We start from the raw sequence: 71,075 nt of genomic DNA on the forward strand, positions 1-71,075 counted from the left end.
TAATTGGCCAATAAAACTTTGGGGAAAACAGTAAAAAGGATACTCTAGCATGGGTGCAGTGGCTCACGCCTGTAGTCCCAGCTACTCTGGAGGCTGAGGCAGGAGGATCGCTTGAGCCCAGGAGGTTGAGGCTGCAGGGAGCTATGATTGCACCACTGCACTCCAGCCTGGGTGACGAGCAAGACTTGTCTCAACGACAACAACAAGAAAAAAGAATGTTCTAGCATGTACAATGCCAACTGGTTTATGTTTCTAGACACTATATTAATCTTCCAGGATCCTCAGAAAACACTTCACCCCTGGCTGGTCTGACTGCAGTGGTGTTTACAACTAGTTGATCACAACTACTTACAGATTTCTTTGTTCCTTCTCCACTCCCACTGCTTCACTTGACTAGACTTAAAAAAAAGAAAAGAAAAGAAAAGAAAAAGAAAAAGAAAAAGAAACAGAAAAAGAAAACACTTTACTCCAACATTTGTCAGAAGAGTTTTACCAAGGAGGAAGGCAATGATGATTTCCATGCCCAGGAAGGAAGGGGAAGGAACCTGTATTGGGCCTTTAAAAGAAATACGCTCCCAGTATTACCACCATGAAACAATCACAAAAGATTCAAACTTTAAAGGCACATTTGAAGCTCTACATATATTTTAATGGCTGCGAAGTTCTCACACATCATGATGTAAGAAACAGTTTTAAAAGAGGCAGTGTGGCCAGGCGCGGTGGCTCATGCCTGTAATCCCAGCACTTTGGGAGGCTGAGGCGGGTGGATCACCTGAGGTCGGGAGTTCGAGACCAGCCTGACCAACATAGAGAAACCTCTTCTCTACTAAAAATACAAAATTAGCTGGGCGTGGTGGTGCACGCCTGTAATCCCAGCTACTCAGGAGGCTGAAGCAGGAGAATTGCTTGAACCCAGGAGGCCGAGGTTGCAGTGAGCTGAGATTGTGCCATTGCACTCCAGCCTGGGCAACAAGAGTGAAACTCCGTCTCAAAAAAAAAAAAAAAAGAGAGAGAGAGACACAGTGTGGGCTGGGCGCGGTGGCTCACCCCTGTAATCCCAGCACTTTGGGAGACCGAGATGGGTGGATCGCTTGAGGTCAGGAGTTCAAGACCAGCCTGGCCAACATGGTGAAACCCTGTCTCTACTAAAAATACAAAAATTAGCTGGGCGTGCTGGTGGGTGCCTATAATCCCAGCTACTCGGGAGGCTGAGGCAGGAGAATTGCTTGAACCCAGGAGGCAGAGGTTGCAGTGAGCTGAGATTAAGCCATTGCACTCCAGCCTGGACAACACAGTGAGACTCCGTCTCAAAAAAAAAAAAAAAGACAGTGTGCATAAAGAAAAAACAAAGTTGGAAGTCAGAAATACTGACTAGTTTCTTTTTTAAACTATTTAATTTCAAAATAATTATAAATTCACAGGAAGTTGCATAACTATAGTACAAAATCAAAACCAGGAAATTGCCATTGGTACAATCCACAGAACTTATTCAGATTTTGCCAGTTTTACAGGAGCTCATTCGTGTGTGTGTGTGTGTGTGTCCCTATGCAATTTTATCACATGTAGGTTGCACCACATCAAGATGCTTAACTCTACCATCACCACAAAGCTCCCTTGGGCTGTCCCTTCATAGCCACATCCACTCCCCTCCTCCTCCCCCATCCCTAATCCCAGGCCACACTAAACTGTTCTCCATCTCTAGAATTATGTTATTCAATGAATGTGATATAAATGGAATCATGTGACATGTACCCTTTTGAGGCTGGTTTTTTTTCCACTCAACATAATTCCCTGGGGATCCGTCCATATTGCTGTTCGTATCAATAGCTCATTTCTTTTTCACTGCTGAGTAGTATTCCATGGTATGGCTGTATCAGAGTTTGGTTAACCATTCATCCATTGAGCAACGTTTGGATAGTTTCTAGGCTTTGGCTATCACAAAGCTGCTGTGAGCATTTGTGTAGAAGTTTCTGTATAAAAATAAGCTTTCATTTCTCTGGTATAAATGGCCAAAAATGCAAGTGCGGGGTTGTATGGTAAATCCGTTTTTAGTTTTAAAAGGAACTGCCATGGCTCACGCTTGTAATCCCAGTATTTTGGGAGGCTGAGGCAGAAGGATGGCTTTAGGCCAGGACTTCAAGAGCAGCCTGGGCAACACGGTAGTAGATAGATAGATAGATAGATAGGTACATAAATAGGCCCGGTGCAGTGGCTCATGCCTGTAATCCCAGCACTTTTGGAGGCCGAGGTCAGGAGTTCGAGACCTTGAGGTCAGGAGTTCGAGACCAGCCTGGCCAACATGGCGAAACCCTGTCTGTATTAAAAATACAAAAATTAGCCAGGTGTGGTGGCACAAGCCTGTAATTTCAGCTACTAGGGAGGCTGAGGCAGGGGAATTACTTGAACCTGGGAGGCAGAGGTTGTGGTGAACCAAGATCATGCCACTGCACTCCAGCCTGGGCAGCAGAGCGAGACTCCATCTCAAAAATAAATTAAAAAATAAATAAATAAATAAACTGCCAAACTATTTCCAGAATGATTGTACCATTTTACGTTCCCACCAGCAATCTACAAGTGATCCAGTTTCTCTGCGTCTCCAGCATTTGATGTCACTATTTTTTATTTTTGCCATTCTGATAGGTGTGTGGTGATAGAGATTCATTGTGGTTTTAATTTGCACTTCCCTAATGACTAATGACAGTGAGCATCTTTTCACATGCTTAATTGCCATCTGTATATCCTCTTCAGGGAAATATCTGTTTATGTCTTTTGCCCTTTTTCTAATTGGACTGTTTATTACCAATAAGTTTTTCTTTTCTTTTTTTTTTTTTTTTTTTTCTGAGACGGAGTTTTGCTCTTGTTGCCCAGGCTGGAGTGCAATGGTGCGATCTCAGCTCACTGCAACCTCTGCCTCCTGGGTTCACGCCATTCTCCTGCCTCAGTTTCCCAAGTAGCTGGGATTACAGGCATGCACCACCATGCCTGGCTAATATTACTGATAAGTTTTGCGAGTTCTTTATATACTCCAGATGCTAGTCCTTTGTCAGATATGTGATTTGCAAATATTTTCTCCCAGTCTTTGTCTTTTCATCCTCTTAACAGGGTCTTTGGCAGAGTAATTTTTAATTTTGATGTGGTTTCTCCTTAAAGGTTAAAAAATAATAATGATCTCAGGCCGGGTTCAGTGGCTCAGGCCTGTAATCTCAGCACTTTGGGAGACCGAGGCAGGTAGATTGCTTGAGTCCAGGAGTTCCAGGCCAGTTTGGGCAACATGGCGAAACCCCGTCTCTACAAAAAATACACACACACAAAAAATTAGCCATCTATGGTAGCATGTGCCTGTGGTCCCAGCTACTTGGGAGGGTGGGGTGGAAGGATCGCTTGAGGCCAGGAGTTGGAGGCTGCAGTGAGCTGGGATCATGCCACTGCACTCCAGCCTGGAGTGACAGCGAGACCCTGTGTCAAAATAATAAAAATGAAAATTACCAAAATAATAATAATTATTATCATCTCCTGGCCTGCCCTGTCATCCATGCCAAGTAAGGGCATGTACAAATTTCATCTACCCATTCAGTCAATGTTTATTGAGTACCTACTATGTTCCAGGTTCAGTCCCAGGTGCTAGTGATCTGAAAATGAATAAAATACAGTTGCCTTTAAGTGTTCACAGTCTAGTGGAGACAGAGACTTTTTTTTTTTTTTTGAGATAGAGTCTCACTCTGTCACACAGATAGAGTGCAGTGGCACAATTTCAGCTCACTGCAACCTCCACCTCCCAGGTTCAAGTGATTCTCCTGCCTCAGCCTCCCGTGTAGCTGGAACTACAGGCCCCCACCACCACGCCTGGCTAATTTTTGTATTTTTAGTAGAGATGGGGTTTCACCATGTTGGCCAGGCTGGTCTCAAACTCCTGACCTCAGGTGATCCACCTGACTTGGCCTCCCAAAGTGGTGGGATTACAGGTGTGAGCCATGGCACCTGGCCGGGACAGAGACTTCTGAGCACATGCCTTCCGTGGAAGTGTGGTAAGGGATGGAAAGCAGGCTGTGGGACCTCAAGGCAGAGCACATGCTCTGGCCAGGGAAGTGGCGAAGGCCACTCCTTGCTTGTCAGTTACAAACCAGTTGAAATCTTAGTATTATTCTTGCTATATACAGGTTATAGTATATTCTATAAAAACATTTCCAGCCATTATTTTCATCATGATTACCACTGGTTCATTTTCTGCAAGATTCTTTTCCAAAATGCCAAAATGGCTAATATCCAAACTGAGATCTTGTGAAATTTATGGCGGATTCACCCCTATAAATGATAATTTTTCAAAAATACAATGACAACTGTTAGTTCAACAAGTGGTCTTTGCTGTGAAGCTCAGGCATCAAGGAAAGGTGTAGATAGGTCTTATTGCATAACAGTCCTCGGTCCTAATATAGCAACGTTCATCTGAGAAGCTTAAAGGACTTGCCTCACATGACAAGCTGCCTCATTTTTGCACTGACTCTTCGAGGAAGGCAAGATAAGATTTATTATCCAGTGGCCTATATTCCAAGTAGAGAAGGATCCTCTCTGCCCAGGTAACTAGAAAAGTGTGTCTGATGACACATTTGGGAGGAACGAAGGGATCCAGCAGCAAGAAGGGGATTGAACCATTGGTTTCAGGTTGCAGTTCTCCACCAAGAATTTTTTGAAGTGTAAGGCCTGATCTTGCTTATATAGGACTGATTACATTTCTTTCTTTCTTTCTTTCTTTTTTCTTTTCTTCTTTGTTTGTTTGTTTTGAGTTGGAGTCTCACTCTGTAGCCCAGGCTGGAGTGCAGTGGTACAATATCCAGCATTGCAACCTCTGCCTCTTGGGTTCAAGCGATTCTCCTGCTGCAGCCTCCCCAGTAGCTAGGACTACAGGTGCACACCACCATGGCCGGCCGGCTAATTTTGGTGTTTTTAGTTAGAGACAGGGGTTACAGGCGTGAGCCACCGCACTCATACTAATTTTTTTTTTTTTTGAGATGGAGTTTTGCTCTTGTTGTTCAGGCTGGAGTGCAATGGTGTGATCTCAGCTCACTGCAACCTCCAACTCCGAGGTTCAAGCAATTCTCCTTCCTCAGCCTCTCTAGTAGCTGGAATTACAGGCGCCTGCCACCACGTCTGGCTAATTTTTGTATTTTTAGTAGAGATGGGGTTTCACCATGTTGGTCAGGCTGGTCTCGAACTCCTGACCTCAGGTGATCCTCCTGCCTTGGCCTCCCAAAGTGCTGGGATTACAGGCATGAGACACCGCGCCCGGCCCTTACATTTTCATTGCAGTAAATACTTGAGCCTCAAAACCTGAGAATGCTTTCCAGCCCCATCTCTAATCAGGACCTTGTCTTGTCAATTTTCCCTCCATGAGACAGCTCTGGTGAAACAGTAACAGAGGGACGGGGAACACCGAGGTATTGATGTCTGGGCCAGAGCTGCCATCCAGGGCCCCACACCCCACCTTTGGTCCAGACAGCCCCTTGGCCCAGGTGTCCCTGCTGCCAGAACACATTGGACTGGGGTACAGGAGTTGCATATTCCATGAAGCCGGTGTCAGGGGAAGCAGGAACTCTCACATTAGCCAGGTTATTCCTCTCCTCCGGGCCAATTTCCCTCCACAACCCAGGGGTTTCAGTCTCACATCAACTATCATGTTTTAAAACAGAAAACGTGCCTGTAATCCCACCACTTTGGGAGGCCAAGGTGGGTGGATCACCTGAGGTCAGGAGTTCGAGACCAGCTTGGCCATCATGGCAAAACCCCATCTCTACTAAAAAAAAAAATTAGCCGGGCATGGTGGCACATGCCTGTAATCCCAGCTACTAGGGGGGCTGAGGCAGGAGGATCACTTGAACCTGGGAGGCAGAGGTTGCGGTGAGCCGAGATCATGCCACTGCACTCCAGCCTGGGCAACACAGCGACTCTGTCTCAAAAACAAAAACAAAAACAAAAACAGAAAATAGGCAAAATGTTTGGCTAAAATAAAATGAAAACACTGCAGGGAAGAGGCTTGAGTGTGCTGGTGGACAGGCCGCCCTGCTCACCTGTGGGAAGGGCAGGGCCAGCAAGGGCAGGAGAGCTCCCTGTGGGCAGCTAGGCTGGGTGTGGATGTGGTCCTCCAGGTGGTCCCAGGGAGGATGCAGGGACAGGAACAGTCCAGGCAGACAGCTCTCAGATGAGTAGTGCTCTGCCTGAGGTGTTCTGGCATCAGGAGGCTGCCTGACCCCCAATGGGCATGACACAGGCTCCAGGGAGCAATGGGACATCGGCCCAAAGGATCAAAGCCCAATTTGGTCAGATCCCAAGCTTTACCTACATTATGTCTCTGGGTCTGCGAAGGGTACCCCCAACTCTGGGGACAAGCCATGGCCTCAAGTGGCAGCTGGCTACGCTGCTGAAATCAGGACACATCTGTATCATACTCACAGAAAGCTGCGCCATCCTAGTGTGACAGGCCACACTCCGTCACCCTAGGGGAAGCTGGAAAAGAACTCCAGATGTGCCCTGGAGAGCCCCCCACCTCTCAGGGGCCACCTCCCAGGGTGCCCCCACCACCCCATTCTTCGAGTTTGGCTTGAGATTTTAGGAAGCATAATTTCAGGTGAGGAAGATAACAAAGTCTGGTCCCAACCCACTCTGCTGGCAAGGATCACTCCCCACCTAGTCGGCATCAGAGGAAGCCACATATACAGACAGGACACACATAGCACACACGGGGCATAAGGAACCGTGCCTGCACACCACTCACACACACATGACATGACCAAGTGGCAGCCAGAGAGGCCAGGGCACGCTCAGGGGGCCGCCTTCGGGGCATCCATGTAGCCTGGGTTGGAAGGAGGCTGGCTGGTGGGGTAGGGCGTGGCTGCTCCTCCAGCCAGGGTCTCGAAGTAGGCCGGCGGGCCCATGGGCTGGGCCGGGTAAGGTGATGGGTACTGCACTGGGTAGGATGCTGCTGGCATTCCTGGCTGGGGGGGGGCATGGGGTGGTAGCCCTGGTAGTCCAGGGTAGCTAGGTGGCACACTTGGAGGCTGAGGGTAAGGGGCATGCACCACAGTGGTGGGCGTGGTGGTGGTCACAACTGGACGTGGTCAGCGGCACATCTTGTAGAGGGAGCAGCAGGGGCAGGTGAAGCAGATGATGATAGTGACGACAGACAGCACAAAGATGGTCAGGCCGACGGCCACGGTCGCTCTGAACCCCATGTTAGCCTCTGCCTTCACCCAGGGGCTTCCTGTTCCCCTAGACTTCCCCTCTTTCCATCATGGGCCACTCAGTTCCAATTTCCTCTCCTTTTGGAGAAAAGGAAAGCAAATCTCCCGATGATGTCAGCCACAGGAAGGACCACTTCATGAACTCTCGAGTCCTTGATGGCATCTTTCTCCTTAGAACAGCTACTGTGCTTTTGGTACTATTCATTCATTTGTTCCACATTTACAAAGATGAATAGAATGCAGGCCCCACCGTAGAGGAGCTCACAGTCTAGATGACTGGCCCTACATATTGCCTCATGTTGTGTCATAATCTTTTTGTGCATGTGTCTTGTGTCTCCAATTCCATGACAGCAGAGGCCATGTCCTAAACTTCTTTGTCTTCCCCAGAGCCCTTACTTAGCATGGTGTTCAATAAACATCTTTTTTTTTTTTTTTTTTGAGATGGAGTCTTACTCTGTCACCCAAGCTGGAGTGCAGTGGCGCAATCTTGGCTCACTGCCACCTCCACCTCCCGGGTTCAAGCAATTCCCCTGCCTTAGCCTCCCGAGTACCTGGGATTACAGGTGCATGCCACCACACCCAGCTAATACTTTTTGTAGTTTTAGTAGAGATGGGGTTTCACCATGTTGGCCAGGCTGGTCTCAAACTCCTGGCCTCAGGTGATCCACCTGCCTCAGCCTCCCAAAGTGCTGGGATTATAGGCGTGAGCCACCACACTTATCCAATAAACATCTCTTGAATAAGTAAAATAATTTGATTTGATTTGGTACTTTCCTCTTCCGTGGTTTACTTCTGCCACCTAGATAAAATAATGTATCACCCATATGTAGAAATGTATTTTATTTATTTATTTATTTTATTATTATCATTTTTTATAGAGATGAGGTCTCACTTTGTTGCCCGCTCGAACTCCCAGGCTCAAGTGATCCTCCCACCTCAGCCTCCCAAAGTGCTGGGATTACAGGTGTGAGCCACCGCACCCAGCCTAGAAACTTGTAAGTGAGGAAATTGAGGCACAGAATGGTGAAGTAACTTGTTCCAGGCTGCAAGTGACTCATGGTTGCTTCATTCAAAATATATGCTGGACAACTTTGGAACCAAAGACAGCTATATATCCTTGATGCCAGTATTTAGATGTCTCTTAGATTCTGAGATGCAAATTGTGCCTTCATATACACACATACAGACTTTATCAAAATCATGTATATGTTTGAAGTCAGACTCTGGTTTATGCAAAATGATTAATATTTCTTCTTATATTCAATATCAAGTTGTGTGAAAGGTAACACATGATAGGTTCAAAAATATTCCAGAGAGGAAAGAGTGGGTGGCAGTTGGTGAGCTGCAACATTTTTCCTTTCACAGAACAATTCTTGTAGAAGAAACAGCATCGCTGACTTTTTCTATTTTCAGCACAAAGTAACACTTAACTGATTAATATTCAGGTGAAGGTGTACAGCCACAAACCTCATTTAATCAACAAGCAATGCAAAACAACAAACTAACGCACAGCGGGGATGCAAACGGGTGGTCTGCCAGCGAAACTGAACTCACAGAAAGGGTTTCAAGAGTTCTCAACTTAATTTTGAATACATAAGAAATGATGATATTTATAATATTTCTTTTTCTTTTTTTTTTTTTTGAGATGGAGTTTTGCTCTTTCACCCATGCTGGAGTGCAGTGGCGCAATCTCGGCTCACTGCAACCTCCGCCCCCAACCCGGGGTTCAAGCAATTCTCCTGCCTCAGTCTCCCAAGTAGCTGGGATTACAGGCATGCGCCACCACACGTGGCTAATTTTTGGATTTTTAGTAGAGACGAGGTTTCACCATGTTGGCCAGGCTGGTCTTGAACTCCTGACCTCAGGTGATCCACCCACCTTGGCCTCCCAAAGTGCTGGGATTACAGGTGTGAGCCACCACACCCAGCTGATATTTATATTTCTATAAGGCAAGAAAAATACAGGAAAACCAAACACTCATGTACCCATCAACCCGGCTGAAAAACAGAACAGTACCAGTAGCCCTGAAGCCTTCTAGACACAAACAGTACACTGAAATAATCGGAATTAGCTGCCGACAGTTACAAATTGGGACATTTCACACAAAAATCTGGATTTCCAGCCTCTCTTGAAAAAGCTGGCATCACTGTGCCTATATTCCCATAGGGAAATAAGGGGCTGGCCCTTCATGGGGCACCCATGCCGATCACCCCATCCCACCCTCATCTGTTCTCTGCTGCCTCCTCCATCCACATGACCTGCCCAGCCCTGGAGACATCTGCGTTGGTAACCCCTGCCATGTGTTTCCTTTCTGGGTTGGTTCCTTCTCCCTTGATGCTGTTCAAGCTCTCCATTTCCCTAGTTCTCCTGCCTGTGCTTTGGGCCGTCTCCTTTCTTGGTGGAGCAGGACCTTTAAGAGGCCAGGCAAGGTGGTTCATGCCTATAATCCCAGCACTTTGAGGGGCCGAGATGGGAGGATCGCTTGAGCCCAGGAGTTCAAGACCAGCCTAGGCAACATAGTGAGACCCCGTTTCTACAAAAAAAATTTTAAAAACCTAGCCAGTCACGGTGGTGCACCTCTGTGGTCCTAGCTACTCAGGAGACTGAGGCAGGAGAATCACTTGAGTCCAGGAGTTCCAGGCTGCAAATGAGCTATGATCATGCCACTGCAACTCCGGTATGGGTGACAGAGTGAGATCCTGTCTCTTAAAAAAAAAAAAAAAAGGCACTAGGCTCCATGGAGATGTGCAGACAAGGAGAAATGGTCTGCCCTCAGTGGACGTGTAGCTGTGGAGGAAACTGACCTGTGGGCCAGGCGCAGTGGCTCATGCCTGTAATCTCAGCACTTTGGGAGGCTGAGGCGGGAGGATCACAAGGGGCCAGGAGTTTGAGACCAGCCTGGCCAACATGGTGAAATCCCATCTCTACTAAGAATACAAAAATTAGGCGGGTGTGGTGGTGCACGCCTGTAATCCCAGCTACTCGGGTGGCTGAGGCAGGAGAATTGCTTGAACCCGGCAGGCAAAGGTCGCAGCGAACCAAGATTGCACCACTGCACTCCAGCCTGGGCGACAGAGTGAGACTGTCTCAAAAAAAAAAACAAAAAAAACCCGACCTGTGTCTGATTACATATCATACAAGACAGGCAAAGATAGAAATAGAAAGAGGGTTACGGGAGCACAGAGCAGGAAAGACTGTATTAGTCAAGGTCTTCCAGAGAAACAGAACCAATAGGATGCATGGGTATGTGTGTGTGTGTATGGAGAGAGAGAGAGACAGAAAGAGAGAGCAAGAGAGAGAGACAGAAAGAGAGAAGAGAGAGAGTATGTATGTATTTAATGAATCGGCTTACATGATAGTGGGGTTAGCAAGTCCAAAATCTTTAGGACAAGCTGCAGGCTGGAGACCCAAGGAAAAGTTGATGTTGCAGTCTTGAGTCTAAAGGGAGTCTGGAGGCAGAATTCCCTCTTCCTAGGGAGACCTCAGTGTTTTAAAGCCATCAGCTGACTGGATGAGGCCTGCCTGCAATATGGAGGCTAACCCACTTTATTCAGTCTACTGATTCAAATATCAGTCTCATCTAAAAAATACCTTTACATGGCTGGGCGCGGTGGCTTATGCCTATAATCCCAGCACTTTGGGAGGTTGAGGCGGGTGGATCACCTGAGGTCAGGAGTTCGAGACCAGCCTGGCCAACATGGTGAAACCCCATCTCTACTAAAAATAAAAAAATTAGCCGGTGTGGTGGTGCACACCTGTAATCCCAGCTACTCGGGAGACTGAGGCAGGAGAATCGCTTGAACACGGGAGGTGGACGTTGCAGTGAGCCAAGATTGCACCACTGCACTCCAGCCTGGGCGACAGACTGAGATTCCATCTCAAAAAATAAAAAATAATAAAAAATATATTTACAGTGACGTCTAGACTGATGTTTGACCAAATATCTGGGTACCGTGGCCTAGACAAGTTGACACATTAAAATTAACTGTCATTGGCTGAGTGAGTGTGTATGCAGGGATTAGAAGGTGGAAGCACAGGTGCCGGGAGGGACGTGGTGAACAAAGGTGCAGAGGTGGGGAGATGCTGAGCATGCTCAGAGAATAGTGAGAAGTCCAGTGGAGGAGCAAAAAGTGCAGCCTGGGGGTGGGGTGGTAAAAGGGGGCAAAGTGCACAAGATGGGTGGGGAACCGTGGAGGATAGGAGCCATCGTGACTGGATAGGCGCTAGGTCTGCAATGACCTTGAATGCCATGGGAGGTGTCAGAGGTTTTCAAGCAGGGAAATGGCACAACAGGACTGTGTTCAAGAAGAAAACTCTGGTAGACACACAAAGGGTGAGGTAGAGGGGGAGAGGTTGGAAAGTTCTATGGGACAAATGATCCATTTTGTTTGTTTGTTTTTTGAGATAGAGTTTTGCTCTTGTTGCCCAGGCTGGAGTGAAGTGGGGTGATCTTGGCTCACTGCAACCTCCGCCCCCCAGGTTCAAGCGATTCTCCTGGCTCAGCCTCCTGAGTAGCTGGGATAACAGGCGCCCGCCAACATGCCCGGCTAATTTTTTAAAATATTTTTAGTAGAGACGGGGTTTTGCCATGTTGGCCAGGCTGGTCTTGAACTCCTGACCTCAGGTGATCTGCCCGCCTCAGCCTCCCAAAGTGGTAGGATTGCAGGCGTGAGCCACCACGCCTGGCATTTTTTTTTTTTTTTTTTTTGAGACAGGGTCTCACCCTGTGCCTTAGCCTCCTGAGTAGCTGGGACTACAGGTGCATGCCACTACACCTGGCTAATTTTTTATTTTTTGTAGAGATGGGAGCTTGCTATGTTGCCCAAGCTGGTCTCAAACTTCTAGATTCAATGGATCCTCCCACCTTGGCCTCCCAAAGCTGAGATTATAGGCGTGAGCCACCAAGCCTGGCCCAGTTTTTCTTTTTCTTTCTTTCTTCTTCTTTTTTTTTTAAAATTTTTATTTATTTAAGAGATGGGGCCTCGATCTGCTGTCCAGGCTGGACTGTAGTGCACTCATAGCTCTCTGCAGCCTCAAACTCCTGAGCTAAAGAGATCCTCCAGCCTCAGCCTCCCAAGTAGCTAGGACTACAGGCATGAACCACTGTGCTCAGTTTGTATTTCTTGAGAGGACACTGGGTTGGACAGTTATAGCAAGATATCTTTAAAGGGCTGAGTGTGGTGGCCCATGCCTGTAATCCCAGCACGTTAGGAGGCTGAGGCTGGAGGACCACTTTAGCTCATGAGTTTGAGGCTGCAGAGAGCTATAAGTGCACTACAGTCCAGCCTGGACAGCAGATTGAGACCCTGTCTCTTTAAAAAAAAAAAAAAAAAAAGTCTTTAAATAATTCAAAGTTAAAACCTTGAAAAAGGTCCAGGCGCGGTGGCTCACGCCTGTAATACCAGCACTTTGGGAGGCCGAGGTGGGCGGATCACAAGATCAGGAGATCAAGACCATCCTGGCTAACACGGTGAAACCCCGTCTCTACTAAAAATACAAAAAATTAGCCGGGCGTGGTGGTGGGCGCCTGTAGTCCCAGCTACTTGGGAGGCTGAGGCAGGAGAATGGTGTGAACCTGGGAGGCGGAACTTGGAGTGAGCCGAGATCGCGCCACTGCACTCCAGCCAGGGTGACAGAGCGAGACTCTGTCTCAAAAAAACAAACAAACAAAAAAAACCTTGAAAAAGTTTTAAAAGCTTTAAAAATGATTAAATCTAATAGACATCAAAGAAGGTCTGTAGGACAATAACAGCAATAATCTGTAAGTAGGAAGGTGTAGGGGAGAGTAAATTGGTTTGAAGTACAGAGCATATAATTCCAACACAGGACTGCTATGCAGCCCGCAGCCCTGTCTGTGAGGTAAGGCTAGGCTTTAAGTTCTGCATCACCTGAGAGAGAGTGATTGCTTAAAATGCCCCTACTACCTAAGAGGCAGCTTGGCCTCCTGAGGGCATATGACCCAACCCCCTTCACTATACTTCCAAGACTTCAGTCTTCGGTCACTTTGCATGAACAAAGGCAGAAATGCACTGAGCTTTGCTGTTTGAAAATATTTTTAGCAATTTTAGTGGTAGAAAAGATGCCCTTTGATACAATTTTGTTTTTGATCTTGTCTTCTTTGAGGAAGGAAAGCAGATTCCAGGCCGGATCTGCTGTTTGAGAGTATAATAATTGCCTAAGGCCAGGCGTGGTAGCTCACGCCTGTAATCCCAGCACTTTGGGAGGCCGAGGCGGGCAGATCACCTGAGATCGGGAGTTCGAGACCAGCCTGACCAACACGGAGAAACCCCGTCTCTACCAGAAATACAAAATTAGCTGGGCGTGGTGGCGCATGCCTGTAATCCCAGCTACTCGGGAGGCTGGGGCAGGAGAATCGCTTGAACCCAGGAGGCGGAGATTGCGGTGAGCAGAGATCGTGCCATGGCACTCCAGCCCCTGGGTGATAGAGCGAGACTCCGTCTCAAAAACAAAAAACAAAAAACAGAGAGAGTAAGTACGGAACTGCATTTACCTCCACACCTATAATTATCCTTCTTATTATAGGGAAGTTCTATGTCTTTGAACTTTATTCCAAATCCACCCTAAAGAAAAGTGTGGATCAGCTGGACCCAGGAGGCCCTTCCCCTGGACCTTGCAGAAAAATGACTGGCAATCATGAAATTCACTAAAGGCTTTAAGGTACCTATCTCTTGGAATCCCTTTTACAACTCCTTTTCTTCTAGCTTCGGAATAGTCTAATTATCTTTGTCCCAGGTTTTAGGTTATTTGGGCACATTATTTATGTGCATCGCAATAATGTGATTTCAGTCTATCTCTGTCTCCATTCTGCATACAGAGGTGTGACAAATTTCCTGTCCTCTGTGGGCTCACACACAGCTGCAGTACCACACGGAATTACAGTGGAGGTTTGAACAGTGGTGACTGTGGGAGCCCAGTGCCCAGAGCAACCTACTCTACTAAGGGAGTTGAGAGGATGGGGAGCTAGACACGTGTATGTGGATCCAGAGCCACTTGGTACTAAGCTCTTACTCCCTGCAAAACACTTAAAAAAAAAAAAAAAAAGATCTTAAACACTACCTCTCCTCCCCCCCCCCCCTTTTTTTTTGAGACGAGTTTCACTCTGTCGCCCAGGCTGGAGTGCAGTGGCGCAGTCTCAGCTCACTGCAAACTCCACCTCCTGGACTCAAGCGATTCTCCCACCTCAGCCTCTGGAGTAGTTGGGATTACAGGCGCGCGCCACCAAGCCGTAACTCCTGGAATCAAGTGATCCCGCGTGCCTAGGCCTCCCAAAGTGCTGGGATTACAGGCATTATCCACCACGCCCTGCCTCGCAGAGCACTTTCAATTCATGCACAAGCCCTTGAATCCCAAACACTCTTGGAGGCAGAGACTACTTTTATTCCAACTTTATAGATAAGGAAGCCAGGGCACTGTCAAGGGAGTTGCCTGGTGCCTGTAAGCAGGGAGCTGAACTGGTAGTTAGAGGAATTGCAATTCCCAGGCTCTGGTTCACTGCGCTACCTCCAGGAATGGGGGTGGAAGTGGAGGGAGGGGGCGGTGTTGCAGGAAGTACATTTGCTTCAATATGAACAGTTAAAATGCCTGGAAACATTAAGAAAGGGAGCGTGCAAAAAAAAATTTCCCTGGTTTCAGCCATTTCTTTCTTTTTTTTGGGGGGGGGGGGGGCGGAGTCTTGCTCTGTCGCCCAGGCTAATTTTTGTATTTTTTTTTAGAGACGGGGTGTCACGGTGTTAGCCAGGATGGTCTCAGTCTCCTGACCTCGTGATCCGCCCGCCTCGGCCTCCCAAAGTGCTGGGATTACAGGCGTGAGCCACCGCGGCCGGCCTGGTTTCAGCCATTTCTAACCCTTTTTAGGTCACTTCAAATAAAATTTGCAAATAACTGCCATGTGGAGAAAATATGCAAATGTTGCTAAACGGAAAAGTCATTCGGAGTGCTGTGAAAGTTGGCTCATTTATTTAGCTGCCCCAAGTGTGCACATCATTCTTTTTCAAAGTGAATGTGTTTAAAGACAAAGCTTTGTATGTTTTCCCGCTTCCTCTCCAATTGGATATTCCAATTATAACGTATTGATTAACAAAATACCCTGGTGGTTTGAACCAAGTATGCCTATGAGCAGGGGTTAATTGAAAATAGGGAACTGCTGTATATTTTAATTCTTTTAGGTACTCCCATGGCGGTACCCTGTACTCGGCTCTACTCAAAAGTAAAACAAAGCCCAGAACCAGGGTAGTCAGTGCATCCCATTGTTGCTATATGCAGTTTGAAGAGCTGTCGGAACTCAGTTTTCGAACCTGACTCATGTTTACCCTGGTTCATAGGAAAACGAAACTGAAACAAAACCGAGGTCCTTCACCAAAACTCCATGAGAATCCACGAATCTCAGGGCAGGAAGGGACCCTAATATCATTAAACCTAGTGGCTCTCCAAGGGGCATTGTAGAAATCTGTGTATTTCTGGTTGTCACAATGACTGGCGAGAGCTACTGGCATTTAGTGGGCAGGAGCCAGGCACGCTAGGATGTTCTATGATGCTGGTCAGTCCCACAGAGCGAATAATTGAATCACTGGACACATGTCGGTGAAAAACTAGTTCATTATCATCTAAGCCTAGAACTAACACTGTTTTATATATGAACACAAAGTATCTTTGCCCAGTTTCCATATATCCTGAATTTTCCACAAATGCAACTACTGTTTCAATTGAAGGAAGATTGTACTGTTTTATTTAAAAATTATTAATAGTTCATCATTTTGGAAAATGAGGTTCCTAGTAGCAATGCTGCTCATGGAACTTGAGTTGTGAAATCAACACACCTTTCCAGTTTGCATTTGTGGCTCTACTGGGCAAGTGTCTTCCCACCAGTTAGTGTAGCTGTGCGGCTGCATTTACATATTATAATACATTGTTTTATTATAATCATTTTGCTTTCGTTTGTTGACAGATCATGTTTTTTGAAATTGTGTTTGTAGGTTTACATAAACAATTTAGGTTTTGTTATTTCAGTATAGGTAAAGGGGGCGTTAGAAAATACTAGTTATGAAAAGGAGTTGGGTCTTTCACAGGGTTATGGAATGTAGCAGACTCCTTTTATAGATGAGCAAATTGAGACCCAAAGCCGTTAAACAACTTGCCCCCGACAGTGTGATATTCTCTCCCTATCTCGTTCGAATTTCCGTCTCGATTTTAAAAATTGAGAAGGGAGAGAAGTTATGTGTATAGTAAATTATGTGATGAGCACGAACTATTTGAATTCTGGCAGCAGAAGACCTTTTGTGGGGGTGGTGGAAACCACTGCGTTTTATTTAATTCCGTAGGGCTGAGGGTCAGAAGAGAGGGGAAAGCGGTCATAAGAAACTACGGATGTGCGGGCGCCGGCTCAAAGCCGGGAATCCACTAGTAAACACCTTCTTCTATTTAAGGGCCTGCGGCACCGAAGCCGGGACTTGGGGTGGCCTGCCTAGGAGGGAACCACAGGAAGAGGTTCCACCGACGGCAGAAACCCGGTTCCTCCTGTTCCTCATCCACCGCAGCGGCCTGAGAGTCACCCCGAGCCCAGGCCGGTAACCCCGCTGCAGCCCCTCCGGCAGGCCCAGGTTGCACCGGCTACAAACATTCCCGACACCCTTGGGCCCTGGAAGAGCCGTTCGCCACCCGCGGGGTCCCCGCAACGCCGGTGGTCACCGGCCCTAAGCCGCTGGGCGCCCCGCGGGAGGAAACTAGGGGCAAATGGAGCCCGCATTCCTGCGGAGAGCCGGGGTCCCGGGAGGGCGCGCCAGCGGCGGTTCCGGATCAGCGCGTGACTGTCTCATTGTTCCCTCACCGCGGGGGGCGGGGGCGGCGGCGCGCGCGCACACGTCGGGGGGTTGGCCAGGAGGGGCCATTGTGTGTTTCTAGGCGGCGCCCCCGCTGCCTAGGCAACCGCGCAGGAAGGTGTCCGGCCACCTGCGCGCGCCGCCGGCTCCCCTCCATTTCCCCCCGACTCCCGCCCCGGTCACCATCCTACCCTCCTCCCTCCTCCTTTCCCCTTACTCCGCTCCCCTCTTTTCCCTCCCCCTCCTCCCCTTCCCTCTGTTCTCTCCTCCTTTTCCCCTCCCCTCCCCCGTCCGGAGCACTCTATATTCAAGCCACCGTTTCCTGCTTCACAAAATGGCCACCGCACGCGACACCTACGGTCACGTGGCCTGCCGCCCTCTCAGTTTCGGGAATCTGCCTAGCTCCCACTAAGGGGAGGCTACCCGCGGAAGAGCGAGGGCAGATTAGACCGGAGAAATCCCACCACATCTCCAAGCCCGGGAACTGAGAGAGGAATTAGAGTGAAGGCCAGTGTTAGGAAAAAAAAAAAAACAAAAAAAACGAAAAACGAAAGCTGAGTGCATAGAGTTGGAAAGGGGAGCGAAGAGGCCTAGGTTAACATTTTCAGGCGTCTTAGCCGGTGGGAAGCGGGAGACGCAAGTTCTCGCGAGATCTCGAGAACTCCGAGGCTGAGACTAGGGTTTTAGCGGAGAGCACGGGAAGTGTAGCTCGAGAGAACTGGGACAGCATTTGGCACCCTAAGCTCCAAGGCAGGACTGCTAGGGGCGACAGGACTAAGTAGGAAATCCCTTGAGGTTAGACCTGAGGGAGCGCGCAGTAGTCGGGCAGAAGTCGCCGCGACAGGGAATTGCGGCGTGAGAGGGAGGGCACACGTTGTACGTGCTGACGTAGCCGGCTTTCCAGCGGGTATATTAGCTCCGTGGCCGCGCGGTGCGCTCCAGAGCCGCAGTTCTCCCGTGAGAGGGCCTTCGCGGTGGAACAAACACTCGCTTAGCAGCGGAAGACTCCGAGTTCTCGGTACTCTTCAGGGATGAGTCATGTGGCAGTGGAAAATGCGCTCGGGCTGGACCAGCAGGTGAGCCGCAAGAACCCCACCGGGCTGGCTGCTGCGTGAATTCCTCCCCTGACCTAACCTGGCTAATGGCGCAGCGCTAACCGGCACCCTTACTTTTCATTTTCTGGGTGCCCCGGGCTGGCGGGTGTGAGTGCCCCAGGGCTATGGAGGGACAGGAATGTTGGTTGGGGCTGTCGCCCGGGCCCGGTCTCGGCCCGCTGTATTGTCCCCGGGACGAGCACAATGGCGGCTTTTGTGTGTGCGTGCGCAGGCGGGCGGAGGGGGAGGGAGTGCGCGCGCTCTCGCGGGGATGCGCATGCGCGAATCCCGACTGATTAGTGACCCGGGGGGGTTTGCGGGAGTGCGCAGCGCGGCGGGACGCGATTGGAGGCCCTTTTGGCTTGGAGGGCTTCGGCCTTCACGACTGGCGCAGCCTGGATTCCCGTCCGGAGGACCTGGCGGCACCCGGTGTTTGCGTGCCTGCGAGCAAGGGGTAGAACGCGGCCCAGGAATGTGGGAGGGGGCGGTCTTCGCTCGGGGTAATGGCGGCGGCCTCTTTTGTGTGGTGCTGGGCGGCGCTGTGGCTCACCTCCGGGAGACGGCGGGTCTCGGGCGGGCGAAGGCCTGGAAAGGAGGAGGGAATGGGTTTCTTGTTTTTCCTGGGTTCCTTCCGCTGGCTTTTTCGCTTCAGCCCAGGTTCCGCAGGGTCCGGGGGCCCTGCGCCGCAGCCGGGGAGGCTGCGTTTCCGGAGTGGAAAGTTTTGTGACGCAGAAGATTGGGGAGGAGTGGGGGAGGGGTGGGGGCGGGGAGGGGAGGCAGGAATGGGCCGCTGCGCGCTGGTCTCTGGAGATAGAGGTTGGACGTGGCGGGGAGGTTAGGGAGCCAGCGAGGCCCTTTCTCCTCCTTGCTTGCCCCAGATTGTCCCTGTGTGGTATGTTAGCCGGGAGTCCCGCGTTGTTTTTCTGGGGTGGAGGGGTCATCGCGGGTTGTGGGAGTGTCTTCGTGTTAGTGATCCAGGAATCCGCCATTGGAAAAACACCCGGCTTAGGGGGGAAGTAAACAGTTTCGTTGTTGATTTGTTGTTGTCTGTGGAGTAGAATCTTGCAATGGGTCCCAGGCCCCCGGGTCTTTTCTCTTAGCCAGAATCCCCTCTTCTAAGGGTTTAGGGGCAGAGGAGAGAAAGATGTGTGATCTGAGAGGAGAAGGTTATGGACTTTGGTGGCAGGAAGTCTGCATCCCACCGCAACAGTGGCACCAGGCTTCAGATAAGCTCTTGTGTGGGTTATGCGGAGCTTTTAAATAAACTACTGTCTACTGTGATTAGGGGAGCGTTGATTTCACAAACTCCGGAATAATCCTGAGAGGAAGTTTAGTGGCACAAATTAATTGAATACATATTTTAATGTAGTCATATGTAATATTTTTTAGAAATTGATCTGTTCCTTTGAAAGCATTTTCTACCCGTTAATGAACCAATTATATTAAATCCTCTAATTGCTGACACTTACATGTTGAATTGAACACAGACACTTTAACAACCTACCAGCAGCACAGACTATTCCCAGTTTTACCATTTTCCATTTAGCTATAGTGTCCTTTTAAGGATTCTAGGCAACAGTGAACCTTATTTAAAAAGCAAAATTGTGCTATAACAAGTGCAAAAGGAACGTTTGTGTTCCTACCGTGCTTTAAAATATTGATGGTAGCAAGAGAAAACGCGGTGGTGTTTTTGCTCATAGAAATTCTGGAAATTAGGTGCCTGAAGTCTTACACTCATTTTTTAAAAGTATAGCATCTGCTTCCAGTTTTCAGTGACTCCATTGATGATGCATGCGGTTTGGCCGTATCATATTGAGCTTTCAACACAAGATTTATAAACATGGTATGTAGTGCATCTTTTGCAAACACGTTGGCAACGGTACTGTGTGACTTGGTCTTTTGTGGCTTTTTTGAGAAAAATGAAACACTTTGCATGTATAGTTTTTTCCCCCAACTACTTGTGAGTAGTTCCTGGTTATAAAACGTTATGAAGGTAGCACATAACCCTTTTCTAGAATGAAGAGGCTTTTGAGCTACCAGTGTAAGGGGATAGGTAGAAATAGAGATGAAAGGCACTAAGATGTCCTACTCTTTAAGAGCATTGAACGCCAGTTGTGCCATTTATTCAAAGTCATCTTTGAACTTATGTTAAAATGGGGTAAAAACAGGTAACTACTTCAGGCCGGGCTCATGCTTGTAATCCCAGTGCTTTGGGAGGCCAAGGCAGGTGGTTCACCTGACCTGAGGTCAGGAGACCAGCCTGGGCAACATGGCGAAACCCCATCTCTACTAAAAGTACAAAAAGTAGCCTAGCGTGGTGGCGCACCCCTGTAATCCCAGCTACTCAGGGAGGCGGAGGTTGCAGTGAGCCGAGATCACTTGACTGAATTGCAGCCTGGATGACAGAGGGAGACTCTGTCTCAAAAAAAATAAAAATAAAAACAAACGAAACAAACTACTTAAGAGTTGTGCTTAACATAGTGTTCTGTAAGTGGTAGGTATATTGCTATTTTTTTGTTGTTCTTAAGAGTACTACCCGACTAAAAATACTTGGGCAATATTTAGGGATGAAGTATCTAACTAAAAGAACGGCCACTTCGAAATTTGTCCTGACATTTTTCAGGTGTGCATTTTAGGTTTAAAATATCAAGTATTACGGAAAGTTGGCATTGGAAACTTTCATAACCGGCACTAAAACGAATCCTTTATCTATTTGACATTGAGGAATAATTTTGAGATTCAGTGTAAGCTTTAGTTTGGTGATTAGGGAGCCTGTGCTATGGAACATGTTAGTGAAAATTTATTTTGAATGCATGAATGAAATTTGGACAGTTTCTACTGAATAGCACAAGCATCTTGGTGTGCCGCCTTCTGTAGTATATACAATAGTAATATTGCATTTGCTTAGAGCATTGCAGACTTGAAAACATTCTTAGTCACATTCTCATTAAGGGTTGGTATTAGCCCTGTGAGGTGGACTGGGCAACTACTTGAATGCAGTACTAGCAAATGCTAGAGGGCAGGACTAGTTTTCTCTTAATGTAGTATTTGAGCACATGGGGTGCTAACCATCTCACTCTCTTCTAGTTTGCTGGCCTAGACCTGAACTCTTCAGATAATCAGAGTGGAGGAAGTACAGCCAGCAGTAAGTACAACATCTTATGGGTTTATTGAATATTAGAGCTTAACATCTTAAGATTTCATTGGGCTTATGTAAAATTTAAGAAATTTGCCTTTCAATTTTTTACTGCTTAAAGAATTATGTAGTCTTTGTGTTATAGAATTATGTAGTACTTAGTGATCAATCTAAAGCATCGTTGCCTTTTTTTTTTTTTTTTTTTTTTTTTTTTTTTTTTTTTTTTTTTGGTTGAGATGGAGCTTTGCTCTTGTTGCCCAGGTTGGAGTGCAATGGTGTGATCTCGGCTCACCGCAGTCTCTGCCTCCGGGTTCAAGCGATTCTCCTGCCTCAGCCTCCCGAATAGCTGTGCCTTTCTGATAATAAAACATCAATGACTAGCTGGCTCTCTTGAGTAAAAGCAGCTAATCATTGGAAAGAACCTTATTATATCAAATTATCTCTAGAAGAGTTTTTGTCCATTATAAATCCTGAGCCCAGTTTAGAGGTGATGGGAATGTGTCCCTGTTAACTGACTATATTTATTAAATTGAATTAAGGGAATATACATTTCATTGGTTATAGCTACTCCTTTCTCCTGAAGAACAGAAGACTATACTGAATTTTGGATTGGTGGTTAGGTTAGGTTTTCAAATGTGTCATTTCTTTTAAAAAGGCATTAGAAAAGTTGCTTTTTTTCTTCTAAGGGGGGTTATTTAGAGACTTGTTAGAGGTTAGTGTTAAGATAGGGGATCTTGGTGGTTTATTATAAGGGCAATAGACCCTTATTTTTAGCTCAGATCTCTTCCTACTTATTAAAACAAAAGTGAGTATGGGCTATGATGTGTCCTCATTTTTAGGCAAGAACAGCTTCACTGGGCACAAAATTACTTGGTGGTTGCTTTAACTTTCACCTTATTTGTCATGCTAAGAATCTTTTAGGAACTGATTGTCCTAGTAGAGATTTTTAAAAATGTTTAATTCAGTCTAGAAGTGAAAAAGAAAAATGACACGTTTACTAGTTATAAAGCAAATTTGTTTGGGTTTATGTTATTTGCTTTTTTTGCTTATCCATATTCGAGGCTGTACTCCTGCTCGCATACAGAGCAACTGTCAACTTTCCTTAAACTCAGCAAGCCCCAAATTAAAACCTGCAATTCCTTGAAATTAACTCCCCTTTGCAGCTTTTCCTTGTTTATTTATTGTATGTTTTGCAACTTACTGGCATAGAAACAAAAGATTGTGAGATATGTTACATGAGTAATCTTAAATTGTTACAGTAATACTTAATGCTTTTGTTGACAGTTTTGATGACAGTTCCCTTAAATCTAGCAGGCCTTTAAAAAAATCACATTAAATGACCACTGGTGGCTAAATGTGCTCAATTTGTGGATTTCAACTATTAGGTTCCAAATCAGCTTTTTTTTTTTTTATCAAACTCCTTTCAGAGTTCTCCTTATAAAGCAGTAACCCATTTAAAATTAGATTCTTATTTTTCCCCCCTCAGTGTCCAGGTAAGTAATCAGATTGGAAGGCTGGAGATTTTAATTTCCCAGAACCATTTTTTAGTAACAGAAATTTAAATGGAAGGTTTTTTGGCATTTAATTAATTTTACATATATATATATATATATATATATTTTTTTTTTTTTAGAAGGGCGCTATATTCCTCCTCATTTAAGGAACCGAGAAGCTACTAAAGGTAGGTCCTCACAAGTAACTTCGTAGGTCTATTTTTTGCCTCCTTTAGAAGTTAGTAAAGCCTAAGGAAAACCAGGCATTTGGGGGAGGTCTAAACATGGTGTTGTTTTTCTATGCTTCTGTCAGCCTTGGTTCAAATACTAGAGCTTAATAATTTTGGAAGAACTCATCTAATGTTACGCAGTGGGAAATTCGGCATTCTTATGTCAAACTGTTCTGACGCCAAGGGCATGGTTTTGTACAGTTTCACTAGTCTTGTGCTGAATCTGTTTGTAATCATTCACAGCATGGTTTTAGTTTGGAAGAGGTGGGTGCCCTACTGTGTAAACCAAGCTGTATAATGATAACAACCTGGTTATTTCTGTCTTGGCAAAGTTGCCAGAAATGAAGATGGGCTTATTGTAGAACAGTTAACAAGTTTTACAGCGTTGGAAGTGATTCTCTGGTTTCATCTCCTTGCCTTGCTGCTTTTGAAAGGTTTTGTCCAAAATGTATTACAATATCTGGTGTCTTTTCCCATTGTAATTGTAACGTAGCGATAGATGACAGCTAGTATATGTTTCATATTATGAGACAGCTGTTCGGGTGCTTTATATTCTGTAAAATAGACCATCCAAAATTTGGAGGAAAAGGGAAAGTCAGGAAAACCAAAGATGAGGAGGGAAGATAATGTATAAAGAAGGCAGATAGGAAGAGTGGAGAGTCCACAGGGGAGCACATGGTTTGCTGCTGTTCCTCCATCTCCATATGTAGTCTGTATTACCTTCACTGTCCTGGCAATGCATGGATATAAAATCTGTATTATTTCTACCAGAAGATCACTTTGGCTTTTTTTTTTTTTTTTGAGACGGAGCCTTGCTCTGCTGCCGAGGCTGGAGTGCAGTAGCGCGGGCTCACTGCAACCTCCGCCTCCTGGGTTCAAGTGATTCTCCTGCCTCAGCCTCCCAAGTAGCTGGGATCACAAGCATGTGCCACCATGCCCGGCTAATTTTTGTATATTTAGTAGAGACGGGGTTTTGCCTTGTTGCCCAGGCTGGTCTCGAACTCCTGACCTCAAGTGATCCACCCGCCTCAGCCTCCCAAAGTGCTGGGATTACAGGCATGAGCCACCATGCCTGGCTGGCATTATATTCTTTTTAGGGGAGGTTACTTTGGAATTTGTCTTTATCATCATGGATGTTCTCAATATTCCTAGTATACTAGCTAGAATTGACCCTCGTGTATATGGCAGTATCATAGAGGTTTTAGAGCTGGTAGAGATCTGGCAATCTAACTTAACTCTTTCTTGCTAGCAAAGGCTGTTGGTCACCTGACTGGCCTAACGGTAGGAGGTAGAAGGCAGAAGGAAAGTAACTGAATTGAGAAGCTGTTTCTGTTTAATAAGGTGTTGCTGAAGCTAGTTAAACCCTCTACCTGTCTTTAAACCCTCTACCTGTCTTTGGGTTAATTTACATGTTTGTCATCCCCTTACCTGGATATTTATAGCTGTACCCAGGAACCTTGTCTATACTGAGAATATATAGTGATGAGGGTTTTTCTTTTTCCCAGGTATTCCTGATTGTCATCAAGCTTATAGTAGATGAACCACTAAAATAATACTACAATTTGACATTAGTGTTCTTGTACTTTATACTATTGAAACTGAAAAATACTGTATTAAACCAAGTAATCTGACAGTCTAAGAATGTTCTAAATGAATACCACCTCCAAGAAACATGGAAACAATGGTAACTGTTTTTCCTAGTAAACTCATTCACACCTATAAAATGAATGGAAATTAAATTGTTATGGTCACACAACGTCATAATGCGTTACAGGCAAAGCTGTTGACCACTTAGAGGTAGTATTCATTGAGAAACATTCTTAGACTGTCAGATTGCTTGATTTAGTGTAGAGTAATTTTTTTTTTTTGAGACAAGGGTGTTTCACTCTTGTTTCCCGTGCTGGAGTGCAGTGGCGCAATCTTGGCTCACTGTAACCTCAGCCTCCCGGGTTCAAGTGATTCTCCTGCCTCAGCCTCCTGAGTAGCTGGGATTACAGACATGGGCCACCAGCCCGGCTAATTTTGTATATGTAGTAGAGACGGGGTTTCTCCATGTTGGTCAGGCTAGTCTCGAACTCCTGACCTCAGGTGACCTCCCCGCCTTGGCCTCCCAAAGTGCTGGGATTACAGGCGTGAGCCACCATGCCTGGCCAGTGGACAGTATTTTCTAGTGGGGAGAATTAAAGAAAAACTTTGTCTTGGTGTAAACCAGCTTTAAATCTTAGTTCTCTTACAGTGCCATGGTAGGAATATCTTGAGATTGAACCTCGAGCCCACAGAGATAAGATAGTCAGTGGAGGCTTTCAAATTCAGAAAGATTGATAATACCTTAACATGGTTCCTATTTCTAATTAATAATAAAATGTATTTGTGCTTTTTTAATCAAAGGTTTCTATGATAAAGACAGTTCAGGGTGGAGTTCTAGCAAAGATAAGGATGCGTATAGCAGTTTTGGATCTCGTAGTGATTCAAGAGGGAAGTCTAGCTTCTTCAGTGATCGTGGAAGTGGATCAAGGGGAAGGTAGGTGATTTCTTATCACCTTACGTGTATGTATAATAACAGTTTAATAAGTCGTTATCCTGACCACCTGTTTGGATGTTAAGCATTATGTCTGTTTGGTCATTGTATTTTCTTAGCCGTAAGAGGCTTTTACTAAATTGAACCTGTTACTTAGAAATTAGATGAAAATAGGAATATGCTCATTGGCATAATGAAATGAGTTATTCTATTTCTCGAGTTTTATATGTTCTACTTAAAAGAGTAAGTTCATCTAGTGAATGGCCTAATTTGGTTGGGATTTTTGTGGACTCTGTAACAATTTCTAAACACCTTGTATTTTTGATTACACAAGTGTGGTGAACTGACCCCACGTGCCTAATAGCTGTGGTTAGTCCTGTGTCCTGATTTTTCGCAAACAGGCCTAAAACTCTTAAAAACATCTTAGTTCAGGTAAGGATTATTTTCTACCTTTTATCCAAAGTCTGTCACACAGGTGAATTGTCCTTTAAGTGACATCCTAGTATAACTAGGACGATTGATATTTGGTGTGCTATTTTCTTCTTTTCCCTACCATTAAATATATTTGGATGAGCACTTTAAATGAAGGTTGTGAGCTGTGTGCCGATTTCAAATAAAATCCTTATTCTTAATTTTGGCATCTGTGAGGCCTTTTAGGCTATACAACTTTATAGAAATGTAAAGATTACTGATTTTAGAAAACGAGGTTATGTAAATGATGCTGGTTAGAGAGCCTTATTTGTCAAGTAACTCAGAATTGGATTGTTGACATCCTTATGGTTAGCCATAACTTAAGTCTCCAGATACAGTTCTAGAGTAGGGATAAGAATCTGATAATGGTTAAATGATATGATTCTGATTAATTGCTTGTGCTGTTCAGATTTGATGATCGTGGACGGAGTGATTACGACAGCATTGGCAGCCGTGGTGACAGAAGTGGCTTTGGCAAATTTGAACGTGGTGGAAACAGTCGCTGGTGTGACAAATCAGATGAAGATGATTGGTCAAAACCACTCCCACCAAGTGAACGCTTGGAACAGTAAGTTTTTGAAGTGTATGTTACTTGTGATGAAGCCTTACTAGCTAGTGTAACAAATGAACTTATCCATTTTTTGATTTGAGGGAACTCTTTTCTGGAGGCAACACTGGGATTAATTTTGAGAAATACGATGACATTCCAGTTGAGGCAACAGGCAACAACTGTCCTCCACATATTGAAAGTGTGAGTATTTTTGCTTGACTTTTTAAGACACAGAGAGGTTAAATGTTTTCATGTTACATTAGAATGTGAGATGGGCTTCATAAAGTCATGTAGACCAGAGGCTTCATAGATTTGTGGAAAAGGAGAAGTTGAGTTCAGTGTCACCATTATGAATCATTTATTACCTAAAATAGAAAATGGGTCAAACATAGGAACAACCCAAAGTCTTCTCCAATGTGCAGTAAGCCTGGGGGTTGGTTTTTCTCAAAGTATAATGTGATAATTTTACTTAAACTATAAACTGAGTTACCAATCAGCTGTTGGTTGGTTGTTTCCATTATTAGTATAAAACAGAAATAGCTCTAGATAGCATTCCTAACCCCATTGAATTTCTTAACAGTTCAGTGATGTTGAGATGGGAGAAATTATCATGGGAAACATTGAGCTTACTCGTTATACTCGCCCAACTCCAGTGCAAAAGCATGCTATTCCTATTATCAAAGAGAAAAGAGACTTGATGGCTTGTGCCCAAACAGGTAAGCTCAACTCATAAGAGTAAAACATCATATTTCTTCTGTAAAGGACTAGACAATAAAATATTTTATTTTTTATGGGTCATGCAGTTTTGCAGCTGCTCTGCGCTGCTATTGGACTGTGAAAGAAGCCATAGGTGATACATAAATTATTGGTTACGGCTGTATTCCGTAAGAGCTTTATTTATAACAATAGCAGGCTTTATTTACAAAATAGTCTCAGTTTGCTGACTCCTCTTAGAGGTGGAGCAGAGAAGCCACTTTTTGGAAAACTTAAGCATAAACTAAAAGTACTAATTATTAGTAATAGGGTAGTTAAAAAACACTGTCATCTACCAATGTCTGTTTAAAAGTAATGAGCAGGATTTGTTTGTTTGTTTTTGAACAGGGTCTGGAAAAACTGCAGCATTTCTGTTGCCCATCTTGAGTCAGATTTATTCAGATGGTCCAGGCGAGGCTTTGAGGGCCATGAAGGTAGATGTTTCTTTATAAAATGGGAAATTGTAGAACTTTGTAGGTGGCCATTGAGAGGGCTTTCTAAATGATGCTAAGACTTAAGTAGAATGAAAACCAGTTTTCAAGTGTAATCTGTAATCTATAAATTACAAAAGGGAATTATGTTGTGATGAACTTTTCAAACAGGGTAGGTAGAGTTAACTTAAAAATTAACTTATTTCTTAGGAAAATGGAAGGTATGGGCGCCGCAAACAATACCCAATCTCCTTGGTATTAGCACCAACGAGAGAGTTGGCAGTACAGATCTACGAGGAAGCCAGAAAAGTAAGTATGAGTTCCAGTGATTATTAGCTTTTTCATTGATTCTAATTAAATGTTTTATGAACATGTAAAAATTTTGACCTTGAAGTTCATAACACTTTTTTTGCTTGTAGTTTTCATACCGATCTAGAGTTCGTCCTTGCGTGGTTTATGGTGGTGCCGATATTGGTCAGCAGATTCGAGACTTGGAACGTGGATGCCATTTGTTAGTAGCCACTCCAGGACGTCTAGTGGATATGATGGAAAGAGGAAAGATTGGATTAGACTTTTGCAAGTATGTTTTATTTTGTTTTTGTTTTTTTGTTTTGTTTTGTTTTGTTCTTTTGTTTTTGGCAGAGTTTCGCTCTTGTTGCCCAGGCTGGAGTGCCATGGCGCGATCTCGGCTCACCACAACCTCTGCCTCCCGGGTTCAAGCGATTCTCCTGCCTCAGCCTCCCAGGTAGCTGGGATTACAGGCATGTGCCACCACGCTGGGCTAATTTTTGTATTTTTAGTAGAGACGGGGTTTCTCCATGTTGGTCAGGCTGGTCTCGAACTCCTGACCTCAGGTGATCCGCCTGCCTTGGCCTCCCAAAGTGCTGGGATTACAGGTGTGAGCCATCGCACCCGGCCAAGTATGTTAATTTTTAAATGTATGGGATGCAGTATTAAAGTTACTGCCCATTAGTTTTGTGGTGGTGTTAACATTGTCTAAATGTTAAGGCTGAGAAGTGATGTATTTCAGACATCTAACTTTTACAAAAAGCTTGTTCATTGTAATTTTAATGTTGAAAAATCAGTAACATCTTGGTTGAGACTTACAACAATGATCAGCTCGTGGGACAGTCAACTAGGATGGGCTTAATTTGACTGTGTAATCTTGAATGACTTATGTAGTGGCAAGAATCCTGTGCTGTGTCTGTAAAATTATGCAGTGTGAGGCACCATCTTAATGAATATATAATTGTAATAACCTATACAGTTGTAATTGTAATTATACTAACAGCCATACTAAAACCATCTTGATTTCTCCTCAAATTCTAAACTCAGGCTTGTTTTTTTTTCATGACATGACAGATACTTGGTGTTAGATGAAGCTGATCGGATGTTGGATATGGGGTTTGAGCCTCAGATTCGTAGAATAGTCGAACAAGATACTATGCCTCCAAAGGGTGTCCGCCACACTATGATGTTTAGTGCTACTTTTCCTAAGGAAATACAGGTACTGTTTGATGTTGCAAATTTTATTTATTTAGAAATTTGTTTATCTCAGGTAATAATAAAAATTTTTTTTCTTTCAGATGCTGGCTCGTGATTTCTTAGATGAATATATCTTCTTGGCTGTAGGAAGAGTTGGCTCTACCTCTGAAAACATCACACAGAAAGTAGTTTGGGTGGAAGAATCAGACAAACGGTCATTTCTGCTTGACCTCCTAAATGCAACAGGTAACATTATGAATTTTTTATTTTATTAGACATGGGGGTTTCTCTTTGTTGCCCAGGCTGGAGTGCAGGGGTTATTCACAGGTGTGATCCCATTACTGATCAGCATGGGAGTATTTGACCTGCTCTGTTTCTGACCTGGGCCTGTTCACCCCTCCTTAGGCAACCTGGTGCTCCCTTGCTTCTGGGAGGTTACCATGTTGATGCCAAACTTAGTGTGGACACCTGATAGGCATAGTACACTACAGCCCAGAACTCCTAGACTTAGACAATCCTCCTGCCTCAGCCTCCAGAGTAGCTGGGACTACAGGCACGCACCACTGCACCCAGCTAAAATTATGAATAATTTAATTGCTCTGGTAATAACCCATTTGGGCTGGGTGCAGTGGTACAGTGCATGTAGTCCCAGCTACTTGGCAGGCTGAGGCTGTAGTATGCCATGATTGCACCTGCGAATGGCCAGTGCACTCTCAACCTGGGCAATTTAGTGAGACCCCCATCTCTTAAATGTATTTGGATTACCTTTATTACTTTTCCTCCTCAATTCAAAACATGCTGTGTTGAAAGCCCGTTTTTAAGAAGATATATATGTATTTTAATTGACACATTAAAATTGTGCATACATAAGTGCAAAGAGAACTAAGCCATGTTAGTGACAAAAACCTATGATTTTTCAACGACAGGCAAGGATTCACTGACCTTAGTGTTTGTGGAGACCAAAAAGGGTGCAGATTCTCTGGAGGATTTCTTATACCATGAAGGATACGCATGTACCAGCATCCATGGAGACCGTTCTCAGAGGGATAGAGAAGAGGCCCTTCACCAGTTCCGCTCAGGAAAAAGCCCAATTCTAGTGGCTACAGCAGTATGTATAAACATCTTTCTTTTATTCAAATTGAGCATGTTCAAGTATTTGTTTTCTTTTAAGTGGGCCATATCTCATAAAAGTTATTTTCCAGGTAGCAGCAAGAGGACTGGACATTTCAAATGTGAAACATGTTATCAATTTTGACTTGCCAAGTGATATTGAAGAATATGTACATCGTATTGGTCGTACGGGACGTGTAGGAAACCTTGGTAAGTATTTGATTACTTGATGGTTTCATTGTTTTTTGCTGTGATGTGTGCAGGAAAGAACTTGCTAGGATCTAAAATACATTTTTAACTATGAAAGTGACAAAGATTTTGCTCAAAGCACTTGTTTAAATATTACGTGGTAATATTTTAAATATTTCTACGTAGGAAAGTAAGAATAGTAGCAAGTTACTTTATGGAAGACCTTTGTTTATATACTTTTTTGGGAACTCTTTTAGGCCTGGCAACCTCATTCTTTAACGAGAGGAACATAAATATTACTAAGGATTTGTTGGATCTTCTTGTTGAAGCTAAACAAGAAGTGCCGTCTTGGTTAGAAAACATGGCTTACGAACACCACTACAAGGGTAGCAGTCGTGGACGTTCTAAGAGGTGAGGTATAAATGGTATATAATGAGGGGAATGGGTGTTCACTTACAGTTCGTAGTGTTTCCTCTGCATGCATAACGTCCAAGGTTAACTGTACAGTATTTAAAAAGCTTAATCATCTTAGGCTTCCTAGATTCTTTGGTAAGGGGTTGTATTAGAATGGGTGACACTCTATTGGGGAAAATATGGCTGGATGGGGAATTGTTTGAATGGAAAAATTAGAAATTGGTCATTAGGAAAGAGTTAGGTTACTTTAGTGGAATTTCATCTTCATGTGAACCAACATAATTTTTTTCTTATAGTAGCAGATTTAGTGGAGGGTTTGGTGCCAGAGACTACCGACAAAGTAGCGGTGCCAGCAGTTCCAGCTTCAGCAGCAGCCGCGCAAGCAGCAGCCGCAGTGGCGGAGGTGGCCACGGTAGCAGCAGAGGATTCGGTGGAGGTAGTGTTAATCTGTAACTTCATAGCTTTGGGAAGGGTTTTTTTCCTTTTAGTCATCTTTTTCAAAGCCTAATTAAACAATTTAAGTTCAGCACTATAGAAACTTGATGGCAAATTACTTAAGGGAAGGATTGTATTTAATGATGGATAACTTCATTAATTTCTCTCTCTTTTTAAATCTCTCATTAGGTGGCTATGGAGGCTTTTACAACAGTGATGGATATGGAGGAAATTATAACTCCCAGGGGGTTGACTGGTGGGGTAACTGAGCCTGCTTTGCAGTAGGTCACCCTGCCAAACAAGCTAATATGGAAACCACATGTAACTTAGCCAGACTATACCTTGTGTAGCTTCAAGAACTCGCAGTACATTACCAGCTGTGATTCTCCACTGAAATTTTTTTTTTAAGGGAGCTCAAGGTCACAAGAAGAAATGAAAGGAACAATCAGCAGCCCTGTTCAGAAGGTGGTTTGAAGACTTCATTGCTGTAGTTTGGATTAACTCCCCTCCCGCCTACCCCCATCCCAAACTGCATTTATAATTTTGTGACTGAGGATCATTTGTTTGTTAATGTACTGTGCCTTTAACTTTAGACAACTTTTTATTTTGATGTCCTGTTGGCTCAGTAATGCTCAAGATATCAATTGTTTTGACAAAATAAATTTACTGAACTTGGGCTAAAATCAAACCTTGGCACACAGGTGTGATACAACTTAACAGGAATCATCGATTCATCCATAAATAATATAAGGAAAAACTTATGCGGTAGCCTGCATTAGGGCTTTTTGATACTTGCAGATTGGGGGAAAACAACAAATGTCTTGAAGCATATTAATGGAATTAGTTTCTAATGTGGCAAACTGTATTAAGTTAAAGTTCTGATTTGCTCACTCTATCCTGGATAGGTATTTAGAACCTGATAGTCTTTAAGCCATTCCAGTCATGATGAGGTGATGTATGAATACATGCATACATTCAAAGCACTGTTTTCAAAGTTAATGCAAGTAAATACAGCAATTCCTCTTTCAACGTTTAGGCAGATCATTATGAGCTAGCCAAATGTGGGCATACTATTACAGGGAAAGTTTAAAGGTCTGATAACTTGAAATAGGTTTTTAGGAGAATTCATCTACTTAGACTTTTTAAATGCCTGCCATAAATGAAATTGAAATGGTAGAATGGCTGACCACAGCAATGACCAGCCCTCATTGGGGCCCTGGATGATTTTTGGTCTAATAACGCATGCTAGTGTTGATGTTTTTTGGTCAAGAGGGTATGAACAGGAAGAATTAAATGCAGCAGGCTTTATTTTAAATGCCGATTCACATTACTCTGTTCAAGCTGCGTTGAGATGTTAAACTGGCTTACTATAGACTTCGTAAAAATGGCTCCAGAAGAGTAACAAACTGAAATCTTTGAGATCACACAGGTTGGAAATATGTACATAACTGCACAAGGTGTCAATTCTGCTCTACAGTGCAGTTTTAGTCAGTTTTAGTTGCATAGGTTTCCATTGTATTTATAGTCTGTTTATGCTAAATCTGGCCAAAGATGAGCATTGTCCACCACTAAAATGCCTCTGCCACTTTGAATTCTGTGCTAATTTTGTGGCCAGAATGCGGTGATCGAAACGCTCCATCTTTTTACAGTGGCATAGGAAGACAGCAAAAATTTCCTAAAGTGCAATAGATTTTCAAGTGTATTGTGCCTTGTTCTAAAACTTTTATTAAGTAGGTGCACTTGACAGTATTGAGGTCATTTGTTATGGTGCTATTTCAATTAGTCTAGGTTTAGGCCCTTGTACATTTTGCCCATAACTTTTTACAAAGTACTTCTTTTATTGCACATTCAGAGAATTTTATATATATGTCTTGTGTGCGTGTCCTTAAACTTCCAATCTTACTTTGTCTCTTGGAGATTGTTGAACGCAGCTTGTCTAGGAAGGGGATGGGACTAGATTCTAAAATTTATTTGGGACCATGGGAATGATAGTTGGGAAGAAAACTATTTGCACACGACAGATTTCTAGATACTTTTTGCTGCTAGTTTTATGTAATATTTATTGAACATTTTGACAAATATTTATTTTTGTAAGCCTAAAAGTGATTCTTTGAAAGTTTAAAGAAACTTGACCAAAAGACAGTACAAAAACACTGGCACTTGAATGTTGAATGTCACCGTATGCGTGAAATTATATATTTCGGGGTAGTGTGAGCTTTTAATGTTTAAGTCATATTAAAATCTTAAGTCAAATTAAGCAGACCCGGCGTTGGCAGTGTAGCCATAACTTTCTGATGTTAGTAAAAACAAAATTGGCGACTTGAAATTAAATCATGCCAAGGTTTTGATACACTTGTCTTAAGATACTAATGAAACACTTCAAAACACTGATGTGAAGTGTCCAGATTCTCAGATGTTTGTTGTGTGAATTTTGTTTAGTTGTGTGTTTTTTTGTTTTTTTTTTCAGTGAATGTCTGGCACATTGCAATCCTCAAACATGTGGTTATCTTTGTTGTATTGGCATAATCAGTGACTTGTACATTCAGCAATAGCATTTGAGCAAGTTTTATCAGCAAGCAATATTTTCAGTTAAGGTTTCAAAACTCATGTAAGGATTTAAACTTGCTGAATGTAAAGATTGAACCTCAAGTCACTGTAGCTTTAGTAATTGCTTATTGTATTAGTTTAGATGCTAGCACTGCATGTGCTGTGCATATTCTGATTTTATTAAAATAAAAAAGTTGAACTGCACAGTCTCCTTTGTTGTTGTCAATTGTGGTTTATTTTCAGAGGTGAAAATAAAGTGCTCTTGCCTGAAAAATTGTAAAATGTTATTTTTTGCTTGTCATCCAGTGCTATTTTTTGAGATGCCTCTTGGATACAGAATGACTCATACCATAAGTATTTGCAATGAAAGATGAAGATAGTATTAGTTTGAAATACAGTGAAACAGGATTTTTGTAATAGATGGAAATCTAAAAGGCCCTTACTGATAATACAGCATGTATTAGAAATTGGCTTATACTTTGAACAATTTGACATAGGTGGGAGTCTCTTTGTTCTTTGAAGTATCTATTATGAAGGATGGTTGAACAGTGGAAGAATGAGCAGGATAAAAGTCAAGTGTGTCAGTAGTCCAACAAGTGATGGTAAGTATATACTTAGGGAAGGAATCAAGAATGTATTTGGGCCAGGTGTGATGATTACATAGTCCTATAGTGCTAGTTTACTTGGAAGCTGAGGGGCAGGAAGATTGCTTGAGCCCGCGAGTTCAAGTCCAGCCTGGGCAACGTATAGCAAGACCTTATCTCTGAAAACAGGTAGTAAGACATTTATGCTTACCGTACACACTGCTGCAATACGCTGCTACCACAAGTGTATAGGTGTTTGGTTAGATTGAGCCATACTAGCAGTTTGATATGTTTCAATCTAACAAATACGTATTCAGCTTTTGTTTCAGTAAGTTGAAGGTTTGCAGTATGATTAAGAATTTTTTGCATTGTAAGGAAGTATGGTTCTGGATAATCTTTCCAGTCATGAACTCAAAATAAGCCTAAGTTTTTAGGGCAGAATTTTGACACATGGCCATATGTATTTTGAAGATAGAAAAGATGATGGTACTTGAGTCTCGATTTAGTCAAAATAAGTATGGGAAGGTTTGGGATTGCTAGATTGGATAGTCAATGGCTGAAAGTGACTCATGGAGTGAAACGATGCTAAGGAGAGTTCAGTTTCCACTTTATGTGAGTGATGAGTGAACATGACAATCTGCTGTGGGGGAACTGCCAAAATTTGAGGTTATTTCTAGTCTAGCATGGTTAGGATTATGGTGACATAAATTTAGTATGTTTACATACTACATTAATGTGGTTTAATTTTAATTACACTTAAATGCAGTTGTCACTCTTGGGCACTGTTGATGTGTTTCCTGGATTCTTGGCTGAATTTCAAGATTTTTAAAATGGCTTTATAGGAGCTGTGTCTAACCTTCATGCTTAAAATGTTTCCTTTGCTCCTATGCTCTACGTGACCTGCTTGAGTGGCCACAGGCTTGCTCTTTAGAGCACAGTGACTTTGTTGATAGGGCCTCACTACTCCCACAATGCAGAGATACCTACTTATTGTAGGTACAGGGCATTGAAAGTTGTAAGACTATCTTTGGGTTTTGCTTTCTTCTGTTCCATTCTATTTTTAATACAATTCTGAGTATATTTAAACCTGCTTTGCTTCATGTCCTCATTTCAGTTTATGATCTATTTTTCAGCATGTTTAGTGTCATTGTTTCTAATGTGGCTGTCCTCTATAATGACTACTCTTCAATTTCTTCATTTTTTTTTTCCTCTTAGTTTTCTCTACATACACTTGACTGGGTTTTTAGGATAATTCTGAGAAAGGACTTTTTTTTGACAAAGCACTTTAATTATATTATGAAAGGATATTTTGTGACTTGGAAAGATGTTTATTATGGGAGAAAACAAAACGGACCAATACGATTTAAGAGCAGGAAATAGGTGTCTCAAAACAAGATAAAGTCAGCAATTCCACTCCCAGGAGGATTCTACCCAGGAGAAATGAAAATGCTAAGTATGTGAATGTTTTGTAGCGTTATTCATCGTAACCAAAAAGTGGAAACAAAAATGTCCCTCAACTGGCAAATGGATAAACTAAATATATACATAAAATGAGATACTATCTCCTCTAGGTGAACAGCCACATCCCCAATTTCCTCCCCCCTCTTCAAAGGGTCATTAGGTAGGCCTATCAGTACTGTGACATATCTATATTCTAAGGCTTTCTGTAGATGTATATCCAGTTTTAGTCCTTATTTTACTGTGTGAAACAGATACAATCATGGTTTATTGGATATTTACTGTCTTCCTTGTTACATTGAAGATGTTTCATTTTTCGAGAGAAGTACCTCCTATCTTTCGCTGGAGATCCTCCATTCACTTCCTTTTCCACTCATTCTATTCCCAACAGCCCATCTCATTTACCTAACAGTCAACATTAGTGGTATGCAGAATGGTCCCTGAACCTCTCCTCCAGACCTCAATCACCTGATGGGATCTTTCAGTGCAAGGCGAGGGTTGACTTAGGGTGCAATCAAAACCTGATTTGGTGTCTGCTTGAGTATTGGCACTGGGAGATGTAGTGATTAATTTAGATTAGTCTTTCCTCTCTTGGAACCTAGCCATTTTCCTTCTGTGTTTCTCCAACTTGGTGTTGCAACAGAAAGTACCTGGGAAATGATTCTAGGGCAACTCTCCTAACAGGATCCTCCACCGCTGAGGTTCTCTCAGAAATCTGTGGTTTTGGTTTTGGTTTTTGCCTGTGTTTTTATTCCTAAAGCTCCCCAGGCAATTCTGATACAGCAGGCTTAGGTGTGGAGTCCACTGTTCACTCCCCTTCTTTTTGTCATTTGTTTCAGACTTAGCATTGCCATGATCATGCTTCTGGTTCTTCATTGTGGAAGCATCTCTGTATTCCAAATTAAAACAGATATTGCAAACAAAGTAATGGCATTCTATTACGTGGCCCCTATGGCGTGGTTCTAATCTACCATTGCAGCTTTAACTTGCCTCCCAGACCTTATCCTGTAGCTGAATGTCATGCTACTGTCTATGCAAATCCTGTGCTTTCTTCTGCCTTTGCCTTAGTTTTTGCTCACCATGTTCCTTCTAACTAGAATTGGAGCTAAATTAATGTTTTAAAATATTGGGCTGGGCGCAGTGGCTCACGCCTGTAATCCCAGCACTTTGGGAGGCCGAGGCGGGCAGATCACGAGGTCAGGAGATCGAGACCATCCTGGCTAACACGGTGAAACCCTGTCTCTACTAAAAATACAAAAAAAAAAAAAAAAAAAAAAAAAAAAAAAAAAAAATTAGCCAGGCATGGTGGCAGGCACCTGTAGTCCCAGCTACTTAGGAGGCTGAGGCAGGAGAATGGTGTCAGCCCAGGAGGCAGAGCTTGCAGTGAGCTGAGATTGTGCCACTGCACTCCAGCTAATATATTGTATTCAGAATATTAAGGTGCTGGCCCGGCACAGTGGCTCACACCTGTGATCCCAGCACTTTGGGAGGTGGGTGGAGTTCAAGACCAGCCTGGCCAACATGGTGAAACTCCGTCTCTACTAAAAAAAAAAAAAAATTAGCTGGGCGTGGTGGCAAGCGCTTAATAGTCTCAGCTACTTGGGAGGCTGAGGCAGGAGAATCACTTGAACCTGGGAGGTGGAGGTTGTAGTGAGCCAAGTTTGTGCCACTGTACTCCACTGTGGGCAACAGAGTGAGGTTCCATCTCAAAAAAAAAAATCTCTCTATACACACGCACACACACACACACACACACACATATAAAGCTGCCATTGACAATTACTAGTGACATAGAGAAAATAACTTGTTCCAGTGGGTAGAGAAAAAAGTAGGTTACATCTCAGTGTGCAGAATGATCTTAAGTATTTTGAAAATACATAGAAGACCAGAAGGAAACCTGCTAAAATATTAATAGTTTTTGCTTCTGGTTGAAATTACAAAGATTTTCTGCTGCTTTATCCTTTCCTGAGCAGATTTTATACAGTTAAAATGTATTTTCTAATAAAACTGTATAGATTCACAGGAAGTTGCAAAAACAAGAGAGGTTCCACTGTACCCTTCACGCAGTTTTCCCCAATGGTAACATCTGGCATACTGCAGTACAAAACCAGGAAATTGCCATTGGTACAATCCACACACCCTGTTCCAATTTCACCAGTTTTACTCATTTGTATGCAGTCGTGTGTGTAGTTCTGTGCAGTTTTATATGTGTAGATTTGTGTTACCCCCTCCACAGAACAGTTCCATCATCACAATGATCTCCCTTGTGCTACCTCTTTTTTTTTTTTTTTTTTTTTTTTGAGACAGGGTTGCGCAGGCTGGTGTGACCATAGCTCGCAGCAGCCTTGACCTCCCAGGCTCAAGCAATCCTCCCACCTCAGCCTCCTGAGTAGCTGGGACTACAGGCGTGTGCCACCACACCTAGCTAATTTTTAAATTATTTGTAGAGATGGGATCCCACTATGTTGCCCAGGCTGGTCTTGAACTGAACTCCTCAAGTGATCCTCCTGCCTCAGCCTCCCAAAATGCTGGGATTACATGCATGAGCCACAGTGCTCAGCTTGCTACCTCTTTTTAAATCGTATCTGTCCCCTTCCTGCTTCCCTCACCTGTCCCCAACCCCTGACAACTACTTGTCTGTTTAACATCTCTAAAATGTAATTTAAAAATTGTTACATAAATGCAGTATGTGACCTTTTGAGACTAGGTTATTTTGACTCAGTATAATGTCTCTGATCAATCCAAGTTGTTGTAAATAGTTTTTGTTGTTGTTGTTGTTGTTTTTTTTTTTTTGAGATGGAGTCTCACTCTGTTGCCCAGGCTGGAGTGCAGTGGCGCAATCTCGGCTCACTGCAACCTCTACCTCCAGGGTTCAAGCAATTCTCCCCAAGTAGCTGGGATTACAGGTGCACGACACCACACCCAGCTAATTTTTGTATTTTTAGTAGAGGCGGGGTTTCACCATGTTGGCCAGGCTGGTCTCGAAGTCCTGACCTCGGGTGATCCGCCCGCCTCGGCCTCCTAAGGTGCTGGGATTATAGGTGTGAGCCACTGTGCCCGGCCAGTTTGTTCCTTTTTATTGCTGAATAGTATAGATATTCTGTAGTTTATCCGTTCAGCCGTTGAAGGATATTTGTCTTGTTTCTGGTTTGTGACTTACAAATAAAGCTGCTATGAACATTCAGCTACATATGAACCTATATACAGGTTTTCGTGTAGACATAAGTTTTCATTTATGTGGCATAAATGCCCAGGCGTACAATTGCTGGCTCCTGTGTTAAGTATGTGTTAGTTTAAAACACTGCCAAACCATTTATCAGAGCGGCTGTACCATTTTACATTCCTACCAGCAATGCAGGACAGATCCAGTTTCCCTGCATCCTCACCAGCATTTGGTATTGTTATTATTATTACTATTATTATTTTTTGAGACAGGGTCCCACTCTGTCACCCAGGCTGGAGTGCAGTGGCCCTATCATGGCTCACTGCAGCCTTGAGCTCCCAAGCTCAAGCCATCCTCCCACCTCAGCCTCCTGAGTAATTGGGACCACGGGTGTGTACCACCATGCTCGGCTAATTTTCTTTTTCTTGTTTTTTTTTTTTGAGATGTGGTCTCACTATGTTGACCAGGCCAGTCTTGAATTTCTGGGCTCAAGTGATCCTCCCATCTAGCCCAGCACTCTCAAAGTGCTAGGATTACAGGCATGAGCCACCACACCAGGCATGTCATTATTTTTAAATTTTGGCTGCTCTAATTGGTGTAAAGTAGTATCTTATTGTCTTAATTTGCATTTCTCTAATGGCTGGTGATGTTGAACATCTTTTCATGTTCTTATTTGCCATCCCTGTATCCTCTTTGGTAAAATATATCTCTGTGTCTTTTGCTCATTTTTAAATTGATAGTTTTTTACTGTTGAGTTTTGAGAGTTCTTTATTCTAAGTACAAGTCTTTTTGACAGTTTGCAAATATTTTCTCTCAATCTAAGTCGTCTTTTCATCTTAAAAAGGTCTTTTGCAGAGCAAATGCTTTTAATTGTTCTTAAACATTTAAAAGTTTGATGTAGTCCAATTTGTCAGCTTTTTTTTTTTTGAGACAGTGTCTCACTCTGTCGCCCAGGCTGAAGTGCAGTGGTGTGATCTTGGTTCACTGCAACCTCCGCCTCCCAGGTTCAAGCCATTCTCGTGCCTCAGCCTCCCAAGTATCTGGGATTACAGGTGCCCACCAACATGCCCGGCTAATGGCTAATTTTTGTATTTTTAGTAGAGACGGGGTTTCACCATATTGACCAAGTTGGTCTCAAACTCCTGACTTCAGGTGATCCACCTGCCTTGGCCTCCCAAAGTGCTGGGGTTACAGGCATGAGCCACCTCGCCTGGCCAGTATTTCTTTCTTTTTTTTTTTTTTTGAGACGGAGTCTCACTCTGTTGCCAGGCTGGAGTGCAGTGGTACGATCTCGGCTCACTGCAACCTCTGCCTCCTGGGTTGAAGTGATTCCCCTGCCTCAGCCTCCTGAGTAGCTGGGACTACAGGCGCACACCACCACACCTGGCTAATTTTTTTTTTATTTTATTTTAATAGAGATGGGGTTTCACCGTGTTGGTCAGGGTGGTCTTGATCTCCCACCTTGTGATCTGCCCGCCTCGGCCTCTCAAAGTGTTGGGATTACGGGCCTGAGCCACCGTGCCCGGCCGGCATCATTCGTCAAAAAGAATGTTCTTTCTCCATTGAATTGCTTTTGTACCTTTGTCAAAAATCAGTTGGCTGTCTTTTTGTGAGTCTATTTCTAGGTTCACAATTCCGTTTCATTAATCTATATGCCTATCCTTCCACCACTCCTGCAGAATATCACACTAATTCTTTTTTTTTTTTTTTTTTTTTTTTGAGACGGAGTCTTGCTCTGTCACCCAGGCTGGAGTGTAGTGGCACGATCTCAGCTCACTGCAACCTGTACCTCCTGGGTTCAAGCGATTCTCCTGCCTCAGCCTCCCAAGTAGCTTGGATTACAGGTGTGCGCCACCACGCCCAGATAATTTTTGTATTTTTAGTAGAGACAGGTTTTCACCATGTTGGCCAGGCTGGTCTTGAACCCCTGACCTCAGGTGATCTATCCACCTCGGCTTCCCAAATTGCTGGGATTACAAGCGTGAGCCACTGCGTGTGGCCTCAATTATTTTTATCTATATAATAAGTCTTAAAGTTGGGTAGGAGTGATTCCTCTCACTTTATTATAGTTTTGCAAAAGTAATTTAGCTCTTCTAGTTCCTTTGCCTTTCCACATAAATTTTAGAATAAGCTTTTTTTCTATCTACAAAAGAATCTTGCTGGGATTCTGATGGTAATGCTGCTAAACCTATAGATCAGTTTTGAGGAGAATCGACATCTTTACTATGTTGGGTCCAAAACTTTTTTATTTTTATTTTTTTGAGACAGGGTCCAGTCTTGCTCTGTCACTGGGCTCAAGCAATCCTCCTGCATTAGCCTCCTGAATAGCTGGGACTACAGGCACACACCACCACACCTGGCTAATTTTTGTATTTTTATTTTTAGTAGAGACAAGGTCTTGCTATGTTGCCCAGGCTAGTCTCCAATGCCTGAGCTCAGGCGATCCTACCACCTCAGCCTCCCAAAGTGCTGGGATTACAGGCGTGAGCCACTGCGTGCAGCCTAAATTTATTTTTATGTTGTGAACTTGGAATATCCAACCAACAGTAAAGATTACCTAGTACTTCCTAACATGGGATTCTCCTATTTGTTCATCCTAGGATCGTGCTCCTCTGTGGAGCAAGTGCCTCCATGAAATGCCATATTTTGTGAAGAAAGTGCATGCAGGAATATTCAGGAGTCCAGCATGTAGTCATGGCAGCCTTAGATATTTGAGACCGACCAACCGTCCTGATGAAGACAACCATAACTCATGCAGGCATGAGTCTGTAAGCATTCTTAGTCTGTAAGCACCTTTTGGAAGGTTTCCTATCTGGGACAGAGATAGACACTCTTTTTTTTTTTTTTTTTTGAGATGGAGTTTCGCTATTGTTGCCCAGGCTGGAGTGCAATGGTGTGACCTCTGCTCACCGCAACCTCCACCTCCTGGGTTCAAGCAATTCTCCTGCCTCAGCCTCCTGAGTAGCTGGGATTACAGGCATGCGCCACTATGCCCTGCTAATTTTGTATTTTTTAGTAGAGACAGGGTTTCTCCATGTTGGTCAGGCTGGTCTCGAACCCCCGACCTCGTGGTCTGCCCGCCTCAGCCTCCCAAAGTGCTGGGATTACAGGCGTGAGCCACCGTGCCTGGTTGACGCTTTCTAATAGTCAATTAAGTAAGTTAATAACTGCCTGGGCAGAAAATGCAGTATTCAGCTAATCCCAAACTTGGAATTTTCTACCTTTTCAGTTTCATCTTCTTAAAACTCATCATTTTGAGAGTACTTTGGAGTTACTTGAATATTAATTCTCAGCATGCATTCAACTTAATTACCTTAATGTCCCAGGATTTTAATAACCCTTAAAATTTCCATGTCAATTTTCATCAGGGAACCTTGTCCTTGAATGCTGCTGCTGTAACTTCCTGTAGAAGTTCTTTAATTGGAACACTCTTGGGCAGAGCCTTCCCTTTCATATGGAGCACAAAAGCAGCTGCCATGCTCAATTTGCAGTCCTCTTTATTGTGCGGGGATTTTTTTTATTTTTTATTTTTTGAGATGGAGTTTCACTCTTGTCCCCTAGGCTGGAGTACAATGGCGCCATCTTGGCTCACTGCAACCTCCGCCTCCTGGGTTCAGGCAATTCTCCTGCCTCAGCCTCCCGAGTAGCTGGGATTACAGGCGCCCACCACCACTCCTGGCTAATTTTTGTATTTTTAGTAGAGACAGGGTTTCACCATGTTGGCCAGGATGGTCTCGAACTGACCTCAAGTAAGACACCCACCTTGGCCTTCCAAAGTGCTAGGATCACAGGCGTGAGCCACTGTGCCTGGCCTGTACAGGAATTTTGAAGAAATCTACAGTGTTAACAGAACCTGTGGTATAAATTTATCCCAAGTATCAGTGTCACAAATACTCTTTGCGTCTAAGAAACATGCTTTCTTGGAAGCAACACTGGGAAAACTAAGTGATTTCACTTTTGCCCACCACAGGAATGAAGTCTTACTGCATTTATTAGCAATACCCATGGTTGAATCTCTTTTACTTATTTTCTTTTTTCCAACCTTTTCATTTTCTTGCATGGACATCTGAAAGTTGCCTCCAGGCCGGGCATCGTGGCTCATGCCTGTAATCCCAGCACTTTGGGAGGTGGGCATATCACCTGAGGTCAGGAGCTTGAGACCAGCCTGGCCAACATGGTAGAAGCCTCTACTAAAAATACAAAAATTAGCCAGGCCTGGTGGTGTGCACCTGTAATTCCAGCTACTTGGGAGGCTGAGGCAGGAGAATTGCTTGAACCCAGGAGGCAGAGGTTGCAGTGAGCCAAGATGGTGCCACTGCACTTCAGCCTGGGCAACAGAGTAAGATTCCATCTCAAAAAAAAAAAAAAAAAAAAAAGTTGCCTCCAAATTTTGGAGTGAGATAAGGTATAAGTACATCAAATGAAACGTTAAAGCTATTTTTTAAAAAGTGGGCCAGGTGTGGTGGCTCATGCCTGTAATCCCAGCACTTTGGGAGGCCGAGGCAGGTGGATCATTTGAGGTCAGGAGTTCGAGACCAGCATGGGCAACATGGCGAAACCCAATCTCTGCTAAAAATATAAAAATTAGCTGGGTGTTGGGGTGCACACCTGTAATCCCAGCTACTTGGGAGGCTGAGGCAGGAGAACCACCTGAACCTGGGAGACAGAGGTTGCAGTGAGCCAAGATCGTGCCATCGAGACAGAGCACCTGGGCGACAGAGTGAGTCTCCATCTCTTTTTTTGCAGAGTCTTACTCTGTTGCCCAGGCTGCAGTGCAGTGGTGCAATTTGGGCTCACTGCAACCTCCGCCTCCTGGGTTCAAGTGATTCTCCCGCCTCAGCCTTCTGAGTAGCTGGGATTACAGATGTGCGCCACCATGCCCGGCTAATTGAGACTCCATCTCAGAAAAAAAAAGATCGGGTGCGGTGGCTCACACCTGTAATCCCAGCACTTTGGGAGGCCGAGGCGGGTGGATCACGAGGTCAGGAGATCGAGACCATCCTGGCTAACACGGTGAAACCCTGACTCTACTAAAAATACAAAAAAATTAGCCGGGCGTGGTGGCGGGCGCCTGTGGTCCCAGCTACTCCGGAGGCTGAGGCAGGAGAATGGCATGAACCTGGGAGGCGGAGCTTGCAGTGAGCCAAGATCGCGCCACTGCACTCCAGCCTGGGCGACAGAGCGAGACTCCGCCTCAAAAAAAAAAAAAAAAGAAAAGAAAAGAAAAAGAAAAAGTGTACTGTTTTGGTTTTTTACCAAACAAGAAGGAATATTTTGAGACAGGAAAATTTGGATTTAACGGTGATAATAAAAAGAAGAATGGGAGGAGGGTGAGTCTTACCTAAAGTTTGGCAGCGGAGCAACCGAGGTCATCCTATTCATTTCCTGCTTCGCAGGAGCTGGGATACAACTCTTAGGTTTTATCTAATTCTACAGGGAGGTAGGGTTTTATCTTCCTGAATTGTTTTAGAAACAATTGTTTTATCTTCCTTACAGAAGCGCATCAAGACTGGATGGTTCCTATGACTGTATTTTCTACTAAGGTAGATAAAATAACTAATGAATAGTAGTGTCAATAGAGTGGACACAGCTATAGACTTACTATGTTTTAATGATTAAGCAGTCAAAATAAAGGTGTAGCAAGATGTGTTAAGTACGGGAAGACAAGTATGTATTTTGGAAATAGCTCTGTTTAAAACCCCAAGATGGCCGGGCGCGGTGGCTCTCGCTTGTAATCCCAGCACATTGGGAGGCCGAGGCGGGCGGATCACGAGGTCAGGAGATAGAGACCATGGTGAAACCCTGTCTCTACTAAAAATACAAAAAAAAAAATAAAAAATAAAAATAAAAATTAGCCGGGCGCGGTGGCGGGGGCCTGTAGTCCCAGCTTCTCGGGAGGCTGAGGCAGGAGAATGGCGTGAACCCGGGAGGTGGAGCTTGCAGTGAGCCGAGATCGCGCCACTGCACTCCAGCCTGGGCGACAGAGCGAGACTCCGTCTCAAAAAAAAAAAAAAATAATAATAAATAAATAAATAAATAAATAAATAAATAAAACCCCAAGAGAGGAAGCAGTGTCACTCCAGCCATATGTGTGCCTTTTCTTCCCTTAGAAGCTTTCAATTTCCGGCTGGGCATGGTGGCTCATGCCTGTAATCCCAACACTTTGGGAAGCGGAGGTGGGCGGATCACCTGAGGTCAGGAGTTCAAGACCAGCCTGGCCAACATGGTGAAACCCCGTCTCTACTGAAAGTACAAAAATTAGCTGGGCGTGGTGGTGCGTGCCTGTAATCCCAGCTACTCGGGAGGCTGAGGCAGGAGAATCGCTTGAACCCGGGAGGCAGAAGTTGCGGTGAGCTGAGACCATGCCATTGTATTCCAGCCTGGGCGGCAGAGTAAAACTCTGTCTCAAAAAAAAAAAAAACAGAAGCTTTCTGTTTCCTCCTAGTGGAGGAGGTATGGAGTGCTCTTGTTTGCTTGTTTGTTTGTTTATTTGAGACAGGGTCTTACCCTGTCGCCCAGGCTGGAGTGCAGTGGCGTAATCTCGGCTCACCGCAACCTTTGTCTCCCAGGTTCAAGTGATTCTCCTGCTGCAGCCTCCCAAGTAGCTGGGATTACAGGCATGCACCACCACACTTAGCTAATTTTTGTGTTTTTAATAGAGACGGGGTTTTACCATGTTGGCCAGGCTGGTCTTGCACTCCTGGCCTCAAGCGATCCACCCGCCTTGGCCTCCCAAAGTGCTAGGATTACAGGCATGAGCAACCACACCCAGCCTAGTGCCTCTGTTTAAGGCCAAATCTTCTATTTGTTTCTCAGGAACCTAGCGCTTGTGGTTGTCTCTCATCTATTCATGCATCATCTATATTTCCCACTCTCCTGGCTCACTCCCTTAATATCACCCATCTTTTTTTGGGGGGGGCACAGTTGGGGTATAGGGTCTCACTCTGTCACCCAGGCTGGAGTGCAGTAACACCATCACGGCTCACTGTAGCCTTGACCTCCTGGGCTCAAGCAATCCTCCCACCTCAGCCTCCCAAACTGTTGGAATTACAGGCATGAGCCACGGTGCTTGGCCCAATATCACCCATCAAGCCCTCTTGATCTTATGTCCCTCCGCAGCTTGCCGCTCTGTTTTTTTTTTTGTACTGCCCCCTGCTTCCTGCAAGACCTCAAACTCACTGTGTCTACTTCCTTGCCTTATTTTTATTCTACTCTAATCAGCTTTTGTCATCCCAACGAAGTGGCTCCTATAAGTCACAGTCGGCCGGGCATGGTGGCTCATGCTTGTAATCCCAGCACTTTGAGAGGCCAAGGCGGGTGGGTCATGAGGTCAGGAGATCAAGAACATCCTGGCCAACATGGTGAAACCCTGTCTGTACTGAAAATACAAAAAATTAGCCGGGCGTGGTGGCTGGCACCTGTAATCCCAGCTACTCGGGAGGCTGAGGCAGGAGAATCACTTGAACCCGGGAGGCGGAGGTTGCGGTGAGTTGAGATCATGCCACTGCACTCCAGCCTGGCAACAGAGTGAGATTCTGTCTCAAAAAAATTAAAAAAAAAAAAGTCACAGTCACCTATGCTTTGTCGTTTTACTAGGCCCTTCAGCAGTACTGTACACTGAGTACATCCTCATGGACATGCTTTAGTCCCTAGGTTTCCATGTGCGCACACTTCTTGGTTCTCCTCCACTTTGGCCTCTCATGCCTGGCCCTCTTTCTCCTCACAACCCAAATATTAGACAATATATCACAAACAAATCCCGAAGTGCTGGGATTACAGGCATGAGCCACTGTGCCCGGCCTACTTAAGTATTTTCATAGATTATCTAATGTTCAAATAATGCAATATTCCTCAGCATCTGAACAAATGCATGGAATGGATGGTGGATAGCAAGAGATACTTGTACTTTCTCCCTGCCTTTCCCTGCCTTCTCCAGGGTCCCCCCACATCTCATTAAGTGGCATCTTCTTTCACCTAGTCACTCAGGTCAAAGCTGGGAAGTCATTCCTTTTTTCTTTCTCTCATACCACTTGTCGTTGAATTTCCTAAGTTCTATCTCCACACCGGCCCACTGCATCATCACCACTGCTAAAATCCTGAGCCAAATTAACTTTTTTTTTTTTTTTTTTTTTTGAGACAGAGTTTTTCTCTTGTTGCCCAGACTGGAGTGCAATGGCGCGATCTCGGCTCACTGCAACCTCCGCCTCCTGGGTTCAAGCAATTCTCCTGCCTCAGCCTCCTGAGTAGCTGGGATTACAGGCGTGTGCCACCACGCCTGGCTAATTTTTGCATTGTTAGTAGAGACGGGGTTTTGCCATGTTGGCCAGGCTGGTCTCGAACTCCTGACCTCAGGTAATCTGCCCGCCTTGGCCCCTCAAAGTGCTGGGATTACAGATGTGAGCCACAATGCCCAGCTGAGCCAAGTTAACTTCTTTCCTCATCTGAACTACTGGAACAGCCTCCTTACCTGGTCTCCCTGTCTCCATCATGGCTTACTATACAAGACTCCTGCCAACCTTCCCTCATCCACTGTGCTCCTATCATACCAGCCACCTTTCAATCCTTAACTGCACCAAGTTCATCCTTTCTGCTGGAACCTCCTTTCTTCACATGGCTGTCTCCGCCTCATTCAGGACTCAACTCAAGTGTCACTTCTCCTGAGAGGCTCTCCCTGACATCCTTAACTAACTACTCTAATTATAAAGTTCCAAGGAAGCGCTACAGAAAAGACATCCGTCCCCTGACAGGGCTCTGGGCTAGTCTCTTCCCTATGGGAGGTGGGGCATGAGCTGCTGAGGCTCATGATTCTTCTTTGGCCACCTCACTCCCAGCTGATGAGGGACAGGTCAAGGACAGCCTGTGCTTCCACTGGCTCCTGGTCACTACATGTAGCGCACTCCAGGTAGACACGTTCTTCCTGGCTCCCATATTATGAGCTCATCAGACAGCCTCCCCTGCTGTCTTCCTGCCTTGAAAGGATCTAACATGAAAGCACTTTTACTTTCTAAAAGTAAAATGCTCTCTATTCATGGGCAAGAGATTACCACCTCACTGACTGGGACCTTCAGCTAATGCCTTTCTTTCTGGGCATTTCTTTCTTTGCTATGAAGTGAGAAGAACCATACTTGCTGTATACAATTAAGAAGTGATCTATTCAAAGAGCCACTTGATGACTGAGTGCAATGGCTCACACCTGTAATCCCAGCACTTTGGGAGGCCGAGGCAGTGGATTACTTGAGGTCAGGAGTTCAAGACCAGCCTGGCCAGCATGGTGAAACCTTGTCTCTACTAAAAATACAAAAATTAGCTGGGCATGGTGGCAGGCGCCTGTAGTCCCAGCTACGTGGGAGGCCAAGGCAGGAGAATCGCTTGAACCCAGGAGGTGGAGGTTGCAGTGAGCCGAGATTGCACCACTGCACTCCAGTGTGGGCAATAGAGTGAGACTCTGTCTCACAAAAAATAAAAGAGTTGATGATTCCATGGTTCCTATGGACATATAATAGTTGACTGTCACAAAAAATATAACTCTGGCCGGGCGCAGTGGCTCACACCTGTAATCCCAGCACTTTGGGAGGCCAAGGAGGGCAGATCACCTGAGGTCGGGAGTTCAAGACCAGCCTGATCAACATGGAGAAACCCCGTCTCTACTAAAAATACAAAATTAGCCAGGCATGGTGGCGCATGCCTGTAATCCCAGCTACTCGGAAGGCTGAGGCAGGAGAATCACTTGAACCCGGGAGGCAAAGATTGCAGTGAGCCGAGATCGCACCATTGCACTCCAGCCTGGGCAACAAGAGCGAAACTCCGTCTCAAAACAAAAGAAACAAACAAACAAAAAACCAAAACCCTGCCCCAATCCTTCCACTACTCTCCCATGGGAGGAAGCTCAGAGCCACCCTGACCGCTCTTCATTTCACCACCTCTCTCCATTTGTCAGTGACCTGAGGCTGCCTCATTGTTTCTGAGCACTGTTCATATCAGCTGTTCTTCCACGCTTCCTTCAGCCTAGACCCCAGAAACAGCTGCCCCTCTGCCTTCATTCTCTCACCCTTCTGTAACAGATATCCCCTTCCACTCCTTCCTTCCTAACAGAACCCCAATTTGGTTCAGGATGGCAATGTGCCTCTCTAAGAATAGTTGGCTCCTCAGCCTTGTACTCCAGGAGAGACTTGCCTCCCAGTTCCGGTCAATGTAGTAATGGGAGTAGGTGGGAGTATTAGGTGGAAGTCCATGGGGCGGGTGCCCCTTCCCAAGCAAAGCCTCACAAGAGGCTTTTGGCTCTGCTCTTTTTTCTCTCCTAGAACTTGGAGCGTGATGCCCAGAAGTGTGTGAACTGGTCTGTGACCACAAAGATGAGAACCGCATGCTGAGATTGGTGGAATGGAGACTTCAGTGAGCCTACATGCAGATGACATGGTGACACCCGTGCCCAGCCTGAGCTGTTTTCTTCTGGCCCTCTTATTACATGAGAAAAATAAACCCCTATGCACCTTGGCCTCATCCCCTCGGCTGTCTATTCTTGCAACTTTGGGGCAGGTTTAAATTTTTTTCTAAATTAAAAATTGGGGCCAGGTGCAGTGGCTCATGCCTGTAATCCCAGCACTTTGGGAGGCTGAGGCAGGCGGATCGCTTGAGCCCAGGAGTTACCAATGAAATGGAGTGATGTCTGGGATTTGCTTCCAAATAGAGGGGAAGTGGGTCAGGGTATAGATGAAACAGGATTGATCATAGTTGACAGTTGTTGGAGTTGGGTAATTGGTAAGTCTTTAAAAAAATATTCTCTTTAGATAAATTCCCAAGAATGTTGTGCGAACACTTATGAGCTTGACATTGTGTTATGAATTGATTCTTTTTTTTTTTTTTTTTGGAGAGACAGAGTCTTGCTCTGTTGCCCAGGCTGGAGTGCAGTGGCTCAATCTTGGCTCACTACAACCTCCGCCTCTGGGGTTCAAGCGATTCTCCTGCCTCAGCTTCCCAAGTAGCTGTGACTACAGGTGTGTGCCACCATGCCCAGCTAATTTTTGTATTTTTTAGTAGAGATGGGGTTTCACTACATGTTGGTCAGGCTGGTTTTGAACTCCTGACCTCAGGTGATCCACCTGCTTTGGCCTCCCAAAGTGCTGGGATTACAGGTGTAAGCCACCGTGACCGGCCTTTTTTTTTTTTTTTTTTTTTGACACAGCGTCTTGCTCTGTCACCCAAGCTGGAGTGCACTGGCATGATCTTGGCTCACTGCAACCTTCACCTCCTGGGTTCAAGCAATCTTTTCCCCTCAGCCTCCCGAGTAGCTGGGACTATAAGCCCCCACCACCATGCCTGGCTAATTTTTGTATTTTTTGTGGAGGCAGGTTCTCACTATGTTGCCCAGGCTGGTCTCAAACTTCTGGGCTCAAGGGATCCTCCCACCTTTGCCTCCCAAAGTGTTGGGATTACAAGCCTGAGCCACCTTGCCCGGCCTGGATCAGTTCTTCTCCACACTGCTAATGGTGCATAATTGCTATCTGCTTAAACCCCATGGTTTGTGGTTCCTGAAACACATTTGTCTTCTCCTAATGTAAATGATTTGAAAAGGAGGTAAAAGGTATTCTGGTTCCAGCCCCCTGCATGGGCTAAAAGGACACAAAAGGAAAAGGATGATGTTAGTAAGAAAAGGATTACGCAACTCAAAAAAGCTGAGCCCAGGCTCCCTTGACTTCCTGCATGGCCCCTGTGCACTCATCAACACCCCAAAATGCTAACTCCAGTTGGCTCCATTGTCCAAGCTCCCCTCCGATGCCTGCTTCTCCTAAACTGCCTGCCGCCACCCTGGTTGAGGCCCCCATCGATGCCCTCACCTTAATTGCTGCAGCAGCCTCAGAATTGGTCCAGCTGTCCTGAGGGCTCTCACATTCCATCCGTTCTCCACCCAGAAGTCAGAGCCACCTTCCCAAAGAGCAAATCAGATATATTATTCTTCCGCTAAAATAAACCCTGCAGTGTCAGTTTTTTAAAAATGCAGGAAAAAGGCATATCACATAATTTAATTTTTTTTTTTTTTTTTGAGACGGAGTCTCCCTCTGTTGCCAGGCTGGAGTGCAGTGGCATGATCTCGGCTCACTGCAACCTCTGCCTCCAGGGTTCAAGCAATTCTCCTGCCTCAGCCTCCTGAGTAGCTGGGACTACAGGCGTGTGCCAACACGCTTGGCTAATTTTTGTATTTTTAGTAGAGACAGGATTTCACCATATTGCCCAGGCTGGTCTTGAACTCCTGAGTTCAGGCAATCCGCCCACCTCGGCCTCTCAAAGTGCTCGGATTACAGGCGTGAGCCACCACGCCCGGCCTAAAAAAATTTTTTTGGAGGGATCAGAGTCTGGTTCTGTCGCCCAGGCTGGAGTGCAGTGGTGCGATCTCAGCTCACTGCAGCCTCGATCACCCAGGCTCAAGTGACCCTCCCACCTCAGCTTTCCAAGTAGCTGGGACTACCGGTGTGCACCACCACATCCTGCTAATTTTTTTATTTTTATGTTTAGTATTAATAGAAACTAGGTCTTGCTGTGTTGCCCAGGCTAGTTTTGAACTCCTGGGCTCAAGTGATCCTCCCGCCTCAGCCTCCCAAAGTGCTGGGATTACAGGCATCAGCCACAGTGCCAGGCCGATCATATAACTTATGACACAAATAGCAGTCTATTAATAACTGTCTCCCAGGCCAAGAAACAGCTTTGTCAGCATCCCAGAGGCCCATCAGAGAGACTTTCCTGGCTGGACGCGGTGGCTAACACCTGTAAATCCCACCACTTGGGGAGGCCGAGGCAGGCAGATCATTTGAGGTCAGGAGTTCGAGACCAGCATGGGCAACATGGTGAAACCCTATCTCTGCTAAAAATACAAAAATTAGCTGGGTGTTGTGGTGCATGCCTGTAATCCCAGCTACTTGGGAGGCTGAGGCAGGAGAACCACCTGAACCTGGGAGACAGAGGTTGCAGTGAGCTGAGATCAGGCCACTGCATTCCAGCCTGGGCTACAGAGAGAGACTCCATCTCAAAAAAAAAAAAAAAAAAAAAAATACTCTTTTCTAATCTTAACCCCTTCTTCCTAGGGGCAGCCACACTCCTCCCTTGCTTTATAGTTTAATCACCCACATACACAGCCCTAAATTTTGCTTTGCCTGTTTTTGAGCTTTCTTTGTTGTATAATATTCCATTTCATGAACACCACAATTTATTTGTTTGTTTGTTTGTTTGTTTTTGAGACAGAGTCTTGCTCTGTCACCCAGGCTGGAGTGCAATGGCACAATCTCAGCTCACTGCAACCTCCGCCTCCTGGGTTCAAGCAATTCTCCTGCCTCAGCCTCCCGGGTAGCTGCGATTACAGGCGCCTGCCACCACGCCTGGCTAATTTTTGTATTTTTAGTAGAGACAGGGTTTCATCCTGTTGGCCAGGCTGATCTCAAACTCCTGACCTCAGGAGATCCGCCCACCTCGGCCTCCCAAAGTGCTGGGATTACAGGCGTGAGCCACCGTGGCCGGCCAACCACAATATATTTAATCCATTTTATTATTGCTGGACATTTGAGTTGTTTCCAATATTTTGCTATTGAGAACAATTGCAAAGCAAGATTGGGGGTTACAGAATTTTCAAACCGACACAAAAGTAGAGAAGGAATGGTATAATGAACCCTCATAGCGCTGTCTGCAGCTTCAACAATTAACACTGCAATGCAATTGTTTGTAATGAGGGATGCGCATCAGAATCTCTGGAGGTGCCTTTGCCAAACACACAGGCTCCAGTTCAATCTCTGGAGATTCTGAGTTGTTGGCTTGGCTTGTGGGTTGGGAATGTGTAGTTTGCAAGCATTCCCCATATGACTTTGGGACACACCTCTGGGTAGGAATCACTGTTTCAGTGGCTCCTTGTTGCCCTTATTCTTTAATGTGACTGATATGGCCTGGCTCCTGCTTTAGCTTTCCTACTTTTTTGCTTGCCTTTTATTTATTTATTTATTTATTTATTTATTTATTTATTTATTTGAGACAGAGTCTAGCTCTGTCACCCAGGCTGGAGTGCAGTGGCACGATCTCAGCTCACTGCAACCTCCACCTCCTGGGATCAAGAGATTCTCCTGCCTCTAAGCAATTCTCCTGCCTCAGCCTCCCGAGTAGCTGGGACTACAGGTGTGCACCACTACGCCCAGATAATTTTTGTATTTTCAGTAGACATGAGGTTTCACCATGTTGACCAGGCTGGTCTTGAACTCCTGACCTCAGGTGATCCGCCTGCCTCGGCCTCCCAAAGTGCTGGGATTAAAGACGTGAGCCACCGCACCTGGCCAATTTATTTATTTATTTATTAGAGGCAGAGTCTTGCCATATTGCCCGGGCTGGTCTCAAACTCCTGGGCTCAAGCAATGATCTCACCTTGGCTTTTATTCCTAAAGTCAGATTACAGGTGTGAGCCACCGTGCCCAGCCCCTACTTTTTTTTTAAACTACTCCCTCCTTTATACTCTCACTCTAGCCACACTAAGCCACGTTTATTCTTCTGATGTTTTTCTCGCTTCCTGGCTTTTGCACATGCAGTTTCTTTCTTTTCTTTTTTTTTTTTTTGGAGGCAGAGTCTCGCTCTGTCAGTCACCCAGGCTGGAGTGCAGTGGTGGAATCTCAGCTCACTGCAACCTCCGCCTCCCAGGTTCAAGTGATTCTTGTGCCTCAGCCTCCTGAATAGCTGGGATTACAGGCATGAGCTACCACACCCGGCTAATTTTTGTAGTTGTAGTAGAGATGGGGTTTCACCATGTTGGCCAGGCTGGTCTTGAACTCCTGATCTCAGGCGATCTGCCCACCTGGGCCTCCCAAAGTGCTGGGATTACAGGCATGAGCCACCATGCCCGGCCTGCACATGCAATTTCTGTCAAAGACATGCTTTCCTTTCCCTTTCTTCTGCCTATTTTCTCCTTTAAATCTCTTTATAGTGGCTGGATCAGTCAGGGGCCTGAGAGAAAACAGAAGCACACCTGGCAAGATTTTATTTTTACTTGTATTTTTTAAAGTTTACATAGAGTAAAACTGAATTTTTGAGGCTGTACAGTTCTGATTTTAACACATACACAGACTGTAATCACCACCACAGTCAGGACACAGAGCATCTCCATCATCTCTAAAATCTCCCTCTTGCTGTTTCTATCACACCCTCCCCTGACAACCAATGATCTGTTCTCCATCACTGTGGTTTTGCCTTTTCCAGAGTATCATATAAATGGAATCATATCGCATGTAACCTTTTGGACTGGCTTCTTTCACTCTGCGTGCCTTAGAGATTCAACCATGTCGTTGTGAGCATTAGTACACCTTTCCTTTTATCTTGGAGTAAATACAGTATTTCATTGAATTGACATACCACAATTAGTTTAACCATTGACATGTCGAAGGACATTTTGATGGCTTCTAGTTTTTGGTGATTATGAATAATGATACCATAAGCATTCATGTACAAGTTTTTCTATGAAAATAGTTTTTATTGGATCACATGGTAAGTGGATATTTAACTTTATAAGAAACTGCCAAACTGGTTTGTATTTATTTATTTACTGAGACAGAGTTTTGCTCTGTCACCCAGGCTGGAGTGCAGTGGCACGATCTCGGGTCACTGCAACCTCCACCTCTCAGATTCAAGCGATTCTCCTCTCTCAGCCTCCCGAGTAGCTGGGATTACAGGAGTGTGCCACCACAACCGGCTAATTTTTGTATTTTTAGTAGAGACAGGGTTTCACCATATTGGCCAGGCTGGTCTCAAACTCCCGACCTCAGGTGATCCACCCGCCTTGGCCTCCCAAAGTGCTGGGATTACAGGCGTGAGCCACTGTGCCTGGCCCCAAACTGTTTTCCAGAGTGGCTGTACCATTTTGAACTCCCACCAGCAGTGTATGAGAGTTCCAGGGGCTCTTCCATCTTACCAGCTGGTGTTGTCAGGGTGTTTTTTATTCCAGCCATTCTAATATTTAACTTAATATCTCATTGTGATTTTGTTTTGCATTTCCCTAACAGCCAACAATGTTGAGCATCTATTCATGTGCTTATTTGCCATCTATATTATTTTGGTGGAATATCCATTCAAATCTTTTGCCCATTTAAAAAATTGGCTTGTTTTCTTATTGTTGAGTATTGAGAGTTCTTCATATATCCTGGATATAGGTCCCTTGCCAGATATGTGATTTGCAAATATTTCCTTTCTGGAGCTTTTCTTTCCATTCTCCTAACAGTGTCTTTTTTGTTGTTGTTGTTTTTTGAGACAGGGTCTCGCTCTGTTGCCCAGGCTGGAGTGCAGTGGTGTAATCTTAGCTTACTGTAGCCTCAATCTCCCTGGCTCCAGCGATCCTCATGCCTCGGCTCTTGAGTAGCTAGGACTACATGCATGTGGCACCACACCTGGCTAATTTTAAAGTTTTTTGTAGAGACAGGCCTCACTATGTTTCCCAGGCTGGTCTCGACCTCCTGGGCTCAAGTGATCCTCCCGCTTCAGCCTCCCAAAGTGCTGGGATTACAGGCATATGCCACAGTGTCTGGCCCTAACAGTGTCTTTTGGGGACCAAAATACTTTTAAGTTTGGTGACGCCCAGTTTACTGATTTTATCTTGTACAGATCAACTTTTGGACTTAAGTCTAAGAACTCTTTTTTTTTTTTTTTTTTTTTGAGATGGAGTCTTGCTCTGTCACCCAGGCTGGAGTGCAGTGGTGTGATCATGGTTCACTGCAGCCTTGACCTCCCGGCTGAAGTGATCCTCCCACCTCAGCCTCCTAGGTAGCCAGGACTACAGATGTGCACCACCACAGTCAGCTAATTTTTGTATTTTTTGTAGGTGGGGTTTCACCATGTTGCCCAGGCTGGTCTTGAACTCCTGGGCTCAAGCAATCCTCCTGCCTTAGCTTCCCTAAGTGCTGGGATTACAGGCGTGAGCCACCACGCCCGGCCAATTGGAAGGTTTTTAACTACAAATTCAATTTCTTTATTAGACATGGGACTATTCCACTATGTATTTCCTCTTGGGTAGTTGTGGCTTTCAAGAAATTGGTTCATTTAATCTAAGTTGTCAAATTTATGTAAATAGTTATTTATAGTATGCCCTTACTTTTTAAATATCTGTGGTATCTATTGTGATACCCACTCTTTTATTCCTGACATTGGTAATTTGTGTCTTTCTTTGTTTCTTTGTCAGTCTGGTTAGAAGTTTATCAATTTTACTGATTTTATTTTTTTCAAAAAACTAGCTTTCGGTTTCATTGATTTTCTTTATTGGCTTTCTGTTTTCTTTCTTTCTTTTTTCTTTGTTTTTTTTTTTTTCTTTTTTTTGAGACAGAGTTTCGCTCTTGTTGCCCAGGCTGGAGTGCAGTGGCATAATCTCGGCTCACTGCAACTTTTGCCTCCTGGGTTCAAGTGATTCTCCTGCCTCAGTCTCCTGAGTAGCTGGGATTATAGGCGCCTGCCACTACGCCTGGCAAATTTTGTATTTTTAGGAGAGACAGGGTTTCACCATGTTGGCCAGACTGGTCTAGAACTCCTGACCTCAAGTGATCCACCTGCCTCGGCCTCCCAAAGTGTTGAGATTACAGGTGTGAGCCACAGCGCCCGGCCTGTATCTCATAACAATACAAAAATTAGCCAGGCGTGGTGGCGCGCACCTGTAGTCCCAGCAACTTGGGAGGCTGAGGCAGGAGAATTGCTTAAACCCAGGAGGTGGAGGTTGTAGTGAGCTGAGATTGCACCACTGCACTCCAACCTGGGTGACAGAGAGAGACTCTGTCTCTAAATAAATAAATAAATAAATATAAAAATAAAATAAAAGTAGACTTCAGAGCAAGAAAATACCAGGGATACAAAGGGACGTTACAAAATGATAAAAGGGCTAATTCACCAAGGAGACAGAACAATCCTAAATGTGTACAACTGTCCAAATTCAAAATATGGGGAGCAAAAACTGAGATAATTGAAAAGAGAAATGGACGAACCTACAATTATAGTTAGAGACTTAAACACTCCTTTCTCATTAATTGATAGACCAAGTAGGGGGGAAATCAGCAAGGATATAAAAGAATTGAGCTGGGGCCAGGCGCGGTGGCTCACGCCTGTAATCCCAGCACTTTGGGAGGCCGAGGCAGGCAGATCATGAGGTCAGGAGTTTGACACCAGCCTGGCCAACATGGTGAAACCCCGTCTCAACTAAAAATACAAAAATTAACTGGGTGTGGTGGTGGGTGCCTGTAATCCCAGCTACTCTACTCCAGAGGCTGAGGCAGGAGAATCGCTTGAAACTGGAAGGCAGTGGGTGCAGTGAGCCAAGATTGCACCACTGCACTCCAGCCTGGGCGACAGAGAGAGACTCCGTCTCAAAGAAAAAAAAAAAAAAAAGAATTGAGCAAGACCATCAACCAACTGGATCTAATCAATGAGTGTAGAACATTCCATCCAACAACAGCAGAATATACGTTGTTTTGAGGTGCACATGAAACGTTTACCAAAGTAGACCATATCTTGTGTCATAAAACAAACCTTAACAAACTTAGGAGAATTGAAATAATGTAGAATGTGTTCTTTGTCCACAATAGAATTAAACTAGATAACAGATACCTTAAAAATCCCCAAATACTTAGAAATTAAGTAGCACATGCTTAAATAGCTTATAGGTCAAAGAAAAAGCCTGAAGAGAAATTAGAAATTATTTTGAACTGAATGGTAATGCAAATACATCATACCAAAATCTGTGGCATGCAGCTAAAGTGCAGTGCTTAAAGGAAAATTTCTAGCATTAAATGCTTATGCTAGGAAAATCGCTGGGCGAGGTGGCTCGTGCCTGTAATCCTACCACTTTGGGAGGCCGAGGCGGGACGATCACCTGAGGTCAGGAGTTCGAGACCAGCCTGGCCAAAATGGCGAAACCCCATCTCTACTAAAAACAACAAAAATTAGCTGGGCATGGTGGCAGGCGCCTGTAATCTCAGCTACTCTACTCCAGAGACTGAGGCAGAAAATCGCTTGAACCCAGGAGGCAGAGGTTGCAGTGAGCTGAGATCGTGCCACCGCACTCCAGCCTGGGCAAAAAGAGTGAGACTCTGTCTCAAAAAAAAAAAAAAGAAGAAGAAGAGAAAAGTAGCCTATCCTATTTATTCAGATATTTACCATTCCTATTGCTTTTCCTTTATCCGTAAAGTTCCACATTTCTTTCTGGTCTCATTTCCCTTCTGAAGAACCTCCTTTAGCTTTTGTTTTAGAGCAGGTCTGCTGGTGGCATACTCTCTCGGCTTTCCTTTGTCTGAGAATGTCTTTATTTTGCCTACATTTCTGAAGGATATTTTCACTAGATATAGAATTCTGGTTGACAGTTTTTTTCACTTACAGCACTTTTAAAATGTAATTTTAAAACTTGACTTCGGCCGCGTGCAGTGGCTCATGCCTATAATCCCAGCACTTTGGGAGGCCGAGATGGGTGGATCACCTGAGATCAGTCAGGAGTTCGAGATCAGCCTGGCCAACATGGTAAAACCTTGTCTCTACTAAAAATACAAAAATTAGCTGGGCGTGGTGGTAGGCACCTGTAATCCCAGTAACTTGGGAAGCTAAGGCAGGAGAATCACTTGAACCCGGGAGGCAGAGGTTGCAGTGAGCTGAGATGGTGGCACTGCACTCCGGCCTGAGTGACAGAGCAAGACTCCGTCTCAAAACAAACAAACAAACAAAAAACAGTATATATGAAGCACACACTGCATGCCAGACCCTTTGCTTACAGATACTATGGGGATACAGTGGTGAACCAACCAGCCAGCCAGTGATGGAAGTAAGGAGATTACAGCCCTTCCTCCCACTGGAAGTCTCTCTCACTGCCCTGTGTCCTGCCCAGGCCAAGTTCAGGCCCCTCTGGCATCCTTTTTATCTTCTCCAGAACTCTGACCCAGCACACAAATATTTGTGTTTTTTAATTATTTTAAATTTATTTATTTATTTATTTTTGGAGACGAGGTCTCACTCTGTTACCCAGGCTAGAGTATAGTGATAATATCATAGCTCACTGCAGCTTGGAACTCCTGGGCTCAAGCAATCCTCCTGCCTCCGCCTCCCGAGTAGTTGGGACTACATGTGCACACCACCATGTCCAGCTAATTTTTAAACTTTTTGTAGAGACAGGGTCTTGCTATGTTGCCCAGGCTGGTCTTACACTCCTGGCCTCAAGCAATCCTCCCCCCTCTGCTTCCCGAAGTGCTGGGATTACAGGCATGAGCCACTGTGCCTGGCTGTGCACACAAATAGAGTTTTCTTGCCCTTTCCTGTGAACTGAGTTGTATCCCCCAAAACTCATATGTTGAAGCCCTTACCCCCAATGGGATTGTATTTGGAGAAAGGGACTTTGGGAGGTGATTAGGTTTGGATGAGGTCATGAGGGTGGGGCCCTCATGATGAGGTCAGTGTCCTCACAAGAAGAGACACCAGAGAGCTTGCTCTCTCTATGTGCACACACTGAGGAAAGGCCATGTGAGAACACAGCGAGAAGGTGGCCATCTGCAAGTCATAAAGAGAGCCCTCCCCAGAGCCTGATCGTGCTGGTACCTTGATCTCAGACTTCCAGCTTCCAGAACTGTGAGAAATAAATGCCTGATGCTTAAACCACCCAGTCTGTGGCATTTGGTTATGGCAGCCTGAGCTGACTAAGACACCCCTTGAGGTGACAAATGCCCCACACCCTGCCCCAGTTCTAGGGGTATGGCTCATGATCCTTGGCTTCAGAGGCTGCTGATGGACATGAGTCCTGGGAGCTGTGGTAACGGCTCAAGATGCTGGGGTCCTGGGGTGAAGTGCCCAACCCATAGAACTGGGGCAGATGTGGGCCTGGCTCAGGGGATTGGCGGGGAGGGTGCTCTGCAGTCGACCTAGCACAGCAGGACCCCAGCCTGAAGCGCATTTGGGGTTCTTTGCAGCTTCTCGAGTGAAGTTTAAGTCCAGCGCACCCACAGCCGTGCGCCACTCCCGCCCCTTACCATGTTGCAGGTTCTGCTCCTTTAACAAGCAGGCTGGTTACCGAGAAGCAAGGATACGTGGCACAGAGCATCCTCAGGGTCTTCAAGGGCGACACCCCCAGTGCTTAGGGCTTGCCCTGTGCCCTCTGGGTGGAGCTGGCCGGCCTCCCTGGGCCAACGGCCTCTCGGCACTCTGCAGCACAGTCAGCCTGGCCTGGGGTTGGGCAGGCAGCATCCTGTGGCCTCACCTCCACCCTCCTGCCCAGTTGGCTGTGTCACACTCACCCATTTTTTTTTTTGAGACGGAGTCTTGCTCTGTCTCCCAGGCTGGAGTGCACTGGTGTGATCTTGGCTCACTGCAACCTCCGCCTCCCAGGTTCAAGCGATTCTCCTGCCTCAGCCTCCCAAGTAGAAGGGATTACAGGCGTGTGCTACCGCACCTGGCTAATTTTTGTATTTTTAGTAGAGACGGGGTTTCACCATGTTGGCCAGACTGGTCTCGAACTCCTGACCTCAGGTGATCTGCCCATCTTGGCCTCCCAAAGTGCTGGGATTACAAACATGAGCCACTGCGCCTGGCCCACAGTCACCCTTTTAAGGTCAGGTTGGTTCCTGGCAAAAGTGTCCTTTCCGGGGGGCCTCCAAATATAGGATTTGGAAGACATAGGAATAGAGCACCCAGATGACCACGTTAGCAGAGCAGCCACACTCAAATGATGCCTTCTCCATTACTTGAAGCTTCTTTTTGTTCAGCCATTAAAGAAGAAACTTGACAAAATAGGAACAAGGTGATATTTCTCAATTGCAAACCTTTGTAAAGGGACAGTTGGCCTCTAAAGGCTTTTTTTTTTTTTTTTTTTTTAATTTTTAGTAGAGATGGGGTTTCACCATGTGGCCCAGACTGGTCTCGAACTCCTGAGCTCAAGTGATCCACCTGCCTCAGCCTCCCAAAACGCTGGGATTACAGGCGTGGCCCACCACGCCTGGCCAGTTTTTTTTTTTTTTTTGAGATGGAGTCTCACTCTGTTGCCCAGGCTGGAGTGAAGTGGCATGATCTCGGCTCACTGCAACCTCTGCCTCTTGGGTTCAAGCAATTCTCCTGCCTCAGCCTCCCAAGTAGCTAGGATTATAGACACCCACCACCACACCTGGCTAATTTTTGTATTTTTAGTAGAGACAGGGTTTCGCCATGTTGTTCAAGCTGGTCTCAAACTCCTGACCTCAAGTGATCCATCTGCCTCAGCCTCCCAAAGTGCTGGGATTACAGGTGTGAGCCACTGTGCCCGGCCAAAGTATACTTATTTTTGAGAACAAGCTTTGCGGTTGCCAAATATGTACACAGATGCCGATGCCTCCCCTGTGAGCAGCATCCCAGGACCACTCACGTGCCCCAGCTCTTGTCCTCATCCTCACTACCTTGGCCAGGTGCTGTCAACATGAACAGCCACTGCCATGGGCAGCCTGTTCCACTGTCCCTTCTGCCCGGCTCGCCCTCTGGGTGCTGCGGGGGTTTGGCACGTGGGGCAGGTTCTGATGCAGACTTCCTCCCTGGTCGTTATGTGTGTGTTTTTCTTTATGTCCTGATCCTTTTTCATTGCACCTAAAAGTGGTGTCTGGGTGCAGGTGTAACCAATGGTGGATCCAGAAATAAGAGCTTTGTGTGATAAGATTCTTACAACTGTCCCTGTCTTACACCTGGCCAGTGACTGAATCCTTGGTCTTTTTCAGGAGCTGGGATGTCTAAACCTATTGAAAATGAAATTGGAATTCCTGACATAGGAATTCGGTGTTTTCTCCTCGCTCCACCAAAACACTCACTTCTAGCATAGGGATTCAGGAAATTGGCATGTGGCTTCCAGAGTCATTTTGGAATGTCACAATCTAGACTCTTTTTTTTTTTTTTTTTCTGAGATGGAGTCTCACTCTGTTGCCCAGGCTAGAGTGCAGTGGCGCAATCTTGGCTTACTGCAACCTCTGCCTCCCGGGTTTAAGCGATTCTCCTGCCTCAGCCTCCTGAGTAGCTGGGACTACAGGCACCTGCCACCATGCCCAGCTAATTTTTGTATTTTTAGTAGAGATGGGGTTTCACCATGTTGGCCAGGCTGGTCTCGAACTCCTGACCTCGTGATCCACCCGCCTTGGCCTCCCAAAGTGCTGGGATTACAGGCATGAACCACCGCTCCCAGCCTTTTTTAAATGAAAGGCACCCATCAGTGGCCCTCACTCTGGGTCCCGGAACGTGGTCAGGGAGCAGGTTCTGTCTTCATGCGTCCTTTAGGGGTCCTGGGGCTGACTCCGCCTGCGAGCCGCGTCCTGGGGTCATGTTAAGCACCTTTTGTAGACATTGTATTTTTATTAAAATGTCAAATCTGGCCGGGTGCAGTGGCTCACGCCTGTAATCCCAGCACTTTGGGAGGCCGAGGCGGGTGGATCACGAGGTCAGAAGTTCAAGACCAGCCTGGCCAACATAGTGAAACCCCGTCTCTACTAAAAATACAAAAATTAGCCAGGCATGGTGGCGTGCGCCCATAATCCCAGCTACTCGGGAGGCTAAGGCAAGCGAATCACTTGAACCTGGGAGGTGGAGGTTGCAGTGAGCCAAGATTGTGCCACTGCACTCCGGCTTGGGCAACAGAGTGAGACTTCGTCTCAAAAAAAAAAGTCAAATCTGTGTTCCTGTAACAGTGCAGAGTAATATTTCTGAACCATTTGACACATGAGTCAGAATGGAAACTGTGAGCATTGTCTGTGTGTCTGCGTGGGCTGCAGTCTGGGTCCTGGGGAGCCCCCCAGTGATGTGTGCAGCTGCAAGACCCACACCAGAAGGAGCCTTGCCGTCCTCTGGGGGTTTGAGTGCTGGGCCCCCTTCCATGGGCTCAACCCCTAGCTCCAGGCCTCCTGCCCTGTGGGACAGGTCTACAGGGTTGGGACACCCACGTTGCCTGATCTTGTGACAGCATGAGGTGCTCATGGAGCGGAGTGTAGGAACCCTGCTGCTCAGATGTCATGCTGCGCCAGGCTGACCAGGGCCGTGATAGTGACCAGCCACATGGCCATGGTTTCTAAGTACACCATTTGATATAAGGAGACGATTTAATAAAGCATTGTCTTAAAAAAAAAACTGGAGCAGATGGAAAAGGTTTTCATTCTTGTTGAACAGGGTGTACTGGGTATCCTTCAACTGCAGCAGTAGAGATGTTGGCTAGACAAGGAAATCATGCTGCTGGCAAAAATGCTGAGCTCCAGAATGGTGCTGAGTGGAATGTGACCATTTCCTGTTTTTGTTTTTGTTTTTTTGTTTTTCATTTTTGAGATGGGGTCTTGCTCTTTTGCCCAGGCTGGAGTGTAGTGGCGCGATCTTGGCTCACTGTAACCTCTGCCTCCCAGGTTCAAGAGATTCTCCTGCCTCAGCCTCCCGAGTAGCTGAGATTACAGGCGTGTACGACCGCACCTGGCTAATTTTTGTATTTTTGATAGAGGCGGGATTTCACCATGTTGGCCAGGCTGGTCTCCAACACCTGACCTTAAGTGATCCGAGCACCCTGGCCTCCCAAAGTACTAGGATTACCGGTGTGAGCCACTGCACCTGGCTGAATGTGACCATTTTCTGCATGAAATTGCCACATGAGCTCATTTCGAGCTTTGTATATTTATTTTGGTAATGAGAACTCTGTGGGATTATCCTTTAGAAACCAACAATATATCTATCAAAACTGAACATACACATTCCCTGACCCAGCAACCCCACTCCTAGGTAGATAGCCAACGGAAATGCAGATATATGTTTACCCAAAGGCAAAAATGTCCATAGCGGTGCTCTTTGTAATAGCCCCAACAGAAAACTACCCAAATGCCTACCACCTATAGGGAATGGAGAAATAAATGGTGTATTCACCCAGTGGAATACTCTACAGCAACAAGAATCAGTAAGCTCTTGAGAAGACATGGAGGAACCTCATGCATGTAATGTTGCACAAGAAGGCCAACAAATGTAGGAGTCCATACTTTATGATTCCATTCATATTCAAAACAGGCCAAATGAATCCAGATACCACAACTCAGGATAGTGGTTATAGTTCACTAAGTTTTGTTTCTTTGTTTGTTTGTTTATTTTTTTCTCGAGACGGAGTCTTGCTCTGTTGCCCAGGCTGGAGTGCAATGGCGCAATCTCAGCTCAATGCAACCTCTGCCTCCTGGGTTCAAGCGATTCTCCTGCCTCAGCCTCCTGAGTAGCTGGGGCTACGGGTGTGCACCACCGCACCCAGCTAATTTTTTGTATTTTTAGTAGAGACGGTGTTTCACCATGTTGGCCAGACTGGTCTCAAACTCCTGACCTTGTGATCCACCTGCCTCGGCCTCCCAAAGTGCTGGGATTACAGACGTGGGCCACTGTGTCCAGCCATAGTTCACTAAGTTTTTAAAAATCCGTGATAGCAAATGGTTTACAGGGTACAAAGTGCCTTTGCATATGTGTTATCTCACGTTTTGCTCATTTTCATGCCAAGTGGACTTTATTGAGATATTATTTACATATAACAAAGTGCATAAATTTTAAGTGATGACCCTAATGAATTTTACCACACATACACACCCAGGTAACCCACACCAAGATCAAGCTACAGAACATTCCTGAACTCCTGAGAGTTCCTTCACATGATCTCCTTTGATCATCATGACAATCTCTGGACAGCAGAGCCATTATCTGCCCATATCATCTCTGAGGAACATCAGCCTTAGAGGCCAAGACCTGCCATGGTCCCAGTGCCCCCTCTGGGTTGGGACGGTGCTGCCCTCATGGCAGAGAAATGGCTGAGAGGCTCTCAGTAGCCTTCTCAGAACCCTCTGACTTGAGTTGGCATCATTAGCCTATGAATTCACTTTCTGGAAAATGAGGCTCTGTCCCCTTGCTACACAGCTGGGCAGGGAGCTGGGGAGGTGGGTTGGGTGGCACTAGCTAGTTATTTTTTTATTTTATTTATTTATTTATTTTGAGACAGTCTCACTCTGTTGCCCAGGCTGGAGTGCAGTGGCATGATCTCGGGTCACTACAACCTCCGCCTCCCAGGTTCAAGCGATTCTCTTGCCTCAGCCTCCTCATAGCTGGGACTATAGGCGCGCACCACCGTACCTGGCTAATTTTTTTTTTTTTTTTCTTGAGATGGAGTCTCGCTCTGTTGCCCAGGCTGGAGTGCAGTGGCGCAGTCTCAGCTCACTGCAAGCTCCGCCTCATGGGTTCACGCCATTCTTCTGCCTCAGCCTCCTGAGTAGCTGGGACTATAGGTGCCCGCCACCATGCCCGGCTAATTTTTTGTATTTTTAGTAAAGGCGGGGTTTCACCGTGTTAGCCAGGATGGTCTCGATCTCCTGACCTCGTGATCTGCCCGCCTTGGCCTCCCAAAGTGCTGGCATTACAGGCATGAGCCACTTTGCCCGGCCAGTTTTTTTGTATTTTTAGTAGAGATGGGGTTTCACCATGTTGGCCAGGCTGGTCTCAAACTCCTGACATTAGGTGACCCACCCACCTTGGCTCCCCAAAGTGCTGGGATTACAGGCATTAGCCACTGTGCCTGGCCCTGGCTAGTTATTTTTAAACTCCAGTTATTTTCCAGAGCTATCTCCCAACCATCACCATTACGGACAATGCCCTGGAGTCTGAGGGTTGGCAGTGCCAGGTGAGGGATGCTAGTGTCTGTGAGAAACTGCCCTTGGGGAGGGAGTGGCCACCAACCAGCCCAACTGGGTGGACAGGGCTCCTGGGAGAAACAGGCAGATGCTGCACGGGAATGAGGCCTGTGTGGGCCTCATGCTGAAGCTTCAGGGGCGGCTCAGTGTGAGTGCACTCAGGGTTCGATTCTCACCACCCCCAGTCCCTGCCTGGGTCTGGGTGAGGTTTGAGGGCTGACCCGAGGCAAGCCCAGAGCAAAGACAAGGTACACATTGGGCTTTCCTGAGGCCTTCTCCCTCCAGTTCCAAGCCCTTTCTCAAACTGACTGTTTCCCCAGGACATGGCCCTGGGGGTGAGGCCAGAATCCCTTGTGGCCTCTTTTCTCTCTCTCTCTCTTTTTTTTTTTGAGATGGAGTTTCGCTCTTGTTGCCCAGGCTGGAGTGCAATGGCGTGATCTCGGCTCACCGCATCCTCCGCCTCCCAGGTTCAAGCAATTCTCCTGCCTCAACCTCCCCAGTAGCTGGGATTACAGGCATTTGCCACCACGCCCGGCTACTTTTGTATTTTTAGTAGAGACAGGGTTTCTCCATGTTGGTCAGGCTGGTCTTGAACTCCTGACCTCAGGTGATCTGCCCGCCCTGGCCTCCCAAAGTGCTGGAATTACAGGCGTGAGCCACCATGCCCGGCCGTTTTTTTTTTTTTTGAGACGGAGTCTCACTCTGTTGCCCGGGCTGGAGTGTAGTGGCGAGGTCTCGGCTCACTGCAACCTCCACCTCCCAAGTTCAAGCAATTCTGCCTCAGCCTCCCGAGTAGCTGGGATTACAGGCGCCCGCCACTACGCCCAGCTAATTTTTTGTATTTTTAGTAGAGACGGGGTTTCACCATGTTGGCTAGGCTGGTCTCAAACTCCTGACCTTGTGATTCGCCCTCCTCTGCCTCCCAAAGAGCTGGAATTACAGGCTTGAGCCACCAGGCCTGGCCTCGTGGCCTTTTTTCTTTAGGGGCGACCTGGTGGGTTCATCTGGAGCAAGGATGCCCTTCCTCACTTTGCTCAGAGCTCTGGGAAATTTCTGGGCCCTCTTAGGCAGTTCTCTTGATTCTCCCAGTCATGAACAAAGGCCCCCGTCCCCCACTGGGACTGGAACTCTTTGTTCTGGAAAGCTGAGTACTGCAGGGCAGGCCTGGGTCAGAGGCCACTGCCTGGTGTTCCCTCGGGGCAGAGTCCCCTCTAGCCACACTCTCACTGGCTTCTGAAAGAGGAAGGCTGACGAACTGGGTGACTCATCCCATTTCTGGAAAAGAGAGGATCAGGAGTTCAGATGGGCGTGTTTATGACTGACGTCTGGATGAGATGACACGATAAACATAAGGGCTTAACAAAATTTAGCAAATACTTGGGCAGCAGCCCATGAAGAAGTGTTTAGTTTTTCTATTAAAAAAAAAAAAAAGCCGGGCGCCATGGCTCACACCTGTAATCCCAGCACTTTGGGAGGCCGAGGCGGGCGGATCACGAGGTCAGGAGATCGAGACCTTCCTGGCTAACACAGTGAAACCCCGTCTCTAGTAAAAATACAAAAATTAGCCGGGTGTGGTGGCGGGCGCCTGTAGTCCCAGCTACTCGGGAGGCTGAGGCAGGAGAACGGCGTGAACCCGGGAGGCTGAGCTTGCGGTGAGCAGAGATCGCGCCACTGCACTCCAGCCTGGGCGACAGAGCGAGACTCCGTCTCAAAAAAAAAAAAAAAAAAAAAAAAGCCAGCCAAGCGCAATGGCTCACACCTGTAATCCCAGCACTTTGGGAGGACGAGGCAGGCGGATCACCTGAAGTCAGGAGTTCAAGACCAGCCTGCTGAACATGGTGAAACCCCGTCTCTACTAAAAATACAAAAATTAGCCGGGCTTGGTAGCGCGCCTATAATCCCAGCTGCTCTGGAGGCTGATGCAGGAGAATCGCTTGAACCCGGGAGGTGGAGGTTGAGGGAGCTGAGCTCATGCCATTGCCCTCCAGCCTGGGCAGCAAGAGTGAAACTCTGTCTCAAAAAAAAAAAAAAAAAAGCCTTAATTCCAAAGCCACAAATGAGCCTACACCATTGACTCATCTCAGCCTAAGAATCCAATTCCAGGAGGTAGGAGAGGGTGACCTGCGGTGGCCGAGAAGGATGTGACGGCTCTCCGAGGTGAACAACCGTTTATTCTCAATGAATAGTTTCACATGGACCCATGGACCCATTTCAGGGATTTGCTGTTCTTTAAAACACGGCAGAAAAAAACCCAAACAAAAATTCCTATGTACACCAGTCACCCCTTCTCTCTTCTGCTTTTTGGCTAACATCAGGCCAGGGACACACGGTGGCCCTAGCTCAGTCTTTGCTGGGACTTGGTGACAAGCCCAGGGACAAAGAAAACCAGGCTCTACTCTGACCTACCCCAAAGGGTGCCCATTAGGGACGGGGCAAATAAACAAGCTTTGAGATTTTTACATGGAAATCTCAAGGGACCAAGATTTCACTCACTCTGGTAAAACAAAAACAAAAACACCCTCCTTCTGTTCCCCGGAACTGAGCTTCTGAGTAACAACTGTTGGCCTCTGCCCACACACACAGCTCAGTCTCGATTTGCAACAAGATCCTGGATGCTGGGCTTTGATATGAATTCTAACCCTTTGATTTCAGCACCTGTCTGTCCCTGTTGTGTTGTAAAAGTGGGGTGGGGGTGGGAAGCTATAACCACTTCTAGACAGGAAGTTATTTAGGCAAAAAAAAAAAAAACCAAAAAAAAAAAAAAAAACAGATGAAGCATTGCACCAAGTACAAAGGTAGCCACACCTCAGGCTGAAAGGTTCCTTCCAGAGAGATAAGATACCGGACAGCAAAAGTCACACAGCTCTATGAGATCTGGGTGAAATGGAAACTTCCTGTTTATTTTAGTCCCTTCAGCCTGGGGGTGGAGAGGGAGCAGCAGAGATGGAAGCCGTGGCTGCTACTTTTGTTAAGAATCAAAACTGCTGGATCAGTCCAGAAGATTGTGGCATCGCCTGTCCCATCAACCATGCCCTCCCGTTCCCACCAAGGACACGACAGAGATAATACCATGAGAATATATGAGTTGCCCACAACTAGCACCAGATGCTGTTGGCAGGCTCATTTTAACTTCACAGCATCCTTCTGGGGATGGGAATAGGAGGGAGTAGATACAATCGTCTTTTTTTTTTGAGGCGGAGTCTTGCTCTGTCGCCCAGGCTGGAGTGCGGTGGCACGATCTCGGCTCACTGCAACCTCCGCCTCCCGGGTTCAAGTGATTCTCCTGCCTCAGCCTCCCAAGTAGCTGGGATTATAGGTGCCCACCACCACGCTTGGCTAATTTTTGTATTTTTAGTAGAGACGGGGTTTCACCACGTTGGCCAGGCTGGTCTCAAACTCCCGAGCTCAGGTGATCCACCTGCCTCAGCCTCCCAAAGTGCTGGGATTACAGGCGTGAACCACTGCGTTTTTTTTTTTTTTTTTTTTTAACATATCAGAGCTGCGCTGGGGAGGGTAAGTGACGCAATCACAGTCAAGTAGGCGCTCAGAGGCTGAGTCAGGACCTGGCTTGCTCTCAGGCCCTGCCCCCACCCCAGCTACTTCCTCCTAAATATCTCTAATCGCTCAGTTTCTTGGACCTTTAGTTTTAGCACTGGGACTGCCCTGATTAATTCCTTTAGCAATGATCACACCCATAAGTACGCCATTTCCACCCTCCCCACCCTAGGGCTCTCTGGGGAAGATGACCTAGTCCAGGGCCACCCAACATCTCAGAGCAGTCCCAGGTAATTCTCAGGATGGTAGACAGGGCTTCTGAGCTCAGCACAGGGATGCTTGATGTTGTTCACACCTGTGAAGAAAGGCAGAAATACACATGCCAAAGACGTGGAGAGACTGGATCCCTCATGCATTGTGGGAGGGATTGCTAAATGTTGCAGCCGCTTTGAAAAACTCCTAGGAAAACCAGAGACCCTTGTTCACTTGTTTATCTGCTGACCTTCCCTCCACTATTGTCCTATGACCCTGCCAAATCCCCCTCTGCGAGAAACACCCAAGAATGATCAATAAATACTAAAAAAAAAAAAGAAAAAAAAAAAGAAAAACAGTTTGGTGGTTCCTCAAAAGGTTAAACATAGAGTTACCATACGCCCCAGCAATTCCACTTTTAGTGTAAATCAAAAAATGACTGATGGCAGGCCTTCGTGGCTCACGCCTGTAATCCCAGCGCTTCGGGAGGCTGAGGCAGGCGGATCACTTGAGGCCAGGAGTTTGAGACCAGCCTGGGCAACATGGCGAAACCCCGTCTCTACTAAAAATACAAAATTAGCCGGGTGTGGTGGCTCACACCTGTAATTCCAGCTACTTGTGAGGCTGAGGCAAGACAATTCCTTGAGCCTGGGAGGCAGAGGCTGCAGTGAGCCACGATGGTGTTACTGGACTACAGCCTGTGACAGAATGAGACTCTGTCTCAAAAACAACAATAACAACAAACGACTGAGACAGGTTTCAACGAATTTAGAGGTTTATTTAGCCAAGGTTGAGGACATGTCTGGGGGAAAAAAAAAACACAAGTCACAGTAGAATCTGTGTCCTGTGCTTTTTCCAAAGAGGGTTTGGGAACTTCAGTATTTAAAGGGGAAAGAACAGCCGGGTGTGGTGGCTCAGGCCTGTAATCCCAGCACTTTGGGAGGCCAAGGCAGGAGGATCGCTTGAGCCCAGGAGTCCAAGACCAGCCAGGGCAACTTGGCAAAACCTCCTCTCTACTAAAAATACAAAAATTGGCTGGGCATGGTGGCTCACGCCTGTAATCCCAGCACTTTGGGAGGCCGAGGAGGGTGGATCATGAGATCAGGGGTTCAAGATCAGCCTGGCCAAGATGGTGAAACCCTGTCTCTACTAAAAATACAAAAATTAGCTGGGCGTGGTGATGTGTGCCTGTAATCCCAGCTACTTGGGAGGCTGAGGCAGGAGAGTTGCTTGAACCTGGGGGAGGAGGTTGCAGTGAGCCAAGATGGCGCCACTGCACTCTAGCCTGGGTGACAGAGTGAGATTCTGTCTCCAAAAAAAAAAAAAAAAAATTAGCCGGGCGTGGTGATGCATGCCTGTGGTCCCAGCTGCTCAGGAGGCTGAGGTGGGAGGATCACCTGAGCACAGGTGGTAGAGGTTGCAGTGAGCCAAGATCATGCCACTGCATTCCAGCCTGGGCATCAGAATGAGAGCCTGTCTCAAAAAAATAAATAAATAAATAAATAAAAATAAAAATAAATGAAAAATAAAGGGGAAAGGGCC

General features: G+C 45.6%; 2 protein-coding genes and 1 pseudogene across 9 annotated transcripts; 2 read left to right on the plus strand and 1 right to left on the minus strand.

The window, feature by feature from the left end:
- Positions 1 to 4,363: 4,363 nt before the first annotated feature.
- Positions 4,364 to 8,304, minus strand: LOC100971453 (protein shisa-5-like; annotated as a pseudogene).
- Positions 8,305 to 14,909: 6,605 nt separating this feature from the next.
- On the plus strand, positions 14,910 to 34,128 carry DDX3X (DEAD-box helicase 3 X-linked). Of its 8 annotated transcripts, none has more exons than XM_055106777.2 (18): positions 18,438 to 18,616; positions 19,929 to 20,005; positions 21,250 to 21,307; positions 22,932 to 22,979; positions 25,410 to 25,542; positions 26,420 to 26,578; positions 26,662 to 26,761; positions 27,141 to 27,276; positions 27,662 to 27,747; positions 27,955 to 28,053; positions 28,164 to 28,324; positions 29,107 to 29,251; positions 29,331 to 29,475; positions 30,156 to 30,337; positions 30,432 to 30,549; positions 30,786 to 30,939; positions 31,239 to 31,378; positions 31,567 to 34,128. In XM_055106777.2, the coding sequence occupies exons 2-18, from the start codon at positions 20,003 to 20,005 to the stop codon at positions 31,644 to 31,646; spliced, it is 1,947 nt and encodes a 648-aa protein (XP_054962752.1). In that variant the 5' UTR covers positions 18,438 to 18,616; positions 19,929 to 20,002; the 3' UTR covers positions 31,647 to 34,128. The 8 variants fall into 8 exon arrangements, with proteins under 8 accessions (XP_003815411.1, XP_008966582.1, XP_054962752.1 ...); XM_055106780.2 differs by having other exon boundaries at positions 18,478 to 18,616; positions 31,242 to 31,378; XM_055106778.2 differs by having other exon boundaries at positions 18,548 to 18,662.
- LOC117977731 (uncharacterized) lies at positions 18,302 to 18,889 on the plus strand. Its single transcript, XM_055106781.1, has one exon. It carries the CDS (start codon positions 18,302 to 18,304, stop codon positions 18,887 to 18,889), a length of 588 nt encoding a protein of 195 aa, XP_054962756.1.
- Positions 34,129 to 71,075: the final 36,947 nt, after the last annotated feature.

This window comes from Pan paniscus, chromosome X (assembly GCF_029289425.2).
Source record: "Pan paniscus chromosome X, NHGRI_mPanPan1-v2.0_pri, whole genome shotgun sequence".
NCBI lineage: Eukaryota > Metazoa > Chordata > Mammalia > Primates > Hominidae > Pan > Pan paniscus.

Coding starts and splice junctions, on each gene's coding strand:
- DDX3X (XM_003815363.6), top strand. CDS start 18,100: ATGAGTCATGTGGCAGTGGAAAATGCGCTCGGGCTGGACCAGCAG. Junction 30,338..30,431: donor CAATTCTAGTGGCTACAGCA/GTATGTATAAAC, acceptor GTTATTTTCCAG/GTAGCAGCAAGAGGACTGGA. Junction 31,379..31,566: donor CAGCAGAGGATTCGGTGGAG/GTAGTGTTAATC, acceptor ATCTCTCATTAG/GTGGCTATGGAGGCTTTTAC.
- LOC117977731 (XM_055106781.1), top strand. CDS start 18,302: ATGTTGGTTGGGGCTGTCGCCCGGGCCCGGTCTCGGCCCGCTGTATTG.